General features: G+C 43.5%; 4 long non-coding RNA genes across 6 annotated transcripts; all 4 read right to left on the bottom strand.

The window, feature by feature from the left end:
- Positions 1-26768: 26768 nt before the first annotated feature.
- Positions 26769-30705, bottom strand: LOC123188776 (uncharacterized). Its single transcript, XR_006495198.1, has 2 exons — positions 30025-30705; positions 26769-29624 (listed from the first exon to the last, which is right to left on the bottom strand). It is a non-coding gene; the product is annotated as an uncharacterized lncRNA (long non-coding RNA).
- Positions 30706-39615: 8910 nt separating this feature from the next.
- LOC123185302 (uncharacterized) lies at positions 39616-41775 on the bottom strand. Its single transcript, XR_006493310.1, has 3 exons — positions 41750-41775; positions 40231-40311; positions 39616-39775 (listed from the first exon to the last, which is right to left on the bottom strand). It is a non-coding gene; the product is annotated as an uncharacterized lncRNA (long non-coding RNA).
- A 28-nt stretch (positions 41776-41803) lies between these two features.
- LOC123185301 (uncharacterized) lies at positions 41804-43214 on the bottom strand. 2 transcript variants are annotated; one of them, XR_006493309.1, is made up of 4 exons: positions 43184-43214; positions 42946-43038; positions 42222-42337; positions 41804-41841 (listed from the first exon to the last, which is right to left on the bottom strand). It is a non-coding gene; the product is annotated as an uncharacterized lncRNA (long non-coding RNA). The 2 variants fall into 2 exon arrangements; XR_006493308.1 differs by lacking the exon at positions 41804-41841 and having other exon boundaries at positions 41848-42337.
- A 430-nt stretch (positions 43215-43644) lies between these two features.
- LOC123185300 (uncharacterized) lies at positions 43645-44838 on the bottom strand. 2 transcript variants are annotated; one of them, XR_006493305.1, is made up of 3 exons: positions 44670-44838; positions 44419-44538; positions 43645-43777 (listed from the first exon to the last, which is right to left on the bottom strand). It is a non-coding gene; the product is annotated as an uncharacterized lncRNA (long non-coding RNA). The 2 variants fall into 2 exon arrangements; XR_006493306.1 differs by having other exon boundaries at positions 44419-44534.
- Between the last annotated feature and the right edge of the window lie 27251 nt (positions 44839-72089).

Below are 72089 nucleotides of genomic sequence, written 5' to 3'. Positions count from 1 at the left end.
TTTATCATGAACTTAGTACCTGATAGTATTTTGCATGTCTATGTTGTTGTAGATCAATGGCTCGTGCTATCGTTCCCTTGAATTCTAATGCGTTCCTAGAGAAAGCTAAGTTGAAAGATGATGGTAGCAACTACACAGACTGGGTCCGTAACTAGAGGATTATCCTCATTGCTGCACAGAAGAATTACGTCGTGGAAGCACCGCTAGGTGCAAGACCCCCTGCAGGAGCAACTCCGGACATTATGAACGTCTGGCAAAGCAAAGCTGATGACTACTCGTTAGTTCAGTGTGCCATGCTTTACGGCTTAGAACTGGGACTTCAATGACGTTTTGAACGTCATGGAGCATATGAGATGTTCCAAGAGTTGAAGTTAATATTTGATACGTCTCCAACGTATCTATAATTTTTGATTGCTCCATGCTATATTATCTACTGTTTTGGACTATATTGGGCTTTATTTTCCACTTTTATATTATTTTTGGGACTAACCTATTAACCGGAGGCCCAGCCCAGAATTGATGTTTTTTGCCTATTTCAGTGTTTCAGATAAACAGAATATCAAACGGAGTCCAAATGGAATAAAATCTTCGGGGACGTGATCTTCTCATCGAACGTGATCTAGGAGACTTGGACCCTGCTCCAAGGAACAAAAGAGGCGGTCACGAGGGTGGGGGGCGCGCCCCCTACCTCGTGGGCCCCTCGTTGCTCCTTCGGCGTACTTCTTCCTCTTATATATACCCACGTACCCCCAAACTATCAGAACATGAGCCAAAAACCTAATTCCACCGCCGCAACTTTCTGTATCCACGAGATCCCATCTCGGGGCCTGTTCCAAAGCTCCGCCGGAAGAGGGCCGTCATCACGGAGGGCTTCTACATCATCATAGCCTCTCCGATGAAGTGTGAGTAGTTTACCTCAGACCTTCGGGTCCATAGTTAGTAGCTAGATGGCTTCTTCTCTCTCTTTGAATCTCAATACAAAGTTCTCCCCCTCTCTTGTGGAGATCTATTCGATGTAATCTTCTTTTTGCGGTGTGTTTGTTGAGATCGATGAATTGTGGGTTTATGATCAAGTCTATCTATGAATAATATTTGAATCTTCTCTGAATTCTTTTATCTATGATTGGTTATATTTGCAAGTCTCTTCGAATTATCCGTTTGGTTTGGCCAACTAGATTGGTAGTTCTTGCCATGGGAGAAGTGCTTAGCTTTGGGTTTGATCTTGTGGTGTACTTACCCAGTGACAGAAGGGGCAACAAGGCACGTATTGTATCGTTGCCATCGAGGATAACAAGATCGGGTTTATTTCATATTGCATGAATTTATCCCTCTACATCATGTCATCTTGCTTAAGGCGTTACTCTGTTTTTAACTTAATACTCTAGATGCATGTTGGATAGCGGTCGATGAGTGGAGTAATAGTAGTAGATGCAGAATCGTTTCGATCTACTTGTCACAGACGCGATGCCTATATACATGATCATTCCTATATATTCTCATAACTATGCTCAATTCTGTCAATTGCTCAACAGTAATTTGTTCACCCACCGTAGAATACTTATGCTCTTGAGAGAAGCCACTAGTGAAACCTATGGCCCCGGGTCTATTCTCATCATATCAATCTCCATTACTTTAATCTTGCTTTGCTTTTTTACTTTGCCTTTACTTTTTACTTTGCATCTTTATACCAAAAATACCAAAAATATTATATCTATCAGATCTCACTCTCTTAAGTAACCATGAAGGGCTTGACAACCCCTAATCGCGTTGGTTGCGAGTAGCTATTGCTTTGTGCAGGTACGAGGGACTTGAGCATGGACTCCTACTGGATTGATACCTTGGTTCTCAAAAACTGAGGGAAATACTTACGCTACTCTGCTGCATCATCCCTTCCTCTTTGGGGAAAACCAACGCAAGCTCAAGACGTAGCAAGAAGGATTTATGGCGCCGTTGCCGTGGAGTCTACACAAAAAGTCAACATACCAAGTTCCCATGACAATCCCTATCTCTCGCATTACATTATTTGCCATTTGCCTCTCGTTTTCCTCTCCCCCCAATTCACCTTTGCCGTTTTATTTGCCCTCTCTCTCCCTATCCTCCCTCTCTATTTGCATCTTTTGCTTGTCGTCATGACTAGTCTCATATCTTCTCTTTTGTCTCCCGAGAGTGAAGTTCTAAATTTCAAACAAAGGGAGGGAGAAAATCTAAAGGATGCTTGGTATAGAATTTGCAATGCTCAAAATAGATCTACCAGGAAGCAATCTACCTTAGTTCTTCTCCGCAATTTTTATGTAGGTGTTAATCCTTGGTATAGATATATCCTCGATACCATTACCGGAGGGATTTTCTTGGGTAGCCATACTTTTGATTCTTATAATGCTATGCTAAATTTATTTGGCTCACCACCTCTTTTGGTTAATGGAACCACGTTAACTTTGGAGCATGTTATGCAAAGACTTGAAATTATCGAAAATAAAATTGCTACTGTTGAATCAATTGAAAATCTAGATAAAAAGATCCATAACCAAATTACTCAATATGGATCTAAGGTAGGAATGACTTTGAAAAATATTAAGGAAAAATAACCCATAGTAAATGAGAGAATGAACTTAGATTCTACGAGAATTGATAAACTTGAGGGTATCATTACAAATTTAGGAACTGCTTTTTCTTCCGTAAAGAATACTCCAAGTCCTCCTACTAAAATTGCCAAGCTTATGTATGTTCCTAAAAATAAGGGTTAATCATCTAGTAAGGAAACTGCGGATCTTAAATCTATAAGTGTTCATCCCAATCTTTTTGCTATCATTAAGGAACCATTTATTACAAATGAGTTTTTCGATCTTGTGCCTAAAAGTTTGATAATTGATAAAAAGAAAGAAATTCCTAAAGATGGTAGATGCCTAATTGAAGAATTGCCTACCAAAGATGGCAATACCTAGATCTATCCTCGCTTTTATGCCTAGCTAGGGGCGTTAAACGATAGCGCTTGTTGGGAGGCAACCCAATTTTATTTTTATTACTTGTTTTTTGCTCCTGCTGAGTAATAAATAAATTATTTAGCCTCTGTTTTGGTTGTGTTTTTTGTGCTTAATTAGTATTTGTGCCAAGTAGAACCGTTGGGAAGACTTGGGGAAAGTCTTGTTGAACTTGCTGTTAAAAAAACAGAAACTTTAGTGCTCACGAGAACTGCTGTAATTTTTATTTGAAGAGTGATATTTAGTTAATTCTTTTTGAAGATGATTATAGATAAATTCGTCACGTCCAGAATTTTATTTTAGAATTTTTGGGGCTCCAGATCTTGCGCTAGATACAGATTACTACAGACTGTTCTGTTTTTGACAGATTCTGTTTTTCGTGTGTTGTTTGCTTATTTTGATGAATCTATGGCTAGTAAAATAGTTTATAATCCATAGAGAAGTTGGAATACAGTAGGTTTAACACCAATATAAATAAAGAATGAGTTCATTACAGTACCTTGCAGTGGTCTTTTGTTTTCTTTCGCTAACGGAGCTCACCAGTTTTCTATTTTGAGTTTTGTGTTGTGAAGTTTTCAAGTTTTGGGTGAATTATTTTGATGGATCATGGAACAATGAGTGGCAATAGCCTAATCTTGGGGATGCCCATGGAACCCCCAAGATAATCCAAGGACACCAAGAAGTCAAAGCTTGGGGATGCCCCGGAAGGCATCCCCTCTTTCGTCCACTTCCATCGGTAATTTACTTGGAGCTATATTTTTATTCACCAACATGATATGTGTTTTGCTTGGAGCTTCTTTTATTATTTGTGTCTTTGTGTCTTAGTATGCCACAATCATCCTTGCTGTACACACCTTTTGAGAGAGCCATACATGAATTAAGATTTCATAGAATACTCTATGTGCTTCACTTATATCTTTTGAGCTAAGTAGTTTTGCTCTATGTGCTTCACTTATATCTTTTGAGCTAAGTAATTTTGCTCTATGTGCTTCACTTATATCTTTTGAGCGTTATAATTTTGCTCTATGTGCTTTGCTTAGATCTTTGAGAGCATGGTGGTGGATTTTTTTAAAGAAACTATTGATCTCTCATGCTTCACTTAAATTATTTTGAGAGTCTCTTAATAGCATGGTAATTTGCTTAATAATAATATGCTTGGTATTCAAGATTTGTGAAACTTTCTTTTGAGTGCGTTGAATACTAAGAAAAGATTGAGGCATGATAATTGTTTTGAGATGTGGAGGTGATAATATTAAAGTCATGCTAGTTGAGTAGTTGTGAATTTAAAGAATACTTGTGTTAAAGTTTGTGATTCCCGTAGCATGCACGTATGGTGAACCGTTATGTGATGAAGTCGGAGCATGATTTATTTATTGATTGTCTTCCTTATGAGTGGCGGTCGGGGACGAGCGATGGTCTTTTCCTCCAATCTATCCCCCTAGGAGCATGCGCGTAATACTTTGCTTTGATAACTTCTAGATTTTTGCAATAAGTATATGAGTTCTTTATGACTAATGTTGAGTCCATGGATTAGACGCACTCTCACCCTTCCACCTTTGCTAGCCTCTCTAATACCGTGCACCTTTCGCCGGTATCATACACCTACCATATACCTTCCTCAAAACAGCCACCATACCTACCTATTATAGCATTTCCATAGCCATTCCGAGATATATTGCCATGCAACTTTCCACTGTTCCGTTCATGACACATTCATCATTGTCATATTGCATATCCCGGTACACCGCTGGATGCATTCACATAGAGTCATATTTTGTTCTAAGTATCGAGTTGTAATTGTTGAGTTATAAGAAAAATAAAAGTGTGATGATCATCATTATTAGAGCATTGTCCCAGTGAGGAAAGAATGATGGAGACTATGATTCCCCCATAAGTCAGGATGAGACTCCGGACGAAAAATAAAATAAAAAAAGAGGCCAAAGAAGTCCAAATAAAAAGAGGCCATAAAAAAAGAGAAAAGGCCCAAATAAAAAAATGAGAGAAAAAGAGAGAAGGGACAATGTTACTATCCTTTTACCACACTTTTGCTTCAAAGTAGCACCATGATCTTCATAGTAGAGAGTCTCTCATGTTATCACTTTCATATACTAGTGGGAATTTTACATTATAGAACTTGGCTTGTATATTCCAATGATGGGCTTTCTCAAAATTGCCCTAGGTCTTCATGAGCAAGCAAGTTGGATGCACACCCACTTAGTTTCTTTTTGAGCTTTCATATACTTATAGTTCTAGTGCATCTGTTGCATGGCAATCCCTACTCAGTCACATTGATACCTATTGATGGGCATCTCCATAGCCTGTTGATACGCCTAGTTGATGTGATACCATCTTCTCCTTTTTGTCTTCTCCACAACCGCCATTCTATTCCACCTATAGTGCTATATCCATGGCTCACGCTCATGTATTGCGTGAAGATTGAAAAAGTTAGAGTACGAAACAATTGCTTGGCTTGTCATCGGGGTTGTGCATGATTTAAATACTTTGTGTGGTGAAGATGGAGCATAGCCACACTATATGATTTTGTAGGGATAACTTTCTTTGGCCATGTTATTTTGAGAAGACATAATTGCTTTGTTAGTATGCTTGAAGTATTATTATTTTTTATGTCAATATAAACTTTTGTCTTGAATCTTTCTAATCTGAATATTCATACCACAATTAAGAAGATTTACATTGAATTTATGCCAAGTAGCACTCCGCATCAAAAAAAAATTCTCTTTTTATCATTTACCCACTCGAGGACGAGCAGGAATTAAGCTTGGGGATGCCTGATACGTCTCCAACGTATCTATAATTTTTGATTGCTTCATGCTATATTATCTACTGTTTTGGACTATATTGGGCTTTATTTTCCACTTTTATATTATTTTTTGGACTAACCTATTAACCGGAGGCCCAGCCCAGAATTGATGTTTTTTTGCCTATTTCAGTGTTTCAGATAAACGGAATATCAAACGGAGTCCAAACGGAATAAAATCTTCAGGAACGTGATTTTCTCACCGAACGTGATCCAGGAGACTTGGACCATGCTCCAAGGAACAAAAGAGGCGGTCACGAGGGTGGGGGGCGCCCCCCCCCCCTAGGGCGCGCCCCCTGCCTCGTGGGCCCCTCGTTGCTCCTCCGGCGTACTTCTTCCTCCTATATATACCCATGTACCTCCAAACTATCAGAACAGGAGCCAAAAGCCTAATTCCACCACCACAACTTTCTGTATCCACGAGATCCCATCTAGGGGCCTATTCCGGAGCTCCGCCGGAAGAGGGCCTTCATCACGGAGGGCTTCTACATCATCATAGCCTCTCCGATGAAGTGTGAGTAGTTTACCTCAGACCTTCGGGTCCATAGTTAGTAGCTAGATGACTTCTTCTCTCTCTTTGAATCTCAATACAAAGTTCTCCCCCTCTCTTGTGGAGATCTATTCGATGTAATCTTCTTTTTGCGGTGTGTTTGTTGAGACCGATGAATTGTGGGTTTATGATCAAGTCTATCTATGAATAATATTTGAATCTTCTCTGAATTCTTTTATGTATGATTGGTTATCTTTGCAAGTCTCTTCGAATTATCCGTTTGGTTTGGCCAACTAGATTGGTAGTTCTTGCCATGGGAGAAGTGCTTAGCTTTGGGTTCGATCTTGCGGTGTCCTTACCCAATGACAGAAGGGGCAGCAAGGCACGTATTGTATCGTTGCCATCGAGGATAACAAGATGGGGTTTATTTCATATTGCATGAATTTATCCCTCTACATCATGTCATCTTGCTTAAGGCGTTACTCTGTTTTTAACTTAATACTCTAGATGCATGCTGGATAGCGGTCGATGAGTGGAGTAATAGTAGTAGATGCATCATTTCGATCTACTTGTCATGGACACGATGCCTATATACATGATCATGCCTAGATATTCTCATAACTATGCTCAATTCTGTCAATTGCTCAACAGTAATTTGTTCACCCACCGTAGAATACTTATGATCTTGAGAGAAGCCACTAGTGAAACCTATGGCCCCCGGGTCTATTCTCATCATATCAATCTCCATTACTTTAATCTTGCTTTGCTTTTTACTTTGCCTTTACTTTTTACTTTGCATCTTTATACCAAAAATACCAAAAATATTATATCTATCAGATCTCACTCTCATAAGTGACCGTGAAGGGCTTGACAACCCCTAATCGCGTTGGTTGCGAGTAGCTATTGCTTTGTGCAGGTACGAGGGACTTGAGCGTGGGCTCCTACTGGATTGATACCTTGGTTCTCAAAAGCTGAGGGAAATACTTACGCTACTCTGCTGCATCATCCCTTCCTCTTCGGGGAAAACCAACGCAAGCTCAAGACGTAGCAATATTTCAGGCAAATGCCGGAATTGAGAGATATGAAGTCTCCAATAAGTTCTACAGCTGCGAGATGGAGGAGAATAGTTCTGCCAATGAATATATACTGAGAATGTCTGGGTACCACAACCACTTGACTCAACTGGGAGTTAATCTTCCTGATGATAGTGTCATTGATAGAGTTCTTCAATCACTGCCACCAAGCTACAAAAGCTTCCTGATGAACTATAATATGCAAGGGATGGATAAGACAATTCCCGAGCTCTTCACGATGCTAATGGCTACGGAGGTAGAAATCAAGAAGGAGCATGAAGTGTTGATGGTTAACAAGACCACTAGTTTCAAGAAAAAAGGTAAAGGGAAGAAGGGGAACTTCAAGAAGAACGGCAAGCAAGTTGCTGCTCAAGTGAAGAAGCCCAAGTCTGGACCTAAGCCTGAGACTGAGTGCTTCTACTGCAAAGGGACTGGTCACTAGAAGTGGAACTGCCCCAAGTATTTGGCGGATAAGAAGGATGGCAAAGTGAAAGGTATATTTGATATACATGTTATTGATGTGTACCTTACTAATGCTCGTAGTAGCGCCTGGTATTTGATACTGGTTCTTTTGCTCATATTTGTAACTCGAAACAGGGGCTACGGATTAAACGAATATTGGCTAAGGACGAGGTGACGATGCGCGTGGGAAATGGTTCCAAAGTCGATGAGATCGCCGACGGCACGCTACCTCTACATCTACATTCGGGATTAGTTTTAGACCTGAATAATTGTTATTTGGTTCCGGCGTTAAGCATGAACATTATATCTGGATCTTGTTTGATGTGAGATAGTTATTCATTTAAATCAGAGAATAATGGTTGTTCTATTTATATGAGTAATATCTTTTATGGTCATGCACCCTTGATGAGTGGTCTATTTTTGTTGAATCTCGATAGTACTGATACACATATTCATAGTATTGAAGCCAAAACATACAAGTTTAATAATGACAGTGAAACTTATTTGTGGCACTACCATTTATGTCATATTGGTGTAAAGTGCATGAAGAAACTCCATGCTGATGAACTTTTGGAATCACTTGATTATGAATCACTTGATGCTTGCGAACCATGCCTCATGGGCAAGATGACTAAGACTTCGTTCTCCGGAACAATGGAGCGAGCAACAGACTTGTTGGAAATAATACATACTGATGTATGCGGTCCGATGAGTGTTGAGGCTCGCTGTGGGTATCATTATTTTCTGACCTTCACAGATGATTTGAGCAGATATGGGTATATCTATTTGATGAAACAAAAGTCTAAAACGTTGGAAAAGTTCAAAGAATTTTAGAGTGAAGTGGAAAATCATCGTAACAAGAAAATAAAGTTTCTACGGTCTGATCGTGGAGGTGAATATTTGAGTTACGAGTTTGGTCTTGATTTGAAACAATGTGGAATAGTTTCGCAACTCACGCCACCTGGAACACCACAGCGTAATGGTGTGTCCGAACGTCGTAATCGTACTTTATTAGATATGGTGCGGTCTATGATGTCTTTTACTGATTAACGCTATCATTTTGGGGTTATGCTTTAGAGATGGTTGCATTCACGTTAAATAGGGCACCATCTAAATCCGTTGAGACGACACCATATGAATTGTGGTTTGGCAAGAAACCCAAGTCGTCATTTCTTAAAGTTTGGGGCTGCGATGCTTATGTGAAAAAACTTCAACCTGATAAGCTCGAACCCAAATCAAAGAAATGTGTCTTCATAGGATACCCAAAGGAGACTGTTGGGTACACCTTCTATCACATATCCAAAGGCAAGATATTCATTGCTAAGAATGGATCCTTTCTAAAGAAGGAGTTTCTCTCAAAAGAAGTGAGTGGGAGGAAAGTAGAACTTGATGAGGTAATTGTACCTTCTCCCGAATTGGAAAGTAGTTCATCACATAAATTAGTTCTAGTGATTCCTACACCAATTAGTGAGGACGCAAATGACGATGATCATGAAACTTCTGAGCAAGTTACAACCAAACCTCGTAGGTCAACCAGAGTAAGATCCGCACCAGAGTGGTAGGGCAATCATGTTTTGGAGGTCATGTTACTTGACCATGACGAACCTACGAACTATGAGGAAGCGATGATGAGCCCAGATTCCACAAAATGGCTTGAGGCCATGAAATCTGAGATGGGATCCATGTATGAGAACAAAGTGTGGACTTTGGTTAAATGGATCTTCAAGAAGAAGACTAACACTGATGGTAATGTTACTGTCTACAAAGCTCGACTTGTTGCAAAAGGTTTTCGACAAGTTCAAGGAGTTGACTACGGTGCGACCTTCTCACCCGTAGCGATGCTTAAGTCTGTTGGAATCATGTTAGCAATTGCGGCATTTTATGATTATGAAATTTGGCAAATGGATGTCAAAACTGCATTCCTTAATGGATATCTTAAAGAAGAGTTGTATATGATGCAACCAGAAGGTTGTGTCGACCAAAAGGTGCTAACAAAGTGTGCAAGCTACATCGATCCATTTATGGACTGGTGCAAGTCTCTCGGAGTTGGAATATATGCTTTGATAGTGTGATCAAAGCATATGGTTTTATACAGACTTTTGGAGAAGCCTGTATTTACAAGAAAGTGAGTGGGAGTGCTACCTCTTGAGCATGCGTTGGTTTTCCCTTGAAGAGGAAAGGGTGATGCAACAAAGTAGCGTAAGTATTTCCCTCAGTTTTTGAGAACCAAGGTATCAATCCAGTAGGAGACTACATGCAAGTCCCTCATACCTGCACAAACAATCAAGAACCTTGCAACCAACGCAATAAAGGGGTTGTCAGTCCCTTCATGGCCACTTGCAAAACTGAGATCTGATAAAGATAATAAGATAAATATTTTTGGTATTTTTGTTGTATATATTGAAAAGTAAAGATTGCAAAATAAACGGCAACTGAAATAACTAGTGACGGGAAAATAATATAATGGAGAATAGACCCGGGGCCCATAGGTTTCACTAGTGGCTTCTCTCAAGATAGCATAATGTACGGTGGGTGAACAAATTACTGTCGAGCAATTGATAGAAAAGCGCATAGTTATGAGAATATCTAGGCATGATCGTGTATATAGGCATCACGTCCGTGACAAGTAGACCGAAACGATTCTGCGTCTACTACTATTACTCCACAGATCGACCGCTATCCAACATGCATCTAGAGTGTTAAGTACATAAGAACAGAGTAACGCATTAGGCAAGATGACATGATGTAGAGGGATAAACTCAAGGAATATGATATAAACCCCATCCTTTTATCCTCGATGGCAACAATTCAATATGTGCCTTGCTGCCCCTGCTGTCACTGGGAAAGGACACCGCAAGATTGAACCCAAAACTAAGCACTTCTCCCATTGCAAGAAAGATCAATCTAGTAGGCCAAACCAAACTGATAATTCGAAGAGACTTGCAAAGATATTTAAATCATGCATAAAAGAATTCAGAGAAGAACCAAATATTGTTCATAGATAATCCTTATCATAAACACACAATTCATCGGATCTCGACAAGCACACCGCAAAAAGAATTACATCGAATATATCTCTAAGAGAGTCGAGGAGAACTTTTTATTGAGATCCAATGAGAGAGAAGTCATTTAGCTAATAACTATGGACCCGAAGGTCTGTGCTAAACTACTCACACATCATCGGAGAGGATATGGTGTTGATGTAGAAGCCCTTCATGATCGATTCCCCCTCCGGCAGAGCTTCGGAAAAGGCCCCAAGATGGGATCTCATGGGTACAGAAGGTTGCGGTGGTGGAAATAGGGTTTCATGGTGCTCCTGGATGTTTTCAGGGTATATGAGTATATATAGGCGAAAGAAGTAGGTCGGTGGAGCTGCGAGGGGCCCACGAGGGTGGGGGCGCGCCTGGCCCCCCTGGGCGTGCCCTCCTACCTCGTGGCCAGCTCGCTGCTTCCTTGATGTCCACTCCAAGTCTCCTGGATCATGTTTGTTCCGAAAAAGATCCTCGCGAAGGTTTCATTCCGTTTGGATTTCGTTTGATATTCCTTTTCTGTGAAACACTGAAATAGGCAAAAACAGCAATTTGCACTGGGCCTTCGGTTAATAGGTTAGTCCCAAAAATAATATAAAAGTGCATAATAAAGCCCATTAAACATCCAAAACAGATAATATAATAGCATGGAACAATAAAAAATTATAGATAAGTTGGAGACGTATCAAGCATCCCCAAGCTTAATTCCTGCTCGTCCTCGAGTAGGTAAATGATAAAAACAAAATTTTTGAAGTGGAATGCTTCCGAATATAATTTTCAAAGTAATTCTCTTTATTGTGGCATGAATGTTCAGATCCGAAAGATTCAAGATAAAAGTTTAATATTTACATAAAAAATAATACTTCAAGCATACTAACTAAGCAATTATGTCTTCTCAACATAACATGGCCAAAGAAAGTTATCCCTACAAAATCATATAGTCTGGCTATGCTCTATCTTCACCACAAAAAATATTTAAATCATGCACAACCCCGATGACAAGCCAAGCAATTGTTTCATACTTTTGACGTTCTCAAACTTGTTCAATCTTCACGCAATACATGAGCGTGAGCCATGGATATAGCACTATAGGTGGAATAGAATGGTGGTTGTGGAGAAGACAAAAAGGGAGAAGATAGTCTCGCATTAACTAGACGTATCAACGGGCTATGGAGATTCCCATCAATAGATATCAATGTGAGTGAGTAGGGATTGCCATGCAATGGATGCACTAGAGCTATAAGTGTATGAAATCTCAAAAAGAAACTAAGTGGGTGTGCATCCAACTTGCTTGCTCACGAAGACCTAGGGCATTTTGAGGAAGCCCATCATTGGAATATACAAGCAAAGTTCTATAATAAAAAATTCCCACTAGTATATGAAAGTGACAACATAGGAGACTCTCTATCATGAAGCTCATGGTGCTACTTTGAAGCACAAGTGTGATAAAAGGATATTAGCATTGCCCCTTCTCTCTTTTTCTCTTTTTTTATTTGGGCCTTTTCTCCTCTCTTTTTATGGCCTCTTTCTTTCTTCTGGAGTCTCATCCTGACTTATGGGGGAATCATAGTCTCCATCATCCTTTCCTCACTGGGACAATGCTCTAATAATGATGATCATCACACTTTTATTTACTTACACCTCAAGAATTGCAACTTGATACTAGAAAAAAATATGACTCTATGTGAATGCCTCCGGCGGTGTACCGGGATATGCGATGAATTAAGAGTGACATGTATGAAAGAATTATGAACGGTGGCTTTGCCACAAATACGATGTCAACTACATGATCATGCAAAGAAATATGACAATGATGAAGCGTGTCATAATAAACGGAAGTGTGGAAAGTTGCATGGCAATATATCTCGGAATGGCTATGGAAATGCCATAATAGGTAGGTATGGTGGCTGTTTGGAGGAAGATATATGGTGGGTTTATGGTACCGGCGAAAGTTGCGCGGTACTAGAGAGGCTAGCAATGGTGGAAGGGTGAGAGTGCGTATAATCCATGGACTCAACATTAGTCATAAACATACTTATTGCAAAAATCTATTAGTTATCGAAACAAAGTACTACGAGCATGCTCCTAGGGGGATAGATTGGTAGGAAAAGACCATCTCTCGTCCCCGACCGCCACTCATAAGGAAGACAATCAATAAATAAATCATGCTCCGACTTCACCACATAACGGTTCACCATACGTGCATGCTACGGGAATTACAAACTTTAACACAAGTATCTCTCAAATCCACAACTACTCAACTAGCATGACTCTAATATCACTATCTTCATATCTCAAAACAATCATCAAGTATCAAATTTCTCATAGTATTCAATGCAGTTTATATGAAAGTTTTATTATACCCATCTTGGATGCCTATCATATTAGGACTAATTTTATAGCCAAAGCAAATTACCATGCTGTTATAAAAGACTCTCAAAATGATATAAGTGAAGCATGAGAGATCAATAATTTCTATAAAATAAAACCACCACCGAGCTCTTAAAAAGATATAAGTGAAACACTAGAGCAAAATTATCTAGCTCAAAAGATATAAGTGAAGCACATAGATTATTCTAATAAATTATGATTCATGTGTGTCTCTCCAAAAGGTGTGTATAGAAAGGATGATTGTGGTAAACTACAAACGAAAGACTCAAATCATACAAGACGCTCCAAGCAAAACACATATCATGTGGTGAATAAAAATATAGCCTGAAGTTAAGTTACCGATGGATGAAGACGAAAGAGGGGATGCATTCCAGGGCATCCCCAAGCTTAGGCATTTGGTTGTCCTTGAATCTTACCTTGGGGTGCCATGGTCATCCCCAAGCTTAGGCTCTTGCCACTCCTTATTCCAAAATCCACCAAATCTTTACCCAAAACTTGAAAACTTCACAACACAAAACTCAACAGAAAATCTCATGAGCTCCGTTAGTATAAGAAAACAAACCACCACTTCAAGGTACTGTAATGAACTTATTCTTTATTTATATTGGTGATAAACCTACTGTATTCCAACTTCTCTATGGTTCAAACCCCCCGATACTAGCCATAGATTCATTAAAATAAGCAAACAACACACGAAAAACAGAATCTGTCAAAAACAGAACAGTCTGTAGTAATCTGTAGGTCTCAAATACTTCTGTAACTCCAAAAATTCTAAAAAATTAGGAAGACCTAAATAATTTGTATTTTTACCTACTGCAATTGGAATCAGTATTTTATCTCTCTTTGGTTAAAAATGATAATTATTCTCGTGAGCGCATACTTTCTGGTTTTTCCAGCAAGATCAAACAACAATCATCCAAGAAGATCCTAAAGGATTTACTTGGCACAAACACTAATTAAAACATAAAAAAACACAATCATAACAGAGGATATATGATTTATTTATTACTAAAAAGGAACAAAAAACAAAAATAAAATTGGGTTGCCTCCCAAAAAGCGCTATCGTTTAAAGCCCCTAGTTAGGCATAAAAGCAAGAATAGATCTAGATATTGCCGTGATAATGATAAGGTAAATCGCGAAACCTCATCTCATACTCCCTACATTCAACAGGAAGTTTCCTTTGTGGCAAGCAAAAGTAATCAAAAGGGCTAAATTTAAGTCCCCAAGATCAAGCTCGGGAGGTATTGGTTCCTCCTTTGGCCCCTCATATTGCACAACGAATTCATCATTATAAGCATTCTTTTGGCAAAAAGTTATGAGTTTTTGTTCAAGGGAAAAACCTAACTCATTGTTGTGGATAGCAAAATTATTGTTAAGTTCGGAAATCTTGTCAACTAGAACATCGGCAGGAACCTTTTTTCTAAGGTTTTCATTAAAAGCAACATGATCTAAAGATCATAAGAGCATTATGTCTTCTTGATAAAAAAGGATTGCTTCTATGGGAGGACGGCCGACATCCACCCTATAATGCGCAAAAATTTCATTGGCTTCTTTTATTATAAATCTGAACTCATGAGCTAAAAAGATGGTAGCTGCTCGCTTAACAGAAGAATGCTCAATACTAGAAAGTTCTAGAAAAATCCTTTGAATGCAAGGGTGCATATGAATAAATTGTATTTCAAGTTCCACTATGAGCAAAGATATAGCATCCGCAAAACTAGTTCTATGAAGAATAGACCCTCCCATAGTGGGCAAAGCATCGGCACAAGTAAAGAAATCTTGAATGACTCCTTTTCCAATAATATTACCACTACCAATCCAAAAGTTTTTAGTGTGTAAAATAGTAGGTTCTTCACGAGGATAATCAAAAGCATCAACATTTCCCCTATCATTACTACTACCCTTTTCAATGATAACCTCCCTAGTTTCAGACATGATGGCAACAAACCGCACTGAGAACGAACACACAAGAGGCAAGCGGAAAAAAGACGAACGGAAAAGAGGCAAATAAAACGGCAAAGGTGAAGTGGGGGAGAGGAAAACAAGAGGCAAATGGAAAATAATGTAATGCGAGGGATAAGAGTTTGTGATGGGTACTTGGTATGTCTTGACTTGTGCATAGATTTCCTCGGCAACGGCGCCAGAAATCCTTCTTGCTACCTCTTGAGCATGCGTTGGTTTTCCCTTGAAGAGGAAAGGGTGATGCAGCAAAGTAGCGTAAGTATTTCCCTCGGTTTTTGAGAACCAAGGTATCAATACAGTAGGAGACTACACGCAAGTCCCTCGTACCTGCACAAACAATCAAGAACCTTGCAACCAACGCGATAAAGGGGTTGTCAGTCCCTTCACGACCACTTGCAAAAGTGAGATCTGATAAAGATAATAAGATAAATATTTATGGTATTTTTGTTGTATAGATTGAAAAGTAAAGATTGCAAAATAAACGGCGACAGAAATAACTAGTTGACGGGAAAATAATACAATGGAGAATAGACCCGGGGGCCATAGGTTTCACTAGTGGCTTCTCTCAAGATAGCATAATCTACGGTGGGTGAACAAATTACTGTCGAGCAATTGATAGAAAAACGCATAGTTATGAGAATATCTAGGCATGATCATGTATATAGGCATCACGTCCGTGACAAGTAGACCGAAATGATTCTGCATCTACTACTATTACTCCACACATCGACTGCTATCCAGCATGCATCTAGAGTGTTAAGTTCATAAGAACAGAGTAACGCATTAGACAAGATGACATGATGTAGAGGGATAAACTCAAGCTATATGATATAAACCCCATCTTTTTATCTTCGATGGAAACAATACAATACGTGCCTTGCTGGCCCTGCTGTCACTAGGAAAGGACACCGCAAGATTGAACCCAAAGCTAAGAACTTCGCCCATTGCTAGAAAGATCAATCTAGTAGGCCAAACCAAACTGATGATTCGAAGAGACTTGCAAAGATATTTAAATCATGCATAAAAGAATTCAGAGAAGAACCAAATATTGTTCATAGATAATCTTGATCATAAACCCACAATTCATCGGATCTCGACAAACACACCGCAAAAAAGAATTACATCGAATAGATCTCCAAGAGAATCGAGGAGAACTTTGTATTGAGATCCAAAGACAGAGAATAAGCCATCTAGCTAATAACTATGGACCTGAAGGTCTGTGGTAAACTACTCACACATCATCGGAGAGGCTATGGTGTTGATGTAGAAGCCCTCCGTGATCGATTCCCCCTCCGACAGAGCACCGGAAAAGGCCCCAAGATGGGATCTCACGAGTACAGAAGGTTGCGGTGGTGGAAATAGGGTTTCATGGTGCTCCTGGATGTTTTCAGGATATATGAGTATATATAGGCGAAAGAAGTAGGTCGGTGGAGCTGTGAGGGGCCCACGAGGGTGGGGGCGCGCCTGGCCCCCGTGGGCGCGCCCTCCTACCTTGTGGTCGCCTCGCTGCTTCATTGGCGTCCACTCCAAGTCTCCTGGATCATGTTTGTTCCAAAAAAGATCATCGCGAAGGTTTCATTCCGTTGGATTCCGTTTGATATTACTTTTCTGTGAAACACTGAAATAGGAAAAAAACAGCAATTTGCACTAGGCCTTTGATTAATAGGTTAGTCCCAAAAATAATATAAAAGTGCATAATAAAGCCCATTAAACATCCAAAACAGATAATATAATAGCATGGAACAATAAAACATTATAGATACATTGGAGACGTATCAGGGAGCTTTGTAGCATTTCTGATATTATATGTGGATGACATATTGTTGATTGGAAATGATACTGAATTTCTGAATAGCATAAAAGGATACTTGAATAAGAATTTTTCGATGAAAGACCTCGGTGAAACTGCTTATGTATTAGGCATCAAGATCTATAGAGATAGATCAAGACTCTTAATTGGAATTTCACAAAGCACATACCTTGATAAAGTTTTGAAGAAGTTCAAAATGGATCAGTCAAAGAAAGGGTTCTTGCCTATGTTACAAGGTGTGAAGTTGAGTCAGACTCAATACCCGACCACTGCAGAAGATAGAGAGAAAATGAAAGTCATTCCCTATGCCTCAGCCATAGGTTCGATGATGTATGCAATGTTGTGTACCAGACCTGATGTGTGCCTCTCTATTAGTTTAGCAGAGAGGTACCAACGTAATCCAGGAGTGGATCACTGGACAGCGGTGAAGAACATCCTGAAATACCTGAAAAGGACTAAGGATATGTTTCTCATTTATGGAGGTGACAAAGAGCTCATCGTAAATGGTTACGTCCATGCAAGCTTTGACACTGATTCAGATGACTCTAAGTCACAAACCGGATACGTATTTATATTGAATGGTGGAGCAGTCAGTTGGTGCAGTTCCAAGCAGAGCGTCGTGGCGGGATTTACGTGTGAAGCGGAGTACATAGCTGCTTCGGAAGCAGCAAATGAAGGAGTCTGGATGAAGAAGTTCATATTCGATGTAGGTGTCATACCTAGTGCATCGGGTCCAATGAAAATATTTTGTGACAATACTAGAGCAATTGCCTTGGCGAAGGAATCCAGATTTCATAAGAGAACCAAACACATCAATAGACGCTTCAATTCCATCCGTGATCAAGTCAAGGAGGGAGGCATAGAGATTTGCAAGATACATACGGATCTGAATGTTGCAGACCCGTTGACTAAGCCTCTCTCACGAGCAAAACATGATCAACACCAAGACTCCATGGGTGTTAGAATCATTACTATGTAATCTAGATTATTGACTCTAGTGCAAGTGGGAGACTGAAGGAAATATGCCCTAGAGGCAATAATAAAGTTGCTATTTATATTTCCTTGTATCATGATAAATGCTTATAATTCATGCTAGAATTGTATTAACCGGAAACTTAGTACATGTGTGAATACATAGACAAAACAGAGTGTCCCTAGTATGCCTCTACTTGACTAGCTCGTTAATCAAAGATGGTTATGTTTCCTAACCATAGACATGTGTTGTCATTTGATGAACGGGATCACATCATTAGAGAATGATGTGATGGACAAGACCCATCCGTTAGCTTAGCATTATGATCGTTGAGTTTTATTGCTATTGCTTTCTTCATGACTTATACATGTTCCTCTGACTATGAGATTATGCAACTCCTGAATACCGGAGGAACACCTTGTGTGATATCAAACGTCACAACATAACTGGGTGATTATAAAGATGCTCTACAGGTGTCTCCGATGGTGTTTGTTGAGTTGGCATAGATCAAGATTAGGATTTGTCACTCCGTGTATCGAAGAGGTATCTTTGGGCCCTCTCGGTAATGCTCATCACTATAAGCCTTGCAAGCAATGTGACTAATGAGTTAGTTACGTGATGATGCATTATGAAACAAGTAAAGAGACTTGCCGGTAACGAGATTGAACTAGGTACGATGATACCGATGATCGTATCTCAGGAAAGTAACATACCGATGGCAAAGGGAACAACGTATGTTGTTATGCGGTTTGACCGATAAAGATCTTCGCAGAATATGTAGGAGCCAATATGAACATCCAGGTTCCGCTATTGGTTATTGACTAGAGATGTGTCTCAGTCATGTCTACATAGTTCTCGAACCCGTAGGGTCTGCACGCTTAACGTTCGATGACGATTTGTATTATGAGTTATGTGATTTGATGAACAAAGTTTGTTCGGAGTCCCGGATGAGATCACAGACATGACGAGGAGTCTTGAAATGGTCGAGACATAAAGATAGATATATTGGACGATGTTATACGGACACCGGATGAGTTCCAAGAGGTACTGGATAACTATCGGAGTGCTAGAGGGTTATCGGAACCCCCAGGGGAACTAATGGGCCTTCATGGGCCTTAGTGGAGAGAGAGAAGGGCCACAAGGGGCTAGCCGCCCCCCCCCCCCTCATTGGGTCCGAATTGGACTAGGGGAAGGGGGCGGCGCCCCCCTTTCCTTCCCTTCCCCCTCTCCCTTCCTTCTTCCCCCCTTCCTCCAGGTGGAATCCTACTAGGACTTGGAGTCCTAGTAGGACTCCTCTCCCCTGGCGCGCCCTACAGGGTCCGGTCGGCCTCCCCCTCCCCTCCTTTATATACGGGGAAGGGGGCACCCTAGAACACACAAGTTTCTCTTAACCGTGTGCGGTGCCCCCTCCACAGTTACACACCTCGATCATCTCGTCGTAGTGCTTAGGCAAAGCCCTGCGCCGGTAACTTCATCATCATCGTTGCCACGCCGTCATGCTGACGGAACTCTCCCTCGTCCTCAACTGGATCAAGAGCTCGAGGGACGTCATCGAGCTGAATGTGTGCTGAACTCGGAGGTGCCATACATTCGGTGCTTGGATCGGTTGGATCGCAAAGACATTCGACTACATCAACCATGTTACTAAACGCTTTCACTTTTGGTTTACGAGGGTATGTGGACACACTCTCCCCGCTTGTTGCTATGCTTCTCCTAGATAGATCTTGCGTGATCATAGGATTTTTTTTTGAAATACTACGTTCCCCAACATAATTTTTCACGTCTAGAACATTTTTATTTTAATGTTTGAAACTTTTTACCATTTGATTTGATTTGAATTTTGAATTTGAACGGGATTGAATCATCGTGAGATCAACAACAGTAATCTTGGTGACGTGGCATCATTAGCAGGGAATTATTGTAGCTTAATTATCCGGGCGTCACACAGGTGCCACATCAAAGTTCTGCATATATATTAGGTATTCAAACATCACAACCACACACCTTCATACATGTGTGTGGCCCAAAAGCAAGCGATCACGGTTGTCCTCTAGCACTCACTCACGGGGTTATCGGCGAGATGCTTCATCCATCTGTGTGTGCCCACTTGGTCAATCACTTTGACCAACAATGATAGAGGTTAATTTGACTTATAATTAGGAGGGGCTTAAATTTTCGTTCGGCTTATACGGTTCGGTACATGCAAATATACTTCACGCGCATGTGTACGCCCGAATCCCTCCCACGGGGTCGAAGTGGGGGGGCGAGCACGCGATGCATCATGAACCAGATCTATGTGGGGACTGTGCATTTTTTGACGCATGCATGCGCCACATCAAAATGTTGTGCTTTTGGTATTCAAACATATATGCATGCATCACACATGTCCATACATATGTTTGGGGCACATAGATGCAGTGGTTCTCTTTGGACACTCTCCCTCACTTGGTTATCATCGATGGCCTATATATTCATGGGTCCGCGTGGACGTCCATCACTTTGACCAACAACACGAGAGAGGCTACCAGATTGGATTCTTCTTCTCTTGGTTCACGTTACTGTATAGTCGTACATCGATCATGGTGAGATTCGAGACCTAACTTCGAGGGCTCGCATACACTTGAATCCCTATACACACACACACACACACACACACACACACACACACACACACACATCTGGGCTATTCTGTTACGCGTAACAGAATATTATTCTATTACCCTATTTGAACTGATGGTTTCAAGTGATCGTACTGATGATTTTTATCTCGTCGAACTGATCGTCTTTTCGCTGAAATGAGGCGTGTAATATATCATTGGAAGCTCTTGACATCTATATTACAAATATATAGAATTTTTTTGCAAAATCATTATGGTTTAAGAGCAGTTTTGAAAAAACCGTTTTTTAACTAAAAACACGAATCGTATTTTGGACTTAATTTTCAAACAGTTTGTTGGAATTGAGCAAATAAGATTGCGTTGGAAAGCTGGTGAAAATCCGCATCTTCCATATATCTATTATTTTTTATAATTATATATGATTTAAAATTAATTTGGAAAACGGTGAAATTCTAGATGAAACGTATTTTCGTGATTTTTTGCAAACGGTTTGTCGGATTGATGCAAATGATACGACGTTGGAAAGTTATGGAAAATGCACAACCTTTTCGTATAGAAATGTTTTTCTAATTCCTTACAATTTAAAAACGAATTTGAATACGATCAAATTTGATTTTGAACGTGATTTTTTTAAAAGTTTGTCGAAATGGGGCAAATAATATACCGTTGGATAGCTATCGAAAATGCAAAACTTACTCATGTTGAACGTTTTCTCTACTTCGCAACCGTTTAAGAGTAATTTTGAATAAGGTGAAAACATCGTGTTGTTTTTTCTGTCTAAAAAACAGAGTACTTGTACTGATGTATGTATGTGTTTGTACTGAGATATTTTTGACAGTAGTTTTGAATGGTTCCAAAAAAAGAGTACTTGAACGGATGTCCGCATGGATTTGTACTGAGCGTATTTTTACAGACTAGACTTACTCTGTTTTTTCTGTATGGTTTTCCTCGTAACTTTTCAACGGTTCAAAGTATTGTCGTCCCCAAGCTTACATGGTTTATATCACTGAACTGAATGACCATTTTTTAAAGAAAATGTTTGTGTGTTTTTTTAACTAACTTTTTTTCAACTATTTTCTGGACTTCTCTCATTTTATGACTTGAACTTTTACCATTTGAATTTCAGTGGGGTTTATTTTTTTTGAGTTTTTTTCTCAAACTTATCTAGGACGTCGTGTTGAACTTACAACTTTTTAAATTGTGAACTTGTTGTGTTTTTACATGTAACGCACTCGATGCGGCTATATCTCCCATGTGTCGAAGCACGACTTATAGGCATAACCGCATTGAAAGCAATGTCGCAAGTGAGGTAATCTTCACACAACCCATGTAATACATAAGGGAAAAAGATACATAGTTGGCTTACAATCGCCACTTCACACAATTACATGAATAAAGCATTACATCATCCATATACACACAAGGTCCGACTACAGAACCAAAATAAAAGAAGACTACCCCAAATGCTACACAGATCCCCGATCGTCCCAACTAGGCTCCACTACTGATCAACTGAGACGAAACAACACAATGAACGAGATCTTCATCGAGCTCCTCCTTGAGCTCGGTTGCGTCACCTGTATGGTTTCATCGGTACCTGCAAACTGGTTTTGGAAGTATCTGTGAGTCACGGGGACTCAGCAATCTCACACCCTCGCGATCAAGACTATTTAAGCTTATAGGTAGGGTAAAAAGGTATGAGGTGGAGCTGCAGCAAGCGACTAGCATATTTGGTGGCTAACATACGCAAATGAGAGCGAGAAGAGAAGGCAAAAGCACGGTCGAACAACTATGATCAAGAAGTGATCTTAGAACAACCTACATCAAGTATTACTCCAACACCGTGTTCACTTCCGGGACTCCGCCGAGAAGAGACCATCACGGTTACACACGTGGTTGATGCATTTTAATTAAGGTTAAGTTTCAAGTTCTCTACAACCGGACATTAACAAATTCCCATCTGCCCATAACCGCGGGCACGGCTTTCGAAAGTTCAAATCCCTGCAGGGGTGTCCCAACTTAGCCCATCACAAGCTCTCACGGTCAACGAAGGATATTCCTTCTCCCAAGACAATCCGATCAGACTCGGCATCCCGGTTACAAGACATCCTCGACAATGGTAAAACAAGTCTAGCAAGACCGCCCGATGCGCCGACATCCCGATAGGAGCTGCACATATCTCGTTCTCAGGGCAACACCGGATAAGCAATCCGTACAACTAAAACCAGCCCTCGAGTTTCCCCGAGGTGGCGCTGCAAGGGGCTCTAGTTTGGACCAACACTTAGACAAGCACTGGCCCGGGGGGTTAAAATAAGATGACCCTCAGGATGCGCGACTCCCAAGGGAAAAAGGCTAGGTAGCGAATGGTAAAACCAAGGTTGGGCCTTGCTGGAGGAGTTTTATTCAAAGCGAACTGTCAAGGGGTTCCCATTATAACCCAACCGTGTAAGGAACGCAAAATCCGGGAACATAATACCGATATGACGGAAACTAGGGCGGCAAGAGTGGAACAAAACACCAGGCATAAGGCCGAGCCTTCCACCCTTTACCAAGTATATAGATGCATTAATTAAATAAGAGATATTGTGATATCCCAACAAATATCCATGTTCCAAACAAGGAACAAGCTCCAATCTTCACCTGCAACTAACAACGCTATAAGAGGGGCTGAGCAAAGCGATAACATAGCCAAACAACGGTTTGCTAGGACAAGGTGGGTTAGAGGCTTGACATAGCAATATGGGAGGCATGATAAGCAAGTGGTAGGTATGGTAGCATAGGCATAGCAAAAAAGCGAGCATCTAGCAAGCAAAGATAGAAGTGATTTCGAGGGTATGGTCATCTTGCCTGAGATCCCGCAAGGAAGAAGAACGAGTCCATGAAGAAGACAAACGGACGTAGTCAAACGAATCCTCACAAACGCAATGTTATCGGAACCAATCCGAAGAAGCAACACCGGAAAGAAGCAAACAACATGGTAAACAACCACCACATAAACATGGCATGATGCACAACCAAGTATGATGCATGTCCGGTTTAAATGTTCATGGCATGGAAAAGTGCACAAGCAATTCTACATATTAAGTGGAGCTCAATATGCAACGAGTTGCATATTGACGAAACACCACATCAATTATTTAGTTCTCTCTTAGTTAGGTACTCAACAATATTAAATGTTGTTTAAACATGGCAAGAGGTGATACATAACAAAACTATACCATCTAAACAATTTAAAAGGGGCCGGAGATAACAAACAACAAATCCGATAAATCCCCATATGCATTAGTAATTTGGTGCAACAACAATCTAAACATTTTTAATTGTTGTTATCATGATGCGGATGACATGAACAAGTTTATGCATTTTTTATTAAAAGTTGACAAGAGCATTATGAAACATTTGTCACCGTGGTGGAAAGGAAAAAGGGTGCCACGGCAACGATAACGAAAACGGTGCCATGGCAACGTTTCGGTTCCGGTAACTCGATTGAGATACCGATGCAAAGGAGAAGTGTGTGGATGCGTGCAAAAGATGGTGGGGCGCTCCCGGATTCCGGGTGTCCCACGATTTGGCGACAAGGAAACGAGCAACAATTTGGGCATGGTGCAAACACGAGCATCTCAAACATCGCAAGCATTCGTTCTCGGACGGTCATCTCGGGGTTATACCTTCGAAGCGTGCATTATCGGAATAGATCGAGTTCGGCGGTAGGGGTACACGTGTCGAAGGGGAAGTAGTTGTTCACGGGGTCGTCGTGGGAAGTAGCGGTTCACGCGACGGTAGTTGAACTTGACGTTTGCGTTACACGGGTCTTCAGCGACGGTCGTTGTACATGGTTCGGAGTGGTACTTGCATCTTCGGACTTGTCGGTCTCGATTCTTGCAACGGTAGCGGTATGCGTCTCGTTTTCGGAGAGGTACTTGGGGTCATTTGAACTTGTCGGTCTCGTCATCTCGAAGGGGTGCTTGACGTTCTTAGCGATTCCGAAGACGGCGGTAGATGTACTTGGTGCCAATATGATCTTCGGGTACTTGACGACTCCGGACGGGGCAACAAAACATAGTCGACCTTGTCATTTCGGTTTAGTAGTGGAACGAACGTCCGTGTAGCCTTGCCGGTGTAGGTACTTGACGGTATTCGAGGCCTCCGGGCGTAGTGGTGCATGTTCATTAACAGAGAGGTACTTGGTGTTCTTCGTCTCACAATGTAGTCGAACTTGGAGCTTCGTGGAACTTGACGGCTCATCACGTAGACGTACACGAGGTCACGGCGAGGATCTTGACGTCCACGGGGTCGACGGTAGGGTGCACGTTTCGTAGGCGAACTTGGCGTATCCGTGCAGTGGTCGAACTTGAGGTGGTCCCGGACCGGCTGGACTTGGCGCATCCGACAGCAAAAGTACACAAACGGGTTCGGTGGTGACTATGAGAAATCCAACTATGTGGCACTGGGCATCGAGGTCCCGCAGCGCATCAGCGGCAGGAGGCAGGCCCTAACAGAGACGAAACAAGGCGGACATAGGCAGAGGGGAACGCGACGAGGCGGGCGGCGGCGGCTTGCTCGCCGGCAACTGCTGGAGACGGAGGTCGGGGCGGATGGAGCTTCTGCTCCGGCGATGCAGCGGTGCAGGGAACGAAGGGAGGTGCTGCTCCGGGCGCTCGACGTCGTCTCAGGCGAGAACCGAGGCGATGCAGGAGGGGAAACAGGCGCGGCACCAGGGAGGGGCTCGCCGGGCAGCACGCTGGCCGGCGCGGGCATGGAGGCACGGGCATGGCTCGCTGGCGTGGGAGGAGAAGCAGGGTGCGGCGCGCTGGGAGCATAGCAGCAGCGGCCATGGCACCCGGCGAAGGAGGCCGAGGCGCGCAGAAGGATTCAGAGGGGCGAGAGGAGCTTAGGGCGCGGGACGGCGGCCTGGTGGCGCTGCACTCTCTCTCCCTATGAGTGGCGGCGCCAGGAGGAGAATCGAAGGGAGAGAGCTGGGGATTGGATCGGGAGAGAGCGAGAAATTGAGAGATGAGGAACCGGGCACCCTGGCGCTGTCGATCTCTCTCTCTCTGACGGTGCTGGAAGGAAAGACCAAACGAGGGGAGAGGGAGACTGCGAGGGGATCGGGCTAGGGTTGCGGCTAGGGTTAGGAGGGCGGTATGGGCCAATGGGCCGGCGCTGGAGTTGACCTAGGGAGGCCGACGGCTGGTTGGGCCTAGGGATGGGCCCTAGAGGCCGGCCTGCTGGGCTCTGTCCTATTTCCTTTTCTTTTAAATAACAGAGAAATAAAGAGAAAGGAAAAGAGAGAAGAGAAGGTTAGAGGAAGAATTTGGGCATGCGGATAATATTCCCGGACTCGCAAAAATGTGCACAATCTAAGAAAAATGGAGTGGCCATTTTTCAAAGTTTAAATTCAAACTCATTTGATTTAAATTCAAATGGTTCAAATAAGAAGTGAGGGTTAGGAAGGTCCAAAAATGTTCGGATTTTTGGAGGATCCCCAGTAAAAGGGAAAAGAATTATTGGGCAAGGTTTGGAGATCAACTCGAGGCATAAAAGGCATAGGGTTATTTTTGCAAGCGTGTTAAGGTGAATTCCAAAAGAATGGAAATATTTATAATATAGCTCCCTAATATTGGGAGGATAATGTTATAAAGTGAAGTCACTCTTTCCTCGATTTAAATGGATCGAAGATCCACACAAATTATTTAGTTGAGATGCAAAAGACTTATGACATGATGACATGATGCAACGAACCAAAACAAATCACCCGACAACACTGGGAAACATGGAAGGCATCTGAAGCTCCGGTCTTGGGGCGTCACATTACAATTCCAAAGCTAGCAAAAAATTCTAAGTTACTGGCTCATTTCAGGATATCAAAGATAAAAATTGCCATCACCAAAATCAAGCATTAATCTGATCAAAAGAGATGAAATACATTAACTTAACTTCCAAAAGGAATACATGTTCTATGGCCGACGTAAAGACATGTAGAAGAATATTTATTAGCAAAATGAACTATAGACAGACGGGATAAGTAGCAAAATGAACTACCAGTACTGTAGATATTAGCAAATTTGAACTTCTAGTAATTCATTCCATTGGTGACACGAGTTTTTGAAGTCTTTCTCTGCACAAACTTTGAACATCAACAACATTTGCACCACGACACATCAAAGCAGTAACTCTACCATTTTTTTGTACATACAAGCATACAAAAAATCGCAGGAGGAACACAATATACCCCCATATGTCGTTGGACTGATGCTCTAGGAATTTTAGAACCTTACAAAATTGTGCCCGATGAATCTCTCTAATACGGATGTGTGAACCTTCCAAAATCAAATCCCAAAATTTGGTGTACACACTGTTTCCTGTGCACCAAACGACCATATAAAATATAAACCAGTAATGTTCATCAGCAACATTTTGCATCACAAGGAAATTGAAGCAGCAGTAAAAATGAACAACAGAAGTGAGAGAGAGCTCATAGGAGAAGAGTACAAGCCTCGTGATGAGGAAAGTTGAACCCCGGCAGCCATGGACTGCTACTCGTGACGAACTCGACCACCCTAATGCCATGGGGTTGGACTGAGGACGACACACGTGCGACCTTGACGGTGGAGGGTTGCGGCGGTGGCGGCATGCTGGAACGAGGAGGCGACGCACTAGAAGGAGGCAGTTCTGCCACACGGTTCGGCCTTGTCCCAGCTTCATCTTGCCTAACTTCACAACAAATCACTTGTAGGCATGAACACAAACACCTATAGGACTGCACGAACCCACACAAAAATAAGTTAGTTGTAAACTCGTGAGGCAGCCAGAATCAACTCGGATGCAATGTTTCAAGAAGCCTGGCTCCCACAATTTTTCTCCTGTACTTGCTCTCTCTTCACCCGTCCCTTTTATTCTCTTTCTTATTTATCAAATCCAAACGTATTAGCAACAACAACTTGGCTCCAATAAGAAAAATGCAGAGGATGGGGGCAGCAGCGTGCAACTGGCAGTATGCTCACCATTTTTTTTGTAGGGATGCATGTACATGTTGCAGCCGAAGAAATACCAAGGAGCTTTTCTGAAAACAAACTATGTTGAACTGCCACAAATCTATTTTGGCTAGCAAAACTTGAACCGAAAAAGCCTACAAAGGTGTACACATATATAGCAAATCCTATGAAACACATTTGATTTTTTTTGCTTTTGATAAGATGAAGTGAAAAAGCCTACGAAGGTGAACTAAAATTTTCTAACATACTGGACCACAACTTGAGCTTCGTGTTCCGGCCACGAGCCCACAAACGATGACTCTTAGTTTATCTAGTAACTCATCATTAGTCTGCAAGAAGCTCACAAATTGTACTGTTTTTATATATGACATTTCTTTGAATTCCCATGGTAGTAATCCATGTTGTCTGTTTTTTTAACCAGAAAACTGAGCAATATTGCTTGCTGAAGGCAACATTTTTTCATATAGTAAGACATATGAAAGATAATATATAAAGGCCATTGGAGAAAGAATTAGCAAAACTGAAACAAAAATATATGTTACCAGAACTGAAAGCAATGGTTTTTCAAACTTTTAGTTGAGAGCATGGTGCTCTAATCCAATTGCATATATATAAAACTCCACAAGCAACTTGAACTGATGCATAACAGTATGAGTGCAGAATTCTTGTAAGCATAAGAAAATACATAGAGTGCACATATAATTTTTCAAGATTTCCTCGATGTTCTGCACATTAAAGTTGATGTACTGAAAAGAACGCAAAATTTGAACTGAAAAGCAAGCAAAAGTTGAACTCTTATATAGTTCAAGGAAAAAAGAACCTCCACAACCAAATAACTGATTTCCTATTTTTTAACTTCAAAAGTTTTAATTTTAGAACCACCTCGATAGGTGTACATGAACTTTTCATGACACAATTTTTGTAGTCGATTTTTTGCTCAGAACATAAAATAAAAACACATGCCCAACACACTGTACACCCACCTAACACACAAAAATCAGTGCTCAAGCATTGATGCTCCAGGATCAAGAATTGGTGCAAAATTCAGAGACAAAAAATCATGCGATGAAACTTCAGGATCAAAAATTGTTCACCTCCTACATAACAAAATGCGTGAGATAAAGAACAAATGTGCAAAAGTAGATCAAAAAGAACCGGAGAGAGTTCTGGGCGGTGACCACCGTTGTAGTAGGATACCTCGTTGGCGACCACGCGAGAATGGGGGATGGGGCATGGCCTGCAGCAGCAGGAGGCGGCGACCTGCAGAAGGAAGAGGCTGCGATTTGATGGCGAAAGAGGCTGCGACCTGACGGCGGAAGAGGCCGTGACCTGATGGCGAGGGTCAGGAGGCAGGCATGATGGTCGCCTGGACATTTTTTCACTAGGTTTGTTTTCAATATTAAAAACTCTTTTCTACATTACAACAAACACCTAAAGATGCTCCAAACAAACTTCTGAACTTGCATACAACCCTCTTTGAACTTGTGATACGAAACTTTTTGCACCTACACAATTCGGCAGTGGCAGCAAGCAGCAACCAGAAGCATACAATTGTTTTACAATACTCAAAAGCGCACAAAGATCACATCCGCAACACAGTGGTGGGCTGATATCCATGGTTGCTTGACTGTTTCGTGGATGGATTCTAGTACTCCCGTATACTAGTATATGTGAAGCAACAAGAATGATTGGCCTTCTTTATAGAAAATCAAAATGGACAGTACTGAATCTTGCACTTACCAGTAGAATTTGCGGGATTCAACTTGTTGTGGAATTAGAGGGGAAATCCACACATGGCAGCACGATTCAGTTGAAAATAGAGGAGAGCAGAACACATCGGTAGAATATACTCCAAAACCCACACACGAGCGAGACCGGGGTGCTCCTCGTCGAGCGCTGGCCGAGCGAAATACGCAAACTTGAACGGCCTCCCACCTCCGGCCGCCGCACGCCTCCCACCCCCAGCCGTGAAGCATAATGACAAGTTCAACTTCGTTCAACAAGAAGAAAATCCATTTATACTCCTGTATACACCCAACAAGCATCAAATTCTCTATACCCAAACTTCCATTTATTGATACTTTAACTTGTTTGCTGTTAATGTACATAGACTTTGTAATTAAACATCAAAACTAAGAGAGATAGCAGTTGTTGAACTGAAACAAAATTAGGAATTGAATTGAACTAAATCAAGAAATTGAACCGAGTGTGTCACGAGTTAGTCAATGTGGAAGATCCATTTTGCTATCTCTCTCTCACACTCACATCACCCTGCTGCAGCAACAAACAGCAGGAGCGCACCAGCGCAAGCAGAATGGGCTTCATGCAACTTTTGACTTAATTTTTTTGACTGAACTGAGCTTGAATTTTTCACTCAACTTAAACATTGCCAGAAATTAGTTGAACTTTTTATACTGAACTAACCTGAACTTTGTACAGGGATCCACATTTTGCCTGAACTTTTTTACATGGATTTGCACGGCTGGCCGGTGGTGAAAGCAAGGCGAGCAGAGGCACAGGAGGATCTAATGGATGTTGTCGCCATTGCCATCGTACTCTGGGAGGAGGAGGAGGATGGGAGCAAGCCTCTATGGGCCCAATCGCTCAGCACGTCGGGAGTGCGGCCGCTGGTGGCAAGGACCGGCCATCCCTCGGTGATCGACCACCGTGCTAGCCTCAGTACAGAGTTGGTGTGTGAGGCAGCAGTGGGACAGTTGTGCGCGAAGACCGGCGACACTCGGAGGCAGGGGCTAGGCCGCACCGCACTGGGGGAGGGAGGTCGTGGCGGTGGCGCGCTGGGCCAGGGGGCCTGCGGCGGCGCACTGGGAAAGGGAGATCGTTGTGGTGGCGTGCTGGGGCAGGGGGCGGCGGCGCGCCCGGCAGGTTTCCAGCAGCGGCGCGTTGGAGTAGGGGGCCGGCGGTGGCGCGTTGGAGTAAGGGGCGGCAGAGGCGCGCTAGGGGAAGGGGCCGGTTGCGGCGCACTGGGCAGGGGCCGGCGGAGGCGCGCTGGGGGAAGGGGCCGGTTGCGGCGCGCTGGGGGAGGGGGCCGGCTGAGGCGCTTTAGAGTAGCTGGTCGTGGCGATGGTGGGGGATCGGGTTGGGGAGATGGACACATTTTTCCTGTTAGTTTCAGATTAGTAGGATCCCTCCTATATAGAGCCGAGGGTAACAGAATAATATTCTGTTACGGGTAACAGAATAGCCCAGCCCTATATAAAGAGAGTAACATTATTCTAATTTTAGGATTAGAATAGTTATTCTGAAAATAGGCGACCCTATATAGGAGCTGGCGCGATGCTCCCGAACCAGCATAATGGAGAAAAAAAATGCCTCCGCACCTCATCCCAAACTTTCCCGATCCCACCGCCGGTCGGCCCTGCTTAGCGCACCGCCCCGCCCTGCCCAGCGTGCTGCCCGCCCGCCTGCCCTGGCGCGCCGCCGCCCCGCCTTCCACAGGGGCCGCCGACCTACCTTCCTCAGCCTGCTTCCTCCTGGTCTTGCTGGGCCCCCGGCGATGCGCCCAACGCTTTCTCCCAGCTCCGCCCTGCAGCGGTGAGGTGCGCCGCCGTGGACGCATCCTCCAGCTCCAACCCATCGTCGTGGACGTGTTCAGTTGCTGCCGTTCGCCAGCACCGCGCGATGTAAACTGGATCCCAACTTGTTGCAGATGCCCGTCGCAGCCATGGCCTATGACGCTGCCGACGGCCACCTCCCGCGACGAGCTAGCTCCGATCCCACGGCCATGGCGGCCTCCTCTGCAGACGAATTGGCTCCGGTCGTGCTTGAGGCCTGTTGGAATTTTGCTACTAGGCCTTTGGCCCAAATCTCAACTAAAATTTTGAAATTCTCTTGGCCCATTCATGCACACATGTGAGTGAAGTGAGTGAGGCTAAAGTTTAGTCCCACCCCGAAAGTTGAGACAGAGTTGCACCTCTTTATAAGGTGAGCTCTTCTACCACTTGTATGAGCATGAGAAGAGGAGACCTACACGTGCGTTCCTCCTCCTCGCTCGCGGGTTGCGGGATTGAGCCGAGCTGAGGACAGAGCTATGCACGTTGTCTATATTTTTGTTGCATGGGAAAATTAATGAGTCATTAATTAATAATTAACGGATGCGTTAATTACAGAACCGTTTCTGATTCTTTTGGATCATGACGACTCGGACGTGGGGTTTACTCCCACGACCTACCCGGCTCGCACTATATAGTCAGGCAGACGTCTACCCTAGCCGCCGCCGCTTCGTATGGTTTCTCACCACCGTTCCAGATCATTGCGCCGCCAAGCAAGTCTTCTCCATCCCTCCTTCCGGCGTGCACCGCGAGAAGGGACAGCAGGCCTCCGAAACCCTGCCTCTCGTGATCCTGTACGGGAGAGGAGCGATCAGGTTTTTGGGGAGCGCACTCGCGCGACTGCTGGCAGCGACGACTTCGCGAACGACGACTTCTTCCCCGACCTCGGCAACCTCGTCCTCGACGACATGGGCGACAACGTCAACGCCGGCGGTGCTGCACCCGCTGCACCGTATGTGATTCTATCTTTCCTGTTCGAGATCGTGGTAGAATTCATGCTTCTAGTATGTGCCCTAGATGTGATATGTTCATCTGCTATGCTAGTTCGCATGATTAGTTTAATCTCTGCTGCTGTGGTCATGATTTATCTTCTGTTTATTCGGATTAAATCTCGCAGTAATTTGCTCATATTTCTAACAAGGCCGTCGTCTCTTATGGCTGGGGAAGCAAACAGAGGCTTGAGCGCAGTCGCGTCTACCTCCCAGGTTGCCTGCTCCTCAAGAGTCTCGAACTGCATGAGTTCGCCATATTCAGCTCCGTGAGCTCTACAACTTCAGTTCTGTGTGGATCTTCAAGCATCATTCAATTTTCGTGTAGTGTTTCATGATTGCGTTTATCTTCATTTCTGCCATCACAGTGGTTGTGCACTTGTGCCACTGTTGTTAACTAGGTGATGTGGAAGCCCTACTACGACTATACACCAAGTGCAAAGACGTTTGGTGAAAGTTATAGTACAGCTATACGCCGGCCGCCGTCAAGTTCTATTATAGATGTATGCCAAGTTCTACGGCTATACGCCGACTGTCACACTAGTTTGCATGACTTGCTGCTGTTGGTTATATACTTTCAACCTTTTTGCTTGGTGTTTTGAAGTCTCCGTAGAACGTTCTTCTGAACTTGTGATATGAAGCTGCTACTCCCGTGGTCGATCTGATATATACAGAAGCCTACTTTCGATCTCTCTTCTCCCACACGTGTCTAGCTGGTGGCTTGTGCGGACGCAACTCACACAGTCTCCCAAATATCCAAAAGAACCGAAGTTCAGTTTCTATCACGTTACAAGTTCAGAGTTTATTTCCATAATATCTCAAGAAGACTTGTAAAAGATTATAGTGTTCACTGCAAAAAAAGACTTGTAGTTCTCTCTGCTTGTCTCTCCCAGTGAACCATGTGTCCTACTAACGTCTAGTAGTTTGTGAAGCATGATGTTAACTACAAATGTATAGTAGTTTATGAACCATGATGTTAACAGAATTTTTTTGCAGCTCGGCGTATTGCCGCTGGAGCTGGTGTCCGTGCAACAGCCTGCGTCAGGGACTCCTTCCTCGTTGACACGGGCGGAGGCGCTGCAGTGCATGACCAAGGACCGCGCGGCGCGGCCTAACATGTCTTCGGTCGCCACCAAGGTCTACAAGCTCTTCCTAAAGGTGCAGGACTGCGCCAACAAAGTTCCACATCCCCGCCAACATGTCCATCTCTATGGCACAGATGAATTCAATTTAATTGCTTGCTGGAGAATGTGTCATTGCTTTTCGTAGGATTCGAAAGTGAAATGGAATTGTTGGTAGATAAGTTGATTACCTCTGCCTTGGCCATCACATGTTTGTGATGCTAAACAACAGGTGAGTGCCGCTCAACACATGTAGGATGTAACGCCTACCAGGAAGCTTCGGCGCCCTACTGCTAACACATGAGGCGCTCGTGAGCACATCCTGGTGCTCTGCAATTTGGTACAAAACTGAATTGTTTTTGTCTGAGAGGTTGCTCTAGAACTGGAGTAGTATACTTTAAAGTTCAGACAACTGAATGCTACTTCAAATTTCAGCTAACTGAAAGCTCGGGGGGACTGGAAGATGAAGGCTAGAAGTTCGAAGAAGACTTTCATAAAATTTCAAAATCAAGAAAGAGCATTACAAAAGTAATTATTAAATAAAAATTAGTGTATTGGTGCGTGCGTGCTGGGTTTGGTCTCTCTCTCTCTCTCATTCTCTCTCTCTCTCTCTCGTGTGTGCGCGCGCGCGTGTGTGTGTGAGACAAAAAATATATGTGTTGGTTGGTTTCCCCAACTAGTTGCTCTCTGACAGACAATATGTGGTTGTTTTCCTTCTTCTTCATGAAATTGTTACAAAAAATTAGAGCATAGAAGTTCAAAATTAAAAGCAGAAAAGCGAGCATTTCTTGAAGACAATACAAATGTAGATGTGAACTTCATATTCTCTGTCGCGGATAGTTCAAAATTTCCGCTTACGGCAAAACACACATACATTGGGTATCCAAAAATAAAAGAGACAAACATATAAAAAATCCATGAAGTTCAGAATTTTAAATTAGAGAAGTCCGAAGTTTATTAAAAAAGAAGAAAAAATATCCGCTTCTAAAAATTAAAATAAAACGTCCAGGTTTAAATACCACAACAGTTGGATGTTCATTAAAATACTTCTAGCAAAAGTAAAAACTATGAAGTTCAATTTTAAATAATAGAATATTTTGATGTATATTAAAACCTTAGATTTTTCTTGTTATTAAAATAATAAAACCAAGAAATTCAAACTAAATAACGGAGTAATTCAATGTATATAAAAAGCTCAGCATTTCTTAAAAAAATATAGTAGCTCAAGAAGTTCAATTTATAATAGTAGAGTGGTTTGATGTTGTCACAAAACTCGTATTTCTCCCGTTACTAAAGAATAAACCAAGAATTTCAATTTATAATAACAGAGTAGTTCAAAATTCAAGTAACTCGGTTTTCTATACATAAGCTTTTTCGAGCGGTATTATCATACCTCGGCCACCGGCCCATGCGCCACCCATTGTGGCTCCCATCTCGGCTACACCACACCGCCACCTTGCACCTCTGGGCGCCGAATATGATGAGGATCCACTAAAATTTGAAACAAGAGCAAATAAACATTCAAAGTGAAAGCAACCAGCGGTTCAACTACTACATGAAGCGTGTTTCATATAAGAAAAAAAGAATAAAAAGACTTTAGCTAGAAGTTCATGAGGTCGGCCCAAGAAGTTCAAATATTCTTGTAAAGGAGGTTCGCCGTCTATTTACTTGTGCAAAAACACACACAAAACTATGTGCATCTCTGATGAGCGGGTGAAGAATTACGAACAAAATACGAGAAGTCGTAATTAAAAAATGAAGTTGTTTGATGTTTATAAAAAGCTCATATTTTCCCCAATACTAAAGATTGAAACTAAGAAGTTCAATTTTTAAAAAAGGAGTAGTTCAATGTATATAATAAAACTCAGGTTCTCTCATTAATAGAGAATAAAACCAAGAAGTTCAATTTGAAAAAGTGGAGCACTTTGATATTTATTTGAAATATCATTTGTGTAACAGTGACAAATGGATGAGAAAATTACAAACGAAAATACGTCAAAGAAGTTCAACGTGAAATCAACAGGAAGTTCAACTACTACACTGAATGAGTTTCACATGAAAAACTCTTAAAATCATCGCAAGTATGGAACTATGATCAACACGGGAAAGTTGCGTGTTTACAGCAGCTTTCCATCGGTATATCACTTGCTCAATTTCGGTGAGTGGATGAAGAGCTACAAGTAGTAAATGAAGATCTGCGAGCAAAAAAAGCACGTGAAAAACAGAGTGAAGTTCAAGTAGACATGCCAGAAGTTCAAGTTCTTCACGCGGTGCATTTTCGAGGAATCTGTTTCGCGATAAAGGCAAAACGAATGATCTCGCCATTTTTGAAATTACTTAAAACGGCTAGGAATCAAAGAAAACCATGAACATGAAAAAGTTTCAAATTTTCTATAACTTTTCAAAGGTATATTATTTGCCCCATTTCGATAAAGTCTATTGAAATTATGGGGAAAATACATTTTTTAGCCATTTTCAAAATTGACTTAAAACCACAAAGAATTAGGAGAAAAAATATATACAAAAAAGTTTCGCATTTGCTCATGCTTTCCGATGCCGTATCATTTGCTGCATTCGGACTTACGGTTAAAATATTAGGTCGAAAATACGAACTCAGTGGAACTTCTACCATTTTCTAAATTACTTTTAAACCATTCAAAATTAGAAAAAACCTTTCAACATGAAAAAGTAGCGCATTTTCATAAACTTTTCAACGCCATATCATTTGCCTCAATTGGATTAGCCATTTAGAAATGACATTGAAGAACTCGACTGTTCGGTTTGCAAAATTTTATGATTTTCCAAATTAATATTTAACCATAAGGAATTAGAGAAAACTTTCAACACGTGGAAAGAGCAGTTTTACAGCAACTTTCCAACACCATATTATTTGTCTCATTTCGATAAACGATTTAGAAATGCGATCGAAAATACAATTCACGTTTTTTGTATGAAAAAAAACGGTTTCAAAACTGCTCTTAAACCATTTACATTTTGCCAAAAAATTAACTTGGGTCATGATACTGGTGTCCATAGCTTTCCAAAGGTATATCGCAAGCCCCATTTAGGAAATGTTGGCGGAAGTTCAACCTAGCATTGAGAGAAGTTCAGGTCGAACAAGTCAGGCAGTAAAATTGTAAAAAAACGCAATTTCATCACAACCCGAGAGCAAAATCCGCCAACGAGCGAGATTTCTATTTAGAACGGGTATTTAGTTGCTAAAAAACGTTTCTAGATTACACTAACATCATATAGAACACGACTAACCAGAATAATTCGCGGGGGAAGCCACGGTTATGAAGATAGCCCGAAGGTCGGGTTCGTACAGAGCGAAGTTCAGGCGCGTTACTCAGGCAGTTCAGGTTGTGATCAGAATATTATTCTGATCGTTTGATCAGAATAGTGTTTATATATATATATATATATATTATTCTGTTACTAGTAACAGAATATATAGGGTTGCGCTATTCGTCACCCTGGGTGAGGAATATTTATTCTTCACCCCTTCTATTTTACCACCAATTCACTGTAATTTTACGTTTCGTAAGTTTTGTCTTTTTCCGACGTAAAATGAGACCATAAGAAAATATATAATCGTCGTAAAAAATATTTTACGTTAAGTAAAATTACAAACATAAAAATATAGTGTAAAATATACCAAATTTTCTTATCTTATGACCTATATTTTTATTTTTTTATACCAAATTTTACGTAGTGAATCAATAGGAATGTAACTATTTAAATTCCAAATGTAATTTAATTATGAAGTGATTGTAAGATTACGTGGGGTGAGGAATAACTTATTCTGCACCCTGGGTGATGAATAGCATCACTATACGCTATTCATCACCCAGGGTGCAGAATAAGTTATTCCTCACCCCAGGTAATCTTACAGTCGCTTTCTAAATAAATTATGTTTAGAATATAAATAGTTATGTGCAGATTGATTCAATATGTAAAATCTGGTTTAAAAAATAAAAATATAGGTTATAAGACCAGAAAAATCACATTTTTTCTATATTTTACACTATGTTTTTACATTCGTAATTTTACGTAACATAAAATATTTTTTACGGCGAGTACATATTTTCTTACGTTCTCTTTTTATGTATGAAATAAGACAAAATTTACGAAACATAAAAAGTGCAGAATAAGTTATTCCTCACCCCAGGTAATCTTACAGTCGCTTTCTAAATAAATTACGTTTAGAATATAAATAGTTATGTGCAGATTGATTCAATATGTAAAATCTGGTTTAAAAAAATAAAAATATAGGTTATAAGACCAGAAAAATCACATTTTTTCTATATTTTACACTATGTTTTTACATTCGTAATTTTACGTAACATAAAATATTTTTTACGGCGAGTACATATTTTCTTACGTTCTCTTTTTATGTATCAAATAAGACAAAATTTACGAAACATAAAAATACGGTGCATTGATGTCAAAATAAAGAGGGGTGAAGAATAACTATTCCTCAACCAGGGTGACGAATAGCGTGACCCTATATATAGACACACACACACACACATCTGGGCTATTCTATTACGCGTAACAGAATATTATTCTGTTACCCTATTTGAACTGATGAATTCAAGCGGTTGAACTGATGAAATTCGAGCAGTTGAACTGATGCTTTCTGTTGCTGTTAAAAATCGTCTTCTTTAGTTCAAATTTTTTTGCATTTTTTTTAAAACGGGGCGTGTAATATATCATTGGAAAGCTCTTGACATCCACATTATAATCTTATAATTTGTTTTTGCTAAAAAAATTATGATTTAAGAGTAGTTTTGAAAAAAAAACCTTTTTTTCAAAACCAAAAACGTGAATCGTATTTTGGACTTAACTTCCAAACGTTTTGTTGGAATTGAGCAAATGAGATGGCGTTGGAAAGCTTGTGAAAATCCGCATCTTCCATATATCTAGTATTTTTTCAAATTCTATCTGATTTAAAAGTAATTTGAAAAACGATGAAATTATGGGTGAAATGTTTTCACTGTTTTTTGCAAACGGTTTGTCGGATTGACGCAAATGATATGGCGTTGGAAAGCTATGGAAAATGCGCAACTTTTGCGTATGTAAAGTTTTTTCTAATTCCTTACGGTTTAAATACGAATTCAAATACGGTTAAAATTGGTTTTGAACGTGATCATTTTAAAAAGTTTGTCGAAATGGGGCAAATAATATACCGTTGGATAGCCATCGAAAATGCGAAACTTAGTCATGTTGGACATTTTCTCTACTTTGCAGCTGTTTAAGAGTAATCTTGAATACAACATGACGGATCATGTTGTTTTCTCGTCTGAAAAACAGAGTAGTCGTACTGATATATGTGTATGTTTGTACTGAGATATTTTTGATATAGTAATTTTAAATGGTTCCAAAAAAGGTACTTGTACTGATGCTTGCATGGGTTTGTACTAAGCGTGTTTTCAATAACTAGACTTTGCTCTGTTTTTTTGGTAATATTTTTCTTGTAATTTTCAATAGTTTACTGTATCCTAGCCCTGAACTTGCATGGTTTATATTGTTGAACTGAATGTTATTGTATCATCGGCCCTGTGCTTACATGGTTTATATCATCGAACTGAATGATATTTTTTAAAAAGAAAATGTATGTTTATTCTTTTTTTGAACTAAACATTTTTTTACAACGATGTTCTGGACTTCTCTTATTTTATTACTTGTACTTTTACCATTTGAATTGCAAGGGGTTTCCTTCTGCTTGAACTTTTACAATTTGAATTTCTGTCATTTCTTTTATTCCGAACGGACCACCGTTTTTAACTTTTACTGATCAATATTTTTAATTAAACCAATTTTCCTTTGTAGAAAACCAATTTTCCTTTGTAGAACGGACCACCAATTGTATGTACATCAATTTTTTATTACCTGTAAATGAACTCTATTTTTAGTTGAACTTCCCCTGTAGATGTACATGAATTTTTTACCTGTAAATGAGCTCTCCTCTTTTCTTGAACTTCCAGTGTAGATGGCATGATTTTTTCCATTCAATTCAACGTTTATTTTGAAACTGAATATGCACAAGAGAAGGACCACGTGCATCCAACATTCTAACGAGGTTATAATAAATAGGAGACAATGTATACAACAGAAAGGCTTCAAGTAGTACTATAAAAAATCAAGTAGTACCAAGCTCTCCTTATTTTGTTTACTGTAGTTCCTCAAAGTGATGTAGCATACACATAATTGCTTTTTTAGGAGCTTGAACTATTGTTTCGGTCAACATAGGACCATCAATTGTAAAAGTGGCGAACTGAATATAACTTATCTCTATGGATCTCAATGGAGTAAAACAGGGAGCAGTATGTGAATGGCAGTACAAGAACGACGAGCATGGCTATGGCATCGGGCGATGGCATCATTAGCAAGATGGTGTAGAAGGCCCCTAAGGAATCCCTTGAACTGAGGATGCAGTGGCAGCAGGGACTTTTTTTGTTGAATCCACTGAACAGAAGGGAGCTCCTTAGACCTGTAAGATGGACGGAAAAAACCATATAAGATGAAATGAAATTTGTCAAGGTCGAAATGACCATAATCATGTAAAACATGTAAAAATAACGACAAGTTCATGCATAGTAACATTAGAAGTACACAAACAAAGCTAAACAGAAGTTCTGTACTTTGAAATACTTCATTTAGTTCCCAAATACTTCATCCATTTTGAAATATGAACTTCTATATTTATTTTCTTAGAACTTATTATGTTTTCCCTGCAAATTTCATGGGTTTTTGTGTTTCATGTTTTTTGTTTATTTTTGTTTCTGTTTTTGTATGAACTTATTATTAGAGAGGCTCCTTTTTCTTTTTCAATTCAAAAGTGAGCAAAGACTAGTTTTAGGTATCAATATAATGAACATTTTTCTATGAACGGCCTGGTCGCTACGACAGTGAACGGCCTGGGATGACGGTATTGGACTGACGTACATAGCCGAGGCCGATAAGGGTAGCATGGCAGCAGAGCTACATGGACTCCAGGGGCATCAATACATGAACTTCTTGCTGTACCTGAACGCAAATAGTTTTAATACCCATGTAAATAGCACAAAAGATGTAGAGGGCATCAAATAATAACCAGAACATATATGTTTTAGAATTCCTCCAGGCTCACACAAAAATATCCAATCACCCTCTGTCATAGAATGAATGCAAAACACAAAAGAAAAATAAATGAGAAAACTGCTTATCCTGAAGTTTGGGAAAACTTAGAACTAACAAGAAGGAATACATTAGACCATGGAAAGGTGCACATCATCCTAATTAGTAGAGGCACAGGTCGCCAGCTCGGATCTAGGAGAGACATTTTTTCGTGATGACCTTCTGCTCCCTCTCCCTGCCTTAACCCAAACAGACGAATAAAAAAGAGCCAACCATAGATGCAAAGTATGCAGAACTCTGAACTTTTCTGGAGCTTTTTGTTGAACCGAAGCATGCTTCGGAGTAGGACGAGATCAAGCGGATCGGGAGGAAGCTGAGCAACATACATTGGAGATGCAAGACCACAGTACATCAATTAGAGATGTCACCGAACTCTGGGACATTTGTGCTACAAGAACTGAATCTACAATAGTCTTAGACTTTCAGGTTCCATATGCAAGATAGCTACAAATTGCTAAAATCAATCACTAACAAAAAAACACCAAAAGGTTAAATGGCAGCTTGAGGAAGAGCCAAAACTATTTTGGGGTGGCGGACGTCAGCAACATGTGGGCTGGGTTGTCGTGCATCGGGAAGGGTGAGGAAAACGGCAACCCAATCACTATAGTGGAAATAGAAGCTCACGGACGTGGACTGCTGCTCGGCATGAACTTGACCGTCCGGATGCCACGAGGCTGGACTGGGGACGGCGCTGGACATACTGGAGCAGTGGCAAGGGAGCTTAGAGAATCAGTGTACATTGACAAGGGTCTGCTTGCACAAGGTGATGTACTGCTCTCCTGGGATGAACGGGCGAAGTGTGTGCCTCCCATGCCACAGCGTCGAATTGCTTCAGGTTGTGTCACTGAACGACCCGGTGTGGCGGCCAAGAAAGGTATGGGCAGTACAATGATGGAGCTCCACAGGTAGTGGCACAAGGGTCGACACAATCGGCCTGGGAGCTGCGACGGTGAACGGCCTGGGGCGGCCGGGTTGGACTACTAGTACGGATGCCACATCCTGGAAACCTTTGCAATTGACATGGGGATGCTTCTAGATGCACCTTCGATCATGCACCAAGACATTTTATTTTATGTTTTTTTACAGTAGAGCAAATACTAATTTTTATGCCAAGTAAGTTCAAACAGAACAGAAGTGCAGCTTCATTTGCAAGAATAGAAAAGAACATAGGTTTCTTTTGATACATAGAGGCATAACACCTGTTGTTCTAGAGGAATAACATGGAAACAAGGAGGAAATTGGACTTGCAATTGTTAAGTAGGTGAACTGAAAAGCATACAAAACATACACTGAAGAGCGAGATCCGGCCGGTGATGTTGCGGTGGGCCGTCTGCACACACACGGTCACACTCCACCGTGCCCCATCTCCACCTCGCTGAACTGAATGAAATTTATAAATTGAACCGAATTGAAAGAAGAATTTGGACATCATGTGTACATCAAGAAATAAACTTGAGCAGTACCAACTACTAAACAAAAAGTTTTGGTATATTGAGATTAGAGATTGTACATTGGTGAACTTTTTCTCCCTACAGAATCGTTAATCAAATAGATGTACTGTTCGCGAGGTTTTATCAACATGATAAGTAGTAGCAGTACCACTCTAGGTGGCAAAGTAGTAGCGGCACAAAAGAAGGCCACCATCAACAGTGAGTACTACCGCGACACCTAAACTATGTGTTGGCCACGCTTGCTTTACATAGTACCACAAGATTTTTATGGAAAAAAGTACTACAAGATTCGTGAACACGAGGGCATACAGAAGTTGTACTGAAGGTGTGAATTAGAGCAGCCGGAAGAGGATGCAGCAGCACGCACACACCACCAGATAGTTCTCCTATCTCCAGAACACATGTATACATACACACATCTCCATCTACAACAAACAAAAGAAATTGTTGACCTCCAGAGTTTTTGCAAAGTGAATTAATTTTTGCAACCAGAGAACTTGCTACACTTAGCAAAGGTGAACTACTAATTCCCAAAAATTGCAGGATGTCTACTTCCCTGAACCAGAACTTTTGAACTTCACGTATGCTCATATATGCTATTTCTTTTGAGTTCCCTATCAAATGATCGGTTTCAGTAGCCGAGAAAATTGGCTCAACCTCATAGCTACGAAAATGAATTTGATTGAACCTTCACACATAGAAAGTTTAAACTTCGCTCAATAGCTAAATAGTTCAACCACATGCATACAAGCAGAAAACAAGCAAAATTTGGTCCTATTTAGACATATACATGAGTACAATAGATCAAGTCCCAAAATTTTTGTATATAAGATAATTGATAGCCACATTTCTTAGTATTTTTGAAATATACATGAGTACAATAGCTCAAGCAAATAGGACACCACGTAAGTGATGGAGAAGGCAGAGAATTAGTTCAACATCCAGTCAGCAATTTAAAAGTAAAGAGGTAACAAAATGTAGTTGAGCTATACTGCATCACACAAAAAAAAACTTGAACTTTGCATAATCAAACCTGCTTAGCGACGAACTCCAGCTTAAGATGTATCCTGTACCAAGACCAAGCTTAAGATGTATCCTGTACCAAGACCAATCTAGAGAACCAGAACTGCAGAAATTAGCAAATTTGAACTTTTAGTAATTCATTCCATCGGCAAAATGAATTACAAAATCTTCTCATCACAAACTATGTACATCAACAGCAAAATCGAAGCAACAACTGTAACCATATTTGAAAATCGCAGAAGCAATACATAGGTGTACTGATGCGCGGGGAATTTTAGACTGATGTTCTATTATTTTTTACTACTGATGTCATTCTTGCTCTTCTTTTTCCCTTGCTGCTTGTTGCATGTGCACCAAAATTGTAATAGCAAAGCACCTTAAATTAATTGACAAAAGAGGTTCCTCTATGCACAGAAGAGGGAGTCTCTCCAACCTGTTGACATTGTTTAACATGGCAGTCTGCAAACTCTGTTGTGCATCTACAAATCTTCTCATACTGTATGAAGAACATGGAAACATATGTAATTGGACTTACAACCGGCAAGTAGATGAACTGAAATGAATACAAATACCCGTCGTACTATACAGGAATAACATGGAAACACAGATGAAATCGAACTTATGATCGACAACTAGATGAACTGAAACAGAATACAAAGATACATGTAAAGAGGAAGGGGGAAGGCCAGACCTCGTCATTGCACCGTTGAACGGCCTCGGTTGTCGGCAGTGAACGGACTGTGGTGCCGGCGGTGAACGGCCTGTCTGCTGCGGGAATCGGGGGATGGGGCACGGCCTGCAGAAGCAGGAGGCGGTGACCTACAGAAGGAAGAGGCCGCGACCTGACGGCGGAAGAGAATTGAAGAAATAAATTTTAGGGCCTGCTCATATATCCACAAATTCACACACCAAAACTAAAAGAAAATAATAGAACAGAAATAAGAGAATGTTAAATTTGACGTATCAGTTTTTACCATCACTTCCAAACCTTTAGTTTTTTCACTCCTATCTAATCTTCAGCAAATTCTCTAGCGGACTATTATTCTTGTCAAAAGTAATCAACATGAATGATCTCCACCAGTTACCAATTCTAGTGGAGCTATTTGTACCTTCATCATAGAAAAAAGTAGACTTAATATTTCTAAGTTCTGAAGATGAACAAATGAATCGTACAAAATACTATCCAAAAATCACACTTTTCACGATACCAAAATTCTGAACTTGCCATACAATACTTTTTTATTTTGTCATGCGGCACTCTTTGAACTTGCACAATTCATTGGTGGCAGGAAGCAGCAACTAGAAGTATACAATTGTTTTACAGCATCCTAAACCCTGAACCGTATCTGTAGGAAATCTAGTCAGGGTCTCAGGAATCAACTAAATTTTCCACTCAATTCTATATTTCATCAGTACTAGTAGGACTCAACCATAAGTGCGGAATTGTAGCAATGTTAAGGAAATAGTTTCAGGAGCTGCTCACGCCGGATGTGGGGTGCTCGCGCTCGTGGACGCTATCGACGCCGACGACGGGATCCAGCCATCCACGGGAGCCCCGCTCATGGACACCGACGATGTGCTCCGGGGGATGTTTAATCTCTACCTAATTTGCCACATTTTATTTTTTACAGCTCACTTGCAGAACAAAGAGACATATTAGGTGCCTCATTTTTTCATGAAAAAATCAAATAACATTTTTGGACGCCAGAAGAAATCTAGAGGAAAGAATCTTACCTCCACAGTGCAGTAGCTGGGCCTCCCTGCAGCAGGAGAGAGACGAGGTGCTCCATCGAACGTCACCGTGGGAACGACATGGTGGTAGCCAGATCCTGGGTGTTGCTGCAATGAACGGACCGGGTTGGTGGCGTTGAATGGCCTGGGGTGGTCCGGTACTGTGGTTATGGAGCCCCGCTAGGACGAGATGCACGGTGTGGGAGCTGGGGGAGATGGGGGCGCGGCGGTGGCCGGAGCTGGTGGGGATGTGGTCGGGGCGGCGGTAGGAGCCTGGGAGGAGAGTGCGGCAGGGAAGGTCGGGGCAGCGGCGCGCATGGCAGGAGGAGTAAGGAGGTGCGGCGGCGGCGCGCGTGCTAGGAGGAGGAAGGAGGTGCGGGGGCGGCGGCACGGATGCTAGGAGGAGGAAGGAAGCACGGGTGCCAGGAGGAGGAAGGAGGTGCGGGGATGGCGGCGCGCGTGCCAGGAGGAGGAAGAGGAGCGGGATCGGTGACACATTTGGTCTGGAGGAGGAAGAAGAGCAAGGTCGCCAGCGCTCTTGGTCAGGAGAAAACGAGGAGAAGTATGTCGACGGGTGTGGGGAATCAGAGATTGGAAGGAGGTGGATCCATCGGCGGCCAGTCACGGCGCCGCGGGCTCCCTCGCTCCGTCTACCGCCATCACTCCCTCGTCCGCCACGGCTGCCTTCGGTGGAAGGAGGTGGGTAGGTTGGGGGCTGGTCGGGAGGTTTCTACCGTGGTCTGCGCGTCGTGCCCTTATAGGGGCGAGGGGTAATAAAATAATATTCTGTTACTAGTAACAGAATACTACGCGTCGTGAACCCTCGCTCTGTGTGAGGACTTTCCGGTTTTAAAAGCATGCTGCCACATTAAAGTTGTGCATTGGGTATATTTAAAGACCACATAACACTTTATACATATGTTTGTGCCACATGCACACAGTGGTTGTCTTCAGGCACTCCTTTGTGTGGTTATCGACGACAAGCTAGCCTATGTTGTGGGGCCGCATGTGGAACGTCAATGCATTACTTTGACCCAACAAACAAGAGAGGTTATACGACCAAGGTGGTGATTCTTCTTGGTTAGTCTTACAATACGCCTTGGTGAGATGCCCCCTCCGCCCGACTAAACATGTGTGTGTGGGGGGGGCACAGTACTACTTCATACTAGATGAATCTCCGTCGGACCGGGGATGCCCGGTTAATTTGCGATGCACATGTGCCACATCAAATTTGTGATTTGGTTATTTAAATATCATACCACATCGTTTTCACACACACACATCGGACCACCCACAGGTGTGGTTCATATGTGGTCTCACCCATCGAATGCCACAGGAACACATCTGTGGGCCCGCACACAGTCCACATTTCATCAGAAGCAGAGAGGGTGGGGTGGTTGACCATGATGTACTCCTTTCAGTTTTGTGTTACGGTACGGTGAGATGTCAGACCTACCTATTTGGGGGCATGCATTCATAGCTAGTATTCCCCTCCCAGCAACACGAAGTGTGTGTGTTTGTGCGTGGGGGGGGGGGGAGGGGGGCTAGCAATAATAACGTGCGCTTTGTGCGACAGGTGCCACATCAAAGTTGTGCATTTGGTATTTGAATACCAAACCACCCTTTTCATACACTAGCAAAAGAGCCCGTGCATTGCAACAGTAACATGCATGTTTAACTCTATATCGGAATGTATTGTCTACTTTTTTTATAGTTATAAAACTTTTCTTCTTCTTATATACACTCTTGCTATAAGGAAAAACCTCATCCATCATGTATGGTGTTACAAAACCCAACTAATAGTAGTTATTAATTATTATACTTAATAAGGAAAATACGCATCTTTTAGGTAAAAAAGAGGACACAAAAATCAAAGAAGCAAACTAATATTGATCTATACGGTTAGTAAGGGCAGATCTAGATCATCTCTTCTTCTTTTTTGCGAAAGAGTTCTAGATCATCTCAATATGATATCTCTAAGTTTAAATAGATGGATGTCCAATAAATAGTTCACATATATGGATTAACCTCCCGTGCATGCAAAAATCTATTGAATCACAAAATTACAAATTGACATCAAGATTAATATTGCATCCATGTTAAAAAGAATAAGCTCACATCCATATTGGGAAATGATACAACTTTATTTTTTTCATGAGAAAAACCAGACAATGTATGTTTACACATTAACAAATATATATTATATATACATTCAGTTCCATGGATCAAAACCTGAAGGCTCAAATGAAATCACACGAAGTGCTTTGTTTAACACGTGCAGTCATTTGCTCCCTCGATTGCTGGGCCCTCTCGTAGAAGTGATGCTCTCTCTCATTATATCACACAATTGTATTCTTTTTACAACTAATCAGCAACTACTGTACAATTACGGACGACAAACTATTGTGTGCTTATGAAACTGAATAGCACGAAAGTACTCAGTTTTGCGCCTACAGAAGCACTTCGATGAACACAATGCAGGCGTCTGCATTGTACTCCAAGAGATGTTGCACACAGAACCTGATGGTTTGATTGTTAATGTGAGGGTTGAATTGATAAATTATGGACTTAACTATAATACAGAAAAAAGAAGAATCACCGCCGCTGGCACGAAAGTGTTCCTGAGCAGGGGAGACACCATGACACTGGTTGAGCTCCATAGCCTCCTCCACTCATCGCGGGACGACGCTAGTTGCCCAGAGCCAGACCTGAGGGAATTGCCATAGTGGCGAATGAACCTGGCGCCACTTTGCCGTGTTGTCGTTGGTGTGAGGCCTCCGTGTGGCATAGAAGGCTATGCTAGGAAGAGCGGCGACCAGGCGCCTCTTCTTCCTTGCACTATTAGAAAAAGCCTTATACATAGAAGTTTACCAGTAGCACGTGTTTAGAACCCCATGCTACTGACAAGTACTAGTAGCGTCTGTTATAAAGTGCGCTACGGGTACAACTTAGTAGTAGCGTGGGTTTACTTCGGGCATGCTACTGGTAAGTTAGCCACACCACACCCCCCGGCCAAAAAATAGTAGCAGCGTTGGTACTCTAACCAGCGCTACTATTAATAAAATAGCAGTAGCGCCTGTCCACCTAGACGTGCTACTGCTACTTCTTCTATGTGTAATCTTTTACCAGTAGCGTGGGTATTGGACAAGCGCTATAGCTAGTTTTACTTACCAGTAGATATTTTGGCTGGCACACATCGCAGTAGCGCGCTTTAGTGTCCCGCGCTACTGCTATCGTCGTCAGCCAAAATATCTGCCACCTTTTCCCCCTCTTCTTCCTCCCCCCTTTCTTTCTCCCCCTCCCTCTTGCACTTGCTTGTTCTTCAATGCTTTCCCTCTTCTTTGCCCCTCCTACCCCCCTCCATTAATGCCCTCCCTCCTTTCCCTTCCTTTCTTTTGTCCCTCCTCCCCTTCTCTTCTTTGCCCCTCCACCAGCCCCTCCATTGATGCCCTCCCTCCTTCCTCTTCCTTTCTTTTGCCCCTTCTACCCTTCTCTTCTTTGCCCCTCCACCACCCCCTCCATTAATGCCCTCCCTCCTCCCTCTCATAGCTCTCTCTCTCCCTAGCTAGTTGGAGCTATATTTATGTAGGTACCTCACTATCTAGAGCTACTAGCTAATTATAAGAAGGTGCTCGATATCCCTCTCAACAAATAGGTGAGCAAAAAAAGAGTTGTGCAAGAATGGAAATATGTGTGTTTGTGATTAGGACCGAAACTATGTGCGATATGAATATGCCGAATTGTGTGTGGCATGTGAGTGACATGAGTTGCCTATATTTTGCCGAAATGTCGTTTCAATTCTGTTTCGGCGAATTTCAGGCAAACTCAATATGTCCTATGTTTAGGGAAGGTCATGCCGAATTTTCGTATGAATTTGATCCATGCATGCATATATACATGGTTATAATATTTGCTCCACGCGCAGGTGATCATGAAGGTCAATGGAAGGATGGTGAAAAGATACTGGCAATCCGCTGTGGACGACATATATGAAAAAACACTGAAGGATGTTTTATGTCCGTGTCGAAAATGAAAAGGAATAGTCAGGCTCGACCCCTTTAAGGGTGACACATTCAAGGCGCACCTGCTCATGCATGGTTTCATGCATGGCCATACTCGATGGATAAGTGAAGATGATGATGATGATGATGAGGAGGAGGATGTCGACGGGGCTGGAAATAACGACATGGGGCCACCGGACGAAGAGATGACCGATTATGTGCCCGAAGAGGAAGACGACCTCGGAAATGTCGATGGCGAAGAGGCAGTTCAAGGTGGAGAAGAAGCGGACATGCCGCCGTCTTCGTCACTACCAAGTTCAGCCATGCGGGACCCGCATGTTCGAGACCTGCTTCGCAAGAAGACGACTAGCGACAGAGCTGTTTCTAGAGAGGAGGCCAAACTAGCGCAACTGGAGGTAGACTCGATGACTTCTTTGTATGATGGTTGCAATCCCAAGGTGACCCGCTTGAGTTTCACACTAGAACTTCTAAAGATGAAGGCAAAAAACAAATGGACAGATACAAGCCTAGATGAGCTTCTGAAGTATCTAAAGAAGGTTCTTCCCGCGGGAAGGCTGTGTCCTACTAGTGTCGAGGAGGCAAAGAAAATCGTGTGCCCTCTTGATCTGCCACACATTAGATATCACACATGCATCAATGACTACATCATATATCGGAACGAGCACGTAGAAAAAACCATCTGTCCAAAGTGCAATGCTTCACGATATAAAAAAGGCCGAAAAGAATGCTCCATAGAAAGTTGTATGGTACTTTCCGATCACTCCGCGTCTACAGCGGTATTTCGTAGATCCTAAGGAAACAAAGCTTATGCGCTAGCATGCGAAGAGGGTGAAGCCAGATGACGAAGATGAGCCGAAGCTAAGACATCTCGCAGATGCTAGCCAGTGGAGAGCTTCAAATGCTGAATTTGATTTTCTGCAAATGATCCAAGGAATATCGTGCTTGGCACTAGTAGTGATGGCATGAATCCATTTGGCAACCAGAACACCAATCATAGCACATGGCCCGTGTTTGTATGGATGTACAACCTCCTTCCTGGTTGTGCATGAAGGAAAAATACAAACACGTGGCTATGCTTATTCAAGGGCCGAGACAACCGGAAAATGATATAAATATGTATCTCAGGTTACTGAAAGAGGAGCTACAGAACTTATGAACAACGCCGGCCAAGACATGGGATGCAACCAAAGGAAAGTATTTCTACATGAGAGCCGCGTTGATCACGATGGTGCAGGACTATCTCAGTCACGGCTATCTTTCCGTCCAGATGTGCCACGGATATTGCGGATGCACGAGGTGCATGGATGATACAACTTCCTGACACCTGCGCTGCGTTGGGTTGGAACACTTCGTGCAGTGAGACGCGAAAAATCAAAGGCGTCGTATCGCGCACGCCATACACCGGCCTAAAGTTCAACACAGTTACCCACTTCATCCCCATCATCGAATTGTAAGGTTCAGGCATATTACCGAGACCTACTTGGACTTTGTAGCGCCCATGCTCATGGATTGTGTCGGTCGTGGATTGAGTTGGCTGGGTTGTTGGATCCTTGGCTAGGAGCAGCCCGTTCTTGCAATCGACAGGACGGAGCTCCAGGGTGCTAGTCAGCCGGTAGCCACCATGTTAGCTAGACTGTGTCATCGAGAAATTTCTGACAACGGGCAATGAACGACGACAAAGTGAAGGGACACTGGCTGCTTGGTTCCTACCGCAAGCCGGCTCGATCTCTCCTAATTGACTATGTAGTACGTACAAAGCTTGCCCGGTATATCGGGCAGATGTGTATGCAGAGAACCTAGCTAACCAACTTGATCGATGCACAACAGCCAATTTTTTTGGCTGGAAAGACACACACACACACAAGGATCGATTGATAGCCACAGGAATCTGACGTTCCTCTTGTTTCAGTTACAGCTGGCTGGGGTACCTACATATATATATTAGCTAGCTAGCCAATGCTAATCCTACTCGGTAACAGCTAAGATACGAATATGGACAAATGCCTATACGTGCACGACAAGGACACATATGTATACGTGGTCATAATTTAACACCATGTTGCTGCATTGTTGTAGTCAAGGAATTGGTGGGCAAGTAACTTTTTTTCTCCTACTTATGGGTGGCATTGATGGGTAATTTTTATCAAATCTATACTTTAAATCTTAGCCATCAATCTTTACGGTTAACTTAAGATCAACAAATATAAAAGGATGATGTATGGAGAACTATGAAAATTTCCGTCCTTTAATATCAGGTATATCAGGTAAAGATATATTTGGTTCACATGCAAGTGTGTTCATGTTCTGACCCTTTCTCGCGTTTTTTGGCCCAATTTCTAAACATCATAGGAGTCGGACGCAGCAACCGTCTGCGATCAGATACGAAACGGACACGGTTCCCTAGGACTACCCATGTGCCGCGACCCTGCCCCTGTCACCCACATGATCACAGTAGATTGGCCTCCATGAGGCTTCCCTCCCCCTCTCGAAAACATCTACTCCCTTCCAATCTCCAAAATATCTATCCGCGTAGATGGTTTTTTTGTTTGATAGCACACAATTAGTATGTCTGGACCGTGTGCGATGTATGTTACTCCCGCTCTACTTTAATCTGTAGATCCAAATTTTCAGTAGCCCCGACATTTTACTCCCGCCTCCATCCCTCACAATCTCAAAAATATCTACTCGGCTGGAGCATTTTTCTGTTTGATAGCACATGATTATTGTATTTAACCATGTGTGATGTTCATTACTCCTGCTCTGCTCTGCTTCAATCCCTTGATCCAAATTTTTGGTAGCCCCGCCATTTTACTCCCGCCTAGTAAAATTTTCAGTACCCGTGACATTTGCTCAAACACCACCTTGGACCCCTCCACACACACACACCAAATCCCCCGCTCACACACATACACACCACCCTTCCCTTGCTCCAAACCTAGCTAGGTCGCCGCCGCCGTCCCGCCTCCATCGTCAACCTCTGCCGGTCTTCCCGTGCAGTTTACCCACCGATATACATAGCCTCACCGCCCTGAGTTTCTTAGATGATGCCTGCGAAATGCCCCCTTTCCCAGAGATCCCCGTCCCCACCCCTCTCCCACTCCAAAGCGTCACAGCCTGGAGGAGCAAATGGCCTAAAAGAGCTTACCGCGACCTCTTAGCCCGATGTCGACGAGGTGGCCGCCGAGGAAGCCGACGATGATGAGTGGACCTGGCCGCCGAGCATTTCAATCAGTGGGCTAGAGTATTCTGGCATGTCACGGATGCCGGCTACGACATTGAGGTCGTCGACACCGACGGCTTGACGCAGGTTATGTCACATGTTAAAGTTGCCAACCCCAACACTTCGGGTTTGACAACCGTCGATCTCATCAATGGCCCTGCCGCTGATCTCTTGCGGCTCGTTATGAACAATTTGCCATCCTTCATCGCCATGGAGCCACTTTTTTCATTTCTGAAGGACACGTTCTGCGACGCTGGCTTGGGATACTCAGATGAAAAGTTAGACCTCATCGACGGTGACCACGAGGAGGAGCCAATCTGTGACAAGTCAGGAAACCCATGATTTTTTTCTCAAACCCCTTTTGTAGTGAGAACATATCCAGTATATATTGCTATATTTGGTTGTTTGCATTACGCCTTGTTTATTTCTATGGTTTATGGTTGTTTGTAGTTAGCATATGTCCGGTTTCAGTTGCCATCTTTGGTTGTTCATAGTATGCCTTGTTTATTTCAGCTATTAACAGTGTGATGTTCTATATGTGCTAGTATGAACTGTGCAGTTCAATTTCATCAATACCAAATTTAACAATAGCTCTATGAATGGCTATATTTGGTTGCAGTTATGCATGTGTACTCCCTCCGAATCTATATAGTTCACATATAAGATTTGTATAAAGTCAAGCCTCGTAAAGTTTGACCAACTTTATAGAACAAAATACCAACATTCACAATATGAAATAAATATCAGTACATGTGTCATGACTTAAATTTTCATATTGTATAGCATGGTAGATGTTGATATTTTTTCGTATAAATAAGGTCAAACTTTATGAAGTTTTACTTCAGACAATTCTTATATGTAGAGTAAAATGGATCGGAGGGAATATTGAACATGCCTTTCCATTTGATTTAACAATGGCACTGTTTGGATACTCTAACTTAGCTAGAGGTTAGAGTTAGTTTCTAGCTCATGACAGTTAAAAGGGGGGAGATAGAGAGATTGGTGGAATAGTTGATTGTATTGCTTGAGCCTCGTGGGCATATATATAGTAATACATGGTCATCTTGGAGTACAAGTCAAGGTAGAATAAATCCTACACTATCCTATGTTTCCTAAATAACAATGATACTAAACAATGACTAACCCTGAACTAACTCTAGCCAAAGAGGTGTCTGGATGACAGTGTTAGATTGACAATAAATGCACTAGGAGAACTAGCCCCAATCAGCACCTCTTGGGTGGGATAGTTGCTTTGGGTGGGTTTGACGCAACTAGCTCAAACTAGCCCTCATGTTTGGATACTTTAGGGCTATTTGAGCCCAAACTAGCTCAAACTAACTCTAACCTTGGATCCAAACAGGGCCAATAACTAGTGTACTTAGACCTGCACAATACAAGTTTGAATGACTATGTTTTCTTGTTTTTAAATATTAGGCATGTTGTAGTTAATAACACACCTTTCCACTTCTTTTTTTAAAATATTAGGTTTTTAACAATTTGGTTTTGCACATGTAGGTCCTGTCGTCAGAGGTTTTGACCCACTGTTTGACCATTTTTGCATATGTGGAAATGAGTTGTCCATGAATATTAGTCAAGTCAAGAAACCGAGAAAGATTGTTACAATAAAGAAATTAGCCACAAAAAACAAGATCTTTGTCTGCACAATGAAGAAGACATCAGTTCACTACGGGATGGTACTAATTGTTATGCCTTGTCTTTTTAATTCCCTTGTGCAATTTCAAATCTAGAGAAGATATTTATGCATATCCTTGTTTTCAGGCCTTTCCAAAGTAGTTCAGTGATGATTACCTCTCAAACCACCTGTATGGTTAGGAGGCGAGCAAGGTATTCATACAACACCCACGGTTCAATATTGAAGTGTTCCCGAAGAGGACGAATGATGGACAGGCACTGGCCTAAAGTTGCAAAGACGACCTTCAACATCAATGAAGGCTCAATATTCACCTTTCGCTTCAGCAGTTTCCCAGATGAGATCCATCTGTCTATGTACCGTCTATGATGCTAATTTTCAAAGGTATAGATGTTGCATGTGAAACTTGGTGTTGGTGCAGTTGTGTAATGGGGTAGCTGTGTGCTGAAGCTATATGATGTTGTACTCTGGCGTATTTCAATTATGAAATTCAGCTTCCTTAATATGAAAATGAAATATATTGTGTGCTTAATATGAAATTTCAGTTAGATTAATAAATGGATTATTAATAATAGGGAAATTAGCCTACTAATGGCCAATTAGCCTGCTAATTGGATTTTTCTATTGCAAACGGTTGTTGTGAAAACACCGTGGGCGATGACCTCAGGCAACACACACACAGTTTCTAGGAATGAACCATGTTGGATCAATGAACAATCACACACGACATCCTCTTGAAAACTGTCTGCGTTATGCCACCTTGTGCAAACGTTTACCACATAAAAGTGTGTGTGATGGACAGCCTTTGGCACAAAGTTTCTTCTATGCATCGTGTGTGATGCATTCAATAACGCAAACGATAAAATTGTTAATATCGTGTGCAATAACAATGCTATCACAAACAATTTAAGGGGAAAATTGTGTGTGCTGTACTTGTGAACGGAAACGTTTTCCTTGAAGTGACTGTGTGGAATATATATACGAACAGATACGTACTTCTTGGATTAACTGTGTGGGATGTACATACTAATGGAAACATATTCCTTGGATTGACTGTGTGGAATGTACATACAAATGGAAACATTTAGCTGGGACTAACTGTGTGGGATGTACTTATGACTGGAAACGATTTGCCTGTATAATTGTATTTTTTAGCACAACTATACGTATAACCGTATTTGATCGCTCGTCCGTCGCACAAGCCCTCATTTTGCCGAGCGTGTGTACCAGGATGGCCTGTCCCCGACGGTTTCTGGGTCATGTGGGAAGGACCCTCCCCCTATCGCAGTCACTCACGTGGCGACGGTTCAAAATGTCGTCGCGGAAAGGGGTTAAAAATAGTTTTATAGCACCTCGATGTACGAGTGGTTGTTTTTTTTTGCCTATTCTTGGTTTTCCAAAATATTAGTACAAGTTCAAATTCCACAAAAAATTTTGGAGATTTTTTTCTGGACATGAGAGACCCTGGAAGCTTCGGGAGAGGGCCAGAAGATGAAGGATGGGGCCACGAGGCACCAGGGCACGCTCAGGGGGGTAGGTGCACCCTGGTGGCTTCTGGGTTCCACGAGTGTCCCTTTGACCTAATTCCGCCTCTATAAATTCTCTAAAATCGGGAAACCAACAAAGAGCCACCCGGAATACTTTTACTGCCGCAAAAGCTTCTTTTCTCGCGACATCCCATCTGGAGGCCTTTTTCGGTACTCTGTCGGATGGGGAACCGACCACGGAGGGGCTCTATTTCAACCTTGCTACCCTTCCGATGATGTGTGAGTAGTTACCACAGACCTACGGGTCCATAGCTAATAACTAGATGGCTTCTTCTCTCTTTCATCTTCAATACAATGTTCTCCTTGATGTTGTTGGAGTTCTATTCGAGGTAATCACTTTTTGCAGTGTGTTTGTTGGGATCCGAAGAATTGTGAATTTATGATCAGATTATCCATGAATATTATTTGAGTCTTCTCTGAACTCTTTTGTGCATGATTATTATAGCTTTGTATTTCTCTCCGATTTATTGCTTTGGTTTGGCCAACTAGATTGATTTTTCTTGCAATGGGAGAGAAGCTTTGTAATGGGTTCAATCTTGCGGTAATCTATATCCTAGTGATAGAAAGGAAGAAGATATGTATTTGTATTGTTACCATTAAGGATAAAAAGATGGGGTTTATTCATGCGTGAGTTTACTTTGTCTACATCATGTCATCTTTTTTAAAGCATTACTCTGTTCTTTATGAATTGAATACTCTAGATGCATGCTGGATAGTGGTTGATGTGTGGAGTAATAGTAGTAGATGCAGGCAGGAGTCAGTCTAATTGTCTCGGAAGTGATTCCTATATACATGATCATTGCCTTGGATATCGTCATGATTATTTGCTTTTCTATCAACTGTCGAGCAGTAATTTATCTACCAATCATACACTATTTTGAAGAGAGAAGCCTCTAGTGAAAACTATGTCCCCGGGGTCTACTTATGATCATATATTAAAATCTCAAAAATACTTTTGTGCAATTTTCTTTACTTTATTTTATTTTGTGTTTTATCTATCTATCCATCACTACGAGATTTGATCCTTGCAATTAACCTCCGAGGGATTGACAACCCCTTGTTTATGTTGGGTGCAAGTATTTGTTATTTTGTGCGTAGGTACTGCCAATGAGGTGTTTCTTGGTTCTCCTACTAGATTGATAACCTTGGTTCTTAACCGAGGGAAATACTTATCTCTACTATATCGCATCATCCTATTCTCTTCGGGCAAATCCCAACGCGACTCACAAGTAGCAGCTCCCTTGACGTAAATGACAATAAGCTCTCAATCGCCACAACACGCATCCTTTGCCTCAGGGCCGCCGGCCTCACCATCGAGACGGTAGGAGCAGATTTCCTCCGCCACCGCATCGCCCCCCTTCAGGACAAGGGAAGGCCAGCCCGGGATTACAAGAATGGAGCTAATATCATGGGGGTTAGTGCTGGGCTTGGCGCCAACTTGACAGTAATGCAACACAGAGTCCTCTGCCACCAGCTCTTTCATGCCACCAGTAAGTTCAACCTGCCGGCGAACGTAGTGCCTTCGTGCAACAATTCTGCCAAGGATGCCATTATTGCAATGATTCCTGACTGTAATGCCCACGACATCGAGGGTTCTTGGCAAGAACCGCCCAAAGGCGCGATGAGGAGATGGTTTGACACCCTGGTGGAGAAAGCCATCAAGGAGGAGACGGACCTTACCTGCAATACCACCGATGAAGAGCTGGCACATATCGCCAACAGGTTGGTGGAAGCAAGAATGGCCGGAGGCACCTGTGAACTTGATTTCATGCCAGCCGATGTGGACGAAGAAGTTGAGGATGAACCAATAGATGAGTTGCCAGAAAAGCTTGCTGGAGAACGAGGCGAAGAAAACGTCGAGGGGGAAATGCACATGGAGCTCCCTATTCTTCCTGTTTCGGTAAGGAAACCTCGCGCCCTCGAAAAAGCTGTCTCTAGAGAACTAATCCACCCTCCATCTCTAGGTGACGAAGTGGTTGACAAGTTACACTACAAAAAATACGCTTCTGTGATGATACATGTTTGTCATAGTAGGTCACATTTTCTGTCATGCATGTACATCCATGACGATTTTATGACAGAATCAAGATAGCCATATCTGTGCCGTCGTAGAAGTGTTCCATGACATTACTGAAATTATCATCATGGAAGTTTCCACTTCCATGACGATAAATGGCGCATCATGGAAGTGCTTTCGTTAAGGGTAACCGACACGTGGCATCCACCGTAACAGGTCGCTGTTAAGCTATCGGGTCCGGTTTTGGATCCGATAACCCGTTAACAGCCCGGACCAATGGGGATTTTCCACGTGTAAAATTCTCAATGGCCAGAGAAACCACGTGTTGGCTCACCATTGGGACAGATGTCATCCACTCATTGGACAGGAGGCGCCTATGATATGTCGACATGTTGCAGGGTCCAACAGAGGCCCATTCCGGTGAAAAGGTCGGCCCGTTTGACTTGGTAAAAAGGTAGCGGGCTGGCCCATGGAAAGCCTGTTAACGGCATGTTCGTATATAGCCCATTTACGGCCCGCTAACTCACGACCCATTATGGCTGATACGTCTCCATCGTGTCTATAGTTTTTGATGTTCCATGCCAATATTATACAACTTTCATATACTTTTGGCAACTTTTTATACTATTTTTGGGACTAACATATTCATCCAGTGCCCAGTGCCAGTTCCTGTTTGTTGCATGTTTTTTGTTTCGTAGAAAATCTATATCAAATGGAGTCCAAATGGGATAAAATATTACAGAGATTTTTTTTGGAATATATGTGATTTTGGGGAAGAAGAATCAACGCGAGACGATGCCCGAGAAGGCCACGAGGCAGGGGGTGTGCCCCAGGGGGTCAGGCGCGCCCTGGAACCTCGTGGCCACCCCGTAAGGTGGTTGTTCCCTTCTTTCTCTGCAAGAAAGCTAATATCCGGATAAAAACCGTGTCCAAATTTTAGCCCAATCGGAGTTACGGATCTCCAAGAATTTAAGAAATGGTGAAAGGGCAGAATCTGGAATGCAGAAACATAGAGAGACAGATCCAATCTCAGAGGGGCTCTCACCCCTCCCATGCCATGGAGACCAAGGACCAGAGGGAAAACCCTTCTCCCATCTAGGGAGAAGGTCAAGGAAGAAGAATAAGGTGGGCTCTCTCCCCCTCTCTCCCGGTGGCGCCGGAACACCGCCGGGGCCATCATCGCGACAACGATTTACACCAACAACTTCACGAATTTCATCACCAACTCTTCCCCCCTCTATGCAGCGGTGTAACCCCTCTTTTACCCGCTATAATCTCTACTTAAACATGGTGCTCAACGCTATATATTATTTCCCAATGATGTATGGCTATCCTATGATGTTTGAGTAGATCCGTTTTGTCCTATGGGTTAATTGATGATCGTGATTGGTTTGAGTTGCATGTTTTATTATTGGTGTTGTCCTATGGTGCTCTCTGTGTCGCGCAAGCATGAGGGATCCCCGCTGTAGGGTTTGCGATATGTTCATGATTTGCTTATGGTGGGTGGAGTGAGTGACAGAAGCACAAACCCAAGTAAGCAGGTTGTTTGCGTATGGGAATAAAGAGGACTTGATACTTTAATGCTATGGTTGGGTTTTACCTTAATGATCTTTAGTAGTTGCGGATGCTTGCTAGAGTTCCAATCATAAGTGCATATGATCCAAGAAGAGAAAGTGTGTTAGCTTATGCCTCTCCCTCAAATAAAATTGCAATAATGATTATCGGTCTAGTTATCGATTGTCTAGGGACAAATAACTTTCTTGTGTGACAACAAGCTCTCTACTAAAACTAACTTAGTTGTGTCTTCATCTAAACAACCCCTAATTTTCATTTACGCGCTCTTTATTATCTTGCAAACCTATCCAGCAACACCTACAAAGTACTTCTAGTTTCATACTTGTTCTAGGTAAAGCAAACATTAAGCGTGTGTAGAGTTGTATTGGTGGTGGATAGAACTTGAGAGAATATTTGTTCTACCTTTAGCTCCTCGTTGGGTTCCACAATCTTACTTATTGAAAGAGGCTACAATTGACCCCCTATACTTGTGGGTTATCAACGGCCTATCCAAATTAAGCCAGTAGCATCATTTGGCTCGTCCAATATGATTCCAGCCTATTGTAACTTCCGTCCCATGTATGGCCCATGACGTCTTTTGGTCCATATGAGGCCCTTTGTAACTCTTGTCCCATTAACGACCCGTGGTGAAACTGACCCATAATGAACAATGTACCGCTTTATACCCATTAACGGACCATTATTCCATTGGGTCGTTTCCAACCCATGTTATCTTTCAGCCTTCTCAGGGCCCATTTATTATTGGGCTCATTTCCAGCAATCGGTTACTTACGGCCCGTTATTGGCCTTTTCTGCTTGTGGGCCAAATACAGCCCGTGGTTACAGCCGACCCGTTTGTGGCCGGTTAATCCGTTGGCCCATTTTCATAGCGTCAGCAAATACGACCGATTAACAACAACCCATTATGGTGGGCCCATGAACGGATGATTCCAACTCTAGCCCGTTTATGGCCCATAATGCGGTTTGTTATTGGCCCATGTTTGGCCAATCGATCATACGGACCATAGAAGGCCCATAGATGCTACAACCTGTAGAAGGCCCATTTTTTCTATGGCCCATAGAAGACCCATTGTTTCTACGACCCGTAGAAGGCCCATTGTTTCTATGGCCTGTAGGAGGCCCATGGTCACTTCAGTAAATATGTAGCCCATGGTTATTGTGGCCTGGTTTAGAAAATAGGTTATTGCAGCCACTAGCAAACCACGGAAAAAGAACTGCACTGACTACAAGCAAACAAATAAACAAGGTAACAAGGAAATAAGTAAGCAAGCAACTTACACTAGGCTATCACAGCTATTACACATATTACATCCACCGGGCATCAAAGTTCGCCACCAGTGCAAATATAAGGAACAAAGCAGCATATCACATACACTGGTTGTCAAAGTTGGCGACTAGTGTAAATAAACGTCGCAGCGAAACAAGTCCAAAACTGAAACCACTTCATAAGAGCTCAAGAAACAATATCATGGGTACCCATAATGCTGGCAAGATGCTTAGCAAGCTTATTAACTTTCTCTTGTTTGGCGCTTAAATCCTCCAGCGCTTGCTATTGCACCAGAAAGTATGCATCTGAATTCTGCAGGGACTTCCTCAGTCCTTCCGCGTTCTATCGCAAAACATCTGATTGATGTCTTTCAACTTGAAGTTGAGACTCAAGAAGTCAAACTGATTCAGGCAGCGAGTTCGAAGAGCTGGTGCGAGCAATAGTGGCCTGTAACTCAAACACTACATCAAGACAGGACTTTGGGGTTGTCTCAATGTCTTCAATATAGTTTTTATCAACTTTCTTGGAGACCAACAGGGATATCTCACTACTTGAACCTTATTTGCATTACTTCCTTTACCATTGCATAGCAGGGTACTCTTCTCCAATATTTTGTCCACATTCTAAAAGAGAAACAAGCAGACACATCACAGGTTTACCATGTTGTATATGAAACTCATTTTGGTAAATCAGTTTAGTAGTAAAGTGGACAGGACAACAACATGAAACAAACATATATCTATGTACCGTGGTCATTGTATGGTCTTTATCATTCTAGTTTATGTTGCCAAATCAAGATAGAGACACAGTTCAAATAATATCTCTTTAAGACAAATCAGAATAGACAGAATATAAGTGTGGGAAACTACAGATCAGTAACAACACTTGTAATGTGCATGACATGAGAACATAACTGTTTATTCAATTGAGACTGCAATCAACATATAGCAAGTTACAGCAGAAAACCAGTTAAAGAAACAGGTTTAAAACAGACCTGTTGCGCCATTGGAGTTTCAATTCCATCCTTAAATTTTGAAAATAGTTGGTATGAGTAAATACATTGATGCACGAGCAAAGGAGTATGAACCATAGCTACAGAAGCTGACCTGAGAACAATTCTTCTTCTGCTTTAAGCATTGAGTTGGGGTTCGGAGTGGTGGTCCTCATGCTTGGGCACTGCCGTTCCCTTACTAACTGCTCGTGTTTGGGTGCTCTGTGGTGGAGACAGTGATGTGTCAATTGGAACTGGGTCACTATCTACTGGGGTTGAGGTTAGAAGGGGTGTAACTGGTTCCATGTCCAACTAGGTAGGGGTAGAATCTGCAAGAGTCTGGGTTATGTGTGGTGGAGCTGGTTCTTGGGAAAATATAACCGTGGTTCTATCTGCATCGACTGGTAGGACTATCTTTTCTGAAGACCGTGTTGTTAGTCCCTTAGATACTGCCATCACCCTCCCCAATTCAAATGGATCATAAACAAGAAAAGTAATTGAATGTACAGACATTGTATGATATACAGGTGCAATGGATAGTGTCAAATAAAAGAGGGAATGATATAATTCACATTTGTGTTGTCTAACCAAACAGGATAGCATGACACAATTTCACATATATGATGGCTAACTAAACAGGATAGCACGACACAATTTCACATATATGATGGCTAACTAAAAAGGATGGAAAGACATTGTTCAAAATATGATGAGTATGTAAACAAGATGACATGATATAACTATATAATGTGTTTATTAAATAGGTTGGCACGCCATAATTCACATACATGCCGCCTATGGAAACATGATAGTATGATATAATTCATGGATAGAATGACATAATTCAAAATATGATGACTGTAAACACTAAATAGGATGAGATGATATAACTATATGATGTCTTTATTAAATGGGTTGGCATGCCATAATTCAGATAGATGTTGTCTATGTAAACATGATGGCATGATATATGATTTATATACTAAGCAAGTAAGCAAATGGCAATCACATATATGATGTCAAAACTAAGCAATGCAAGACAACATGCATGAGATGAGTAATATAACCCTGCCGAGTTTGAGCATAGACCTCAGGGGGGAAATATGACTGGTCATCTATCTCTGAATCCTCCTCTAAGGAGCTATCTGTAACCAGCAAGATGTCTGCTTCAGCAGGTAGCATTGTCTGCTCTGAATACCATGTTTTCACTCCAGATACTTCCATCATCGCTTGAAATGGCTGATGCATCGGAAGAGTAGTTGAATATACAAACATTGTCAACAAATGGAACATGTAGTACAAAAAAAGGATTACATGATATAATTCACATATATGATGATTGGCTAAACAGCATGGCATTGCATAATTCACATATATAATGCTTTGCAACAAGATAGCATTGCATAATTCACATATATAATGTCTTGCAACAAGATGGCATTGCATAATTCACATATATGGTAATGAGACACTAAACAGGTGGCATTCACACAAAGCATGTCTAAACTAAGGAAATGACATAGCAATGCAAGACACCATAGCACGATATCAGCAACGCATAAACCTTCCAAGTTAGAGCATACACCTCAGGGGGGGATAGGACTGGTCTATCGGATTTCGGGTTCCGGCAAAACCCTTGAGGTTCGAACTCTAGGGTGCGCACGAAGATCTCTCCTCCCCCTAGCTCACGCTCTCACCACAATCTCAAAGATCAGCACGTCAAACTCGCAGAACAAAGGACATAGGGTTTATACTGGTTCGGGCCACCGATGTGGTGTAATACCCTACTCCAGTGTGGTGTAGTGGATTGCCTCGTAGGCTGAGGATGAAAAAGTACAAGGGATGAACAACCTCCTAAGGAGAGGCGTCCTCGAGCTCGGAGAGCTGGTGTGGTTGAGGATGATCTGAATGGTCTCTCCCAGCTACTAGTTTGGCTAGCCCTATTTATAGAGGCCCAGGTCCTCTTCCCAAATATTAGGCGGGAAGGGATCCCACAACGGCCAATTTGAAGGGGGACATCTAGTATAAGTTATCCTGACAAAAGGTGGTCTTAGCCTGCCAAAGGCTCTGGTGGTGATGCCGTCCTGGGCTCTACAGTGACCTCTGTCCTGTCGTCCTGCTGGTCTTGGTCTTGTTGCACCGATATGGAAACCTTTGCCTGATGCCTCGGGACTCCTCGCCTGCGCTTGCCCCTTTAGCACCAAAGAGGAAACGAGGACACTGCCCACGCTGGCGCCCGCCCAGCCTTGGTCATCATGGCTTGCGTCATAGGGACCTCGTGAGGTGCCCCCTTCCTTGATCTCTCTGCCCCCCGCGAGCCAGCCTAGTGAGGCCGCCCCGAGGAGGTCTAGTGTCATCCGCCTCATGAGGCTTGGCCCCTCGCGAGGGTCTTGAGTGTTTGTTGATGAAGATGGGCCGTACGGGGCCGCTGGTGGAGCCATGCCGTGGGCCGCATGCAGGCAAGTCTAGGGACCCCCGTTCCCAGGACGCAGATAGTAGCCCCCGGGCCCAAAGCGCGCTCGGACTTGGCTTCAAGGCGAAGCCAAGGGGCAAGTGCGGAGAGCCGCGGGCCCCAACAGCCTACGGCCTCGGTTGGCGTGTGGCGATCGATGGTACATGGGCATCTCCGCTTCCCCACGCTGCCTCGGCAGCTTCCCAACTGACAAAAGGCTGGTGCGGGCTGCATTTGCCTTCATTGCTTTCCATCGCCTTGCTCCAGATCCCCTTTCTCGCTCCTTGCTTCCAGAGACTCCAGATCCGCCCGGATCCTCCTTCAAGCCAGCCGTCAATGGCGCCCAAGAAAGCTCGGGCTACTCCCTTGTCATCTTGGTACGAGTCGGCGCTCGATGCATCGAGCGTTTTAGAGAAGAACCTTGCCGCCGTGCTCCTGATGATGGTCGAGGGTAACGAGAAGAGGAAGACTGCGCTCCGGGATGGCTCTGCTGAGGCGGAGGCCTCAGGCAGAACCTTCTACCCCTTCTTTATGAGCAGCATCGTCGTCGGGCTGGTTCCCCCTTTCTCTGACTTCTTCTACTCCGTCCTTAGCCATTACAAGATCCACGCTCTCCATCTTCACCCCAACTCCGTCCTCCTCCTGTCGATCTTCGCCTTCTACTACGAGGCGTATATTGGAGTGATGCCGTCTGTGGCACTGCTGCGCCACTTCTTCTTCCTTCGGATCAAGGAGGGCCACTGCTTTGGGTGCGTTGGCTTTGTCGCGGCCAACAAGACCAACGCCATCTGGAAGGTCGGGAAGAAGGCCAAGGGCTTCAGGGGAAAGTGGGTCTTGATGGACGCCAAGCGTGCCCACCCCTGGCTGGTGCTGCCGACGAAGATGCCTGTATCCCAAGGGTGTCTTCGCGCGAAGCACACCGACTCCAGGGCGGCGCAGGTGTTGGAGAGGATGACCGCCGACCTAAAGCCATGTGATTCAAGGGCGGCGAAGCTGACGGGTGCCATGATCGTCCAAGAATTCATGAAGTGACACGTGGCTCCCCTCCAGTCGCGCCCATGCCCCTTGTGGAGGCTCGGGGATGGGGGTGACGACCTCCGCCTGGGCCCGGAGGCCTTGTCTCACGCGGAGCTGGGCACGACCCTTTGCTCCTTGGTCGGGGATGAGCAGGGGTACCCGTCGGACATCTTCGTTCCCTTATATCGCCGTCCGGATGGGGCGAAGGTTGCCGCTGCTCTGCCCGTTTTCGATGGGCGTGGGCTTGTGCCGCCTGCGCCTTCGAATGTCCCGGTGTTGACGACCCCAGTGGACGTGTCTTCCGACGAGTCTTGGGCGGAGGAAGAGGAGGAAGAAGAGGAGGAGGATGAGCGTGACTTGGAGGTGACCCGCGAAGGGGCGGGGAAGACCTCCCCTTTGCGCAAGGCCGACATCCTCCGCACTCTGCCTGATGAAGATGACGAGGCTGATGTCCCCGTGGAAAGGAGGAAGCTGCGTGCAGCAGGGGCTCCACGGGGTCCAAGGTCAGTCACCGAAGGAGGTCACCGGCCGAGGTACTGACGAGGGGAAGGTCGGCGCTAATCTCCCGAGATGGCGCCCCTGTTTTGATGCTGCCTGGAGCTGCTTCCGGCCTACCTGCGACCCCTTCTTCTATGCCTGGAGCCCACGCGCTCGCGCCTCAGGCTGTGAGGCTCTAAGGTTTCCAGCTTAGGAAGCGGAGAGACTACGCCGCGGTGGACCAGTAAGTATTCTTGTCATGCCTTGTTCTTGCTTCTGCTGCTGATTCTTGACTCTTCTCTGTTGCGCAACTAGGCCGACGCCCATGGAGAAGAAGAGGAAGGAGGACGCGGCGGTACTGCTCAGGACCAAATCGCCTGCAGCGGCCGCACCCTCCTCCGGTAGAAAGGGCAGTGAGAGCGCTCGCGCTTCCCCGACCCGATCGTCCTCGCGAGACTTGGGGGAGCATCCTCCGAAGGAGGCAACCCCCGTAGCCCCGCTGGCTTCGGATGTGCCGGCATCCGGCTCGGTTGCTGGGGTCCCCCAAGTTCAGGAGCTCCTAGCCTCTCAGGCTATGGTGACGGCGTTGTATCCTCCTCCTTCTGCCGCACTGCTGTCCCCGGCCTTTTGCCTCCCTTGACATCCTGGAGCGCGCTCTCTCTGTGCTGACCCTGCTGCGAGAGGATCTTCAAGGCACCAACCGTCACCTGGCGGCCGGGTGCCTGGAGCTGATTTCTAGCTGGCTTCACTCCGATGCGTCCGTCCGGGCGGCATTGAGCCAGGTTGCGGCGGCTGAGGGAGTCCTGGATTAGGGGGTCTCCAGACAGCCGGACTATATCCTTTGGCCGGACTGTTGGACTATGAAGATACAAGATTGAAGACTTCGTCTTGTTTTCGGATGGGACTTTACTTGGCTTGGAAGGAAAGCTAGACAATACGGATATGTATATCTCCTCCTTTGTAACCGACCTTGTGTAACCCTAGCCCCCTTCGGTGTCTATATAAACCGGAGGGTTTTAGTCCGTAGGAAAACATACAATCATACCATAGGCTAGCTTCTAGGGTTTAGCCTCTCTGATCTCGTGGTAGATCTACTCTTGTAATACTCATATCATCAAGAACAATCGAGCAAGACGTAGGGTTTTACCTCCATCAAGTGGGCCTGGACCTGGGTAAACATCGTGTCCCCTGCCCGCTGTTACCATCCGCCTTAGACACACAGTTCGGGACCCCCTACCCAAGATCCACCGGTTTTGACACCGACATTGGTGCTTTCATTGAGAGTTCCACTGTGTCGTCATCATAAGGAAGATGGCTCGCCTCGTTATCAAGGACAACATCACCTCTGGGGGAGCCCTGGCTCTAGGCCAAACTCTCCGACTAGGCGGCTTCGTCATGACCGCCCGCTCGGCCGCTGTGCCGATGATAACCTCTCGGGTCATCGAAAATAGCCTCCACATCGGCTCAAAATTTGCCGAGCAGATGGATCCAATGGAGATCTCCTCTTTGAACGAGCTCTTGGATCGCATTGCCTCTCTGGGAGTCACTACGGACTACGATCGGATCGGGCTTAAACCCGACCAAATGGAGATTAACTCTCTGCCGGTCACCCATCAGATAGCGGTGGTGGAGGAGCAATGCGGTGATTCTCCCTCTATCCTGAGGACGAACTATGTCTGGATTTCCGAGCTCTCCGAACAGGATACTCGCTCAGGAGAGGACACTACCCTAACCCTGAATCCAGAATCAGGCCGCATACCAAACCCATAGGGCAACATCCCGGAACCCGAACTTCCAAGATCGAAAACTCCCCTGCCCTGGGATCACAGATTGGATCAGGGTCTGGACTTAATTCCACCCACCCACCCAGACACAAACGATCTTTCCCACATTAGGCAAGCGCCCCAAGAGACAATACATCACTATTGGGCTAGATTCCTCCTTGTAATGAACAAGGTCAAGGACTGTCGCGAGGAAGATGCAATTTCGTTCTTTTGCAACAATTGCACGGATAAGGGAGTCCTCAACGCCATAAGTCGCCGTGACGTAGCACACTTCGCTGACTTGATGGCTATAGTACGGAAATACTGTGCGATGGAAAGTGCCTGGAAAGCCCAAACACAATTTTGGGATAATCCGGCTCTGACAAAACCCCCAGTCCGAACTAAAAGGGTGCACTCTCATAAGTCGCGCGACTCAATTACAAAGAAGCATAAGCCCACCACAGGGCGTGGAACTGTATTGGAGGGATGGCTCAACGGGCCCTGCAAAATCCATAGTACAGCGGATACCATATCAACACACAACCTTAGAGCATGTTGGGTACTCCGGTAGGTGGCCAAAAGCGGTGAGGACCTTCTCACCCAAAATACCTCAGAGCACCTTCCCACAGATGACAACACAGTATTAACAGTCTTTGAGACCTTCGCCTCATATAATAGGCGTAAACGAGCACTCCGCAGCCTTGCCGAAGTCTGCCACATGGCAGTCCATGGAGCGACACGTCCATTACCTTCAATGCCAGTGACGAACCTAAATTCTGAACAGCCCGAGCACCAGCCACTTTGGTCCTCAGTCTAATTGTGGACGGCTTTCGGCTCACTAAGGTGCTCATGGATGGCGGCAGCGGATTAAACCTCATTTATGAGGAAACTCTCCAGAAAATGGAAATATACAGCAACTGTATTGAGCAAAGCAGTACGACCTTCTGAGGAATCATCCCTAGTCGGGAGGCACGTTGCGCTGGGAAAATCACACTTGATGTGGTATTCGGCACTCCGGAGAATTACATGTCCGAAGAAATAACATTCCAAGTGGCCCCGTTCAGTAGCGGATACCACGCCCTTCAAGGGCGGGAGGCATTCATGATTTTTCAAGCCATACCCCATTACGGGTGCATGAAGCTCAAAATGCCCGGACCCAAGGGAATTATCACTCTAGCTAGTGATCCGGACATAGCACTCTGCGCCGAGAACAAAACAGCTGCACTAGCCCTCGAGGCATTATCTGAAGCCCTTGTGGCGGAGGAGTTAACCACGCTGCGCTCCACGGTGGACAGGGACGACTTGATACTAGACAAAAGATCCAAGTCCACCTCCTTCAAACCAGTGGACGAAATAGTTAAATTCCAAGTCCATCCAACGAACCCTACAAAAACAGCATCCATTGGGGCACAGTTAGACCCCGCTGTAGACGCCGCACTATGGGAGTTTCTGCGCGAGAATTGGGACATATTCGCCTGGCATCCTTCAGACATGCCAAGCATCCCACGCAGATTGGCCGAGCATAGCCTTAATATTCTAAAAGGATTCAAGCCGTTCAAGCAAACTCTTCGGCGTTTCTCTGAACCTAAGCGACAAGCCATGGGAGAGGAGCTGGCCAAGCTACTGGAAGCCAGATTCATCAAAGTAATAAAATATCCGGATTGGCTAGCAAACCTGGTGATGGTACCAAGAAGGACAAATCCTGGCGCCTATCTGTCGACTTCAAAGACCTTAATAAGGCTTGCCCAAAGGATCCCTTCCCACTCCCTCGCATCGATCAAATCATCGACGCTACCGTAGGACACGAATCATTGTGCTTCCTCGACGCATACTCCGGTTACCACCAGATTAAGATGGCGGAGTCTGATCAGGCCGCAACGGCATTTATAACGCCATACGGCCCCTTCTGTTTTAACACAATGCCCTTCGGGCTCAAAAACGTTGGCGCAACATATCAGCACATGATCCAGACATGTCTCGAAAAGTAGATTGGTAAGACTATGGAGGCATATGTAGACGATGTGGTCATTAAAACCAGACACCTCGACTCTTTAATAGACGACTTGAGGCTCACGTTCACCAATCTCCAAATATACGACATTAAGCTCAATCCGAAAAATGCGTTTTCGGCGTTCCCCCCGGAAAGCTCCTAGGCTTCATCGTCTCCAGTAGAGGAATTGAAGCAAATCCGGCTAAAATCCGAGCTCTGTCGCAGCTGGCTATCCCAGCTGACCTCAAGCAAATCCAGAAATTGACTGGATGCTTGGCGGCTTTAAGCCGCTTTATCTCTTGATTAGGAGAAAAGGCACTTCCCCTTTACCGCCTTCTTAGGCGCACCGAGCACTCCGAGTGGACGGACGCAGCCACGGCCGGACTGGAAGAAATAAACGCCATCCTGGCCACCAACCCAATCCTGGCCGCACCAACTATTGGCGAACCAATGCTATTATATATAGCGGCAACTCACCAAGTTGTTAGCGCAGTGCTCGTCGTCGAACGAGAGATGGACAGACATAAATTCCCACTTCAAAAGCCAGTATATCATGTATCCACCATCCTCACTCCATGCAAATCATGGTACCCACATTACCAGAAGATAGCATATGCGGTATTTATGGCATCCCGGAAATTACGACACTACTTTCAAGAGTGTTCGATTACGGTGGCCTCCGGAGTACCACTCAATGACATAATAAACAACCACGATGCCATGGGCCGGATTGCCAAATGGGCATCGAGCTCCTCCCGTTCGACATAACATATAAGCCACGATGAGCCATTAAGTCGCAAGTACTGGCCGATTTCGTAGCCGAATGGACAGAAGCCGAACTCCCTCAAGAGTACGGCACATACTCCAATTGGATCATGCACTTCGATGGCTCTAAAATGCTGGCTGGTCTGGGGGCTGGCATCGTCTTGACGTCCCCCGCCGGAGACACGGTGCAATACGTGCTCCAAATACTATATACAGACTCCAGTAACACAGCTAAATGCGAGGACCTATTACACGGCCTCCGGATGGCAGTCTCCATGGGCATCCAACGCCTAGAGGTGCGTGGGGACTTGAACCTTGCAATATCCCAAATAAATGGAGACTTCAATGCCAAGGATCCGAAAATGGTGGCATATCGCAACACCGTCCTCAAAATGTCAGCTCGGTTCGAGGGGCTTGAATTCCACCGTGTGGCTCGGGAAAACAACTAGGCGGCGGACATCCTAGCCCGTATCGGCGCTAAACGTGACCCTGTCCCACCGAACATCTTCCTGGAAAGATTGTTCAAACCATCCGTAGTATGGGATGGGGACACCAGCAAAAATAGTCCGGACCCGGCCGCAACCCCAGATGCCGAACACTCTGACACTATCAGAGGCTCTGCCACTGAAATAACACCTTTAGCCCACGTGATAATGGCCGTCATCGCCCCGTGGACAGAACCATTCCTGGCCTACCTAACCAGACAGGAATTACCCGAGGACCCAAACGAGGCCCGCTACATAGTGCGGCGATCTAAAGTCTACAAGGTCCACGAGGGAGAGCTTTACAAGAAAAGCACAACCAGAGTCCTTCAAAGGTGCATCTCCGAAGAGGAAGGGCGGAAGCTTTTGGTAGAAATCCATGCCGGACTCGGCGGCCACCACACTGCAGCCCGGGCCCTTGTAAGCAAGGCCTTCCGTACAGGTTTTTATTGGCCGACGGCCCGGGCAAATGCACAGCATCTGGTACAACATTGTGTCGGTTGCCAGCTTTTTGCAAACCAAAGCCACATGCCACCTACCGCCCTCCACACAATCCCCATTACTTGGCCCTTTGTTTTCTGGGGGCTCGATATGGTTGGACCCCTCAAAGGGGGAACCCATAAGAGAAAATACTTACTGGTCATGGTGGATAAATTCACCAAATGGATAGAAGCCAAACCTGTCAAAACGGCTGAATCCGGACCGGTGATAGACTTCATATCTGGGGTTGTACACCGTTATGGCGTCCCCCACAGCATCATCACTGACAACGGCACGAACTTTACAGCCGACGAGGTGAAACTTTGGTGCAGCAACATGGGCATCAAGCTCGATTATGCTTCTGTCTATCATCCGCAAACTAACAGTCAAGTCAAACGAGCGAATGGTCTTATCATGAGCGGCATTAAACCCAGATTAGTCCAATCTTTAAAGGAATCAGACACTCATTGGGTAGAGGAGCTCGACTCCGTACTTTGGGGGCTGCGGACCACGCCGAATCGCACTACCGGATACACACCGTTTTTATGGTGTGCGGCGCCGAGGCGGTGCTGCCTTGCGACATAATTCATGACTCACCTCGAGTGCGCATGGACGAAGAAAGAGAGGCCGAGCTCGATCGGCAGGACGGTTTGGACGCCCTAGAGGAGGAGCGCGACGTGGCAAAAGCCCATTCCGCATTCTATTAGCAACAGGCTCAAAGGTATCAATGCAGAGATGTGCGGGCCAAAACCTATAACGTTGGCGAACTAGTTCTCCGCCTGCCGGAGAAGAAAAAGAACAAGCTCAAGCCCAAATGGGAAGGTCCCTTCATTATCGACCAGGTTCTGACCGGTGGAGCGTACCGTCAGCGGGATGCATCGAATAATCGACTCAAGCCAAACCCATGGAACGCATCCAGACTCCAAAGATTCTACGCCTAGTGCCGGACTCTATGTTCATCCCCTTACCTCCGTGAATTTTTTGCACATATGTTTTTTCTCTCTTTCTTTCTCTCTTTTCTCTTCAAGGCCCTAAAGGGATACACTTGTGTCTTGGTCACACAATCTTGACACGCTAACCACGCTCAGTATACCCGGGGGCTTCCTATACAGAAGCTTAATATAATTACCTTTCCGGGCTTTATGCCCCGCACATGTGTTATTCTTCTGCATGTACCTTTTTTCGCCATTATATGCATCGATATGACTTAAGTTTTGGCCAATCTGGGTTGCCTGGCTCTTGTATTTATGCCCTACGTTCCCGTTAATTCAGCTAGGGCATAAGGGGAGCACCTCTGCAATTTTTACTGCTGGGTCAGCCGGATGTGTACCTCAGACTGGGTGAAGCCGAAAGCTAGCATTCTTAAGGGAATATTCGGTCGGCGAATAAAAGATGACTTTCATTTAAATTACTACACGCCCCAGATGTTTTTAACCTGCGTCTCGCAGTTCGGACATGCACATTAGGGCATGCGTACCCAGGGAAAGGAACCCTTAACGGAACTATTCTCCCTAGAAGATGTTTCTTACTATCCATGTAATATAACATAGCTAGTTGGGTACTTGTCTGTTCAAGCACTTATGCCCCTACTCCTGGTTTCCATGCATACCCCGGTTTTTATCTAACCGAGTGGGTATTCGGATACACTATGGACTATCGGGCCCAGAGGTTGAACCGAAAAGGTCCGCCATGACAAATGATTTACAA

This window comes from Triticum aestivum, chromosome 2A, assembly GCF_018294505.1.
Source record: "Triticum aestivum cultivar Chinese Spring chromosome 2A, IWGSC CS RefSeq v2.1, whole genome shotgun sequence".
In the NCBI taxonomy this organism is placed as follows: Eukaryota; Viridiplantae; Streptophyta; class Magnoliopsida; order Poales; family Poaceae; genus Triticum; species Triticum aestivum.
This window is presented reverse-complemented; position numbering and strand designations above follow the sequence as displayed.